Here is a 72,089-nt window from a genome sequence, read left to right as displayed (position 1 = left end):
TAGTGAACTAAAACTTAGTTATTAGGTAAAGTCAAATGCAACCAGACTGCACTCAAATTTAAAGACGCATCAGCATATAAGAAGAAAAGAAGAAAACCACAAATAGCCTGTGCACTCAGATCTGAACTTAGTGGATGGACAGACAAATATGGAGAACTGGCAAAAGAGAGGGGAAAGCAGACTTGTACTGCAGAAGTAGTAAAGGCAATGAGTCTACTAGAGATATGGAATACTGGCCTGCTAGAGTGCTTGGGAGTGGACTAGTGGAGGCAATGAGTGGAGAGGGAAACTCTGGACTGAGTAGATAATACGAAGCAATGGGCAGCGGAGAAAAATAATAGAGTAGCATTCTTAGTTTTTTAGGGTTTAGTTTATATATTAGGATAAATTTGTAATATTTTATTTATACTATATAAAAAAAATAATTATATATAAAATAAAAATCTCAATTATGCTTGTGAGTACTGATCCCAGTACTCGAATTCGGCTTGACTTGTTATTTGAATTGCTTGAGCTCGAGCTTGGCTCGAAATTAACTAAACCCCATTTGAATATTAACTGAGTCAAGCTTGAGTAGGTGGAGTAGCTCATGAAGAGTTTGGCTCATTTGCAGCCATAGGATTGCACAAGAAAATGTGAATCTATGAATTTAACTTGAGAAAATGGTAAATGTATTGTTGTTGGCTTTATTTTTATTTTATTTTTGTTTATTTATTTTATCTTATCTCTATCTATGTTTGTGTGTGTAACTGAAGTTCTAATTGTGGTTGGTTTTCTTTCCAATCTAATGTGCTGCTCATGTATTATGATTATAATGAGAGTGGTGTATGTTATTGGAGTTGTTTTGTCGTATTTAAGATTTTTCTTGCGTCTTATTTGTAGTGCCCAAATACCAATTATTTGTTCATGGGAGATTATGTGGATCGTGGATACTACTCTGTTGAGACGGTTACGGTAGGATTCTTAATAACATAGCTTGATATCATACAAAAGAAGCATAGGAAGAATTATCTTATGAACATTTTCTTTTCCCCTTTTTTTTTTTGTGGGGGGGGGGGATGGAACTTGGAAGGAGTGTTCTGTGAGTGTTTGTGTTTTACCTTTTTCTTGCGGGATGAGGAGGTAGAATTACTGTTATTGGGGTTTAGAATTCTTTGCAATTGGTTTATTGGTATTCAATTTGCTAAAAAATGCAACTCATATGGCTTATTTATTTTCCAGCTGTTAGTGGCCCTCAAGGTGCGCTATCCACAAAGAATTACAATTTTGAGGGGAAATCATGAGAGTCGCCAGGTATACACCTCCATATTGCTAAATAACACAATTGGCATTTTCCTCTTAATGCCATACTCATTTATGGGCCCCTTCTTTCAGTGACTTGAATAATTCCATCTATTGAAGTTCAATGATAGCTCGAATCATTATCATTTAGTGTTCTTAAAAAATGTTCGATTTTCCCTTTTGACTCTGCCATACTCTTAGTTTTCCTGTTACTATTACATAATTTAGATCTCTTTTAAGTTGGTTGAACTGATCGCCTGACTTTCTTGCAGATTACACAAGTTTATGGATTTTATGATGAATGCTTAAGGAAGTAAGTTTACTAGTCTTTCATGAACTATAATTCATAGATATTGCATTTTGTTATGGGTATGGACATGTGATATCTGACTGTATCTTTGAATGAACAACAATTTCATAGCTACTCTTTAAAGTGATGTTAAAAAGTGTGGATGTCTTTCTGTGAGTAACTTTCAATAATTGCTCCGGATTAACTATGCTGTGGATGTTTTTCTTTAAGTTTTAACAAAAGAAACAATGGTAATGATTTGTAATCAAAAGTTCTCTTTTTCATTTATATTTGTTCTATCTATCTGTTATTTAATTACTAGTGAGTGGTAATCTGTCAGATATTAGGTAATTCCAGTTAATTATAATTGGGACTTAATGTTTGATAATGTCTATGTTCTCGTCCTTATCTCATGATGAAAACTATTAACTTAGGAAACTATAAGTAGTATTTGATCAAACAGCACAGAAGTTGATTTTATATTTATTAGGTTGGATATAAAATCCAGTCTGTAAATATGCCATGCATAGTCACCTAATAATGGCAAGAAGCAAATGACAGATAAAATATTACTATCACATATTTATGTTTCAAAACTGTAATTAAGCTGGAATACACTTTCCAGTTTTGTCTTTTATGCATCAAGGTGCATTAAATGGTATTTCTGATACGTGTACGTCTTCTGGAAGTTCTTTTCTCAGTTTTTTCTCTTCTAATTCTTTCTTCTTTTAAAGGTCTTATATTTGCAAACCTGTGTTGATTCACTGCAGTTGTATTTTACAGATATGGTAATGCCAATGTCTGGAAGATTTTCACAGATCTGTTCGACTATTTTCCACTTACAGCATTGGTCAGTACAGCATCTCATTTTCTTGAATCTCTTGTAAACTTATGTGTAACATTTTGGGCCTCCCACATATGTGGTGCCACTTGTTTTCCAAAAATTCAAATAGTGTTTACTGACTTTACTCATGGCATTAGTTGGAATGGTGTGAAATTCCAATTATCTGTCTTTCTGAGTTTCTGATGCTTGTTGCATAAAACAACCTCCAAGGAACTTGGAACGGTATGCAGTCATGTATATGCAGAAGGAACTATTTTGAATTAGAAAAAGATCCTGGAATAGTTTGGTGCTTAATGGTTCTAAAATTAGTTTCCATGTGCAACAAAATAATACCAAGGTTGCATAAAGAGGCGCTAGTCGGGTAGCCGGGGGGCGCCTAGTGCCTAGGCGGCCGAGTAAAATAATAATAATAATGTGTAGCCACCCTAAACCCTTTAAGAAAAAACATTTGGCCGAGTTATGCGCCGACTCGGCTGAGTTGGGTGCCTACTCGGCCAAGTTAGGCGCCTAGCGCCTAGTTGGCCACCTAGCCCGATTTTTACAACACTAAATAATACTCTTTTTCTCATTAATTGTGGCTTTCTAAAATGGGATGTCCCAATGTAGTGGCCTATTGAATATCATTATTTCTTCTATAGTCCTGTTTTACCATTTTTTGAACGGTTGACTATTTAGGTTCCCACATGTGCATTTCTCATAATTGGTAAAGAATGAGTTTCTAAAACTTTATGCCAAATTCAAGAATGAAAAAATAACTAGAAAGAGGGGGTCATGGTGTATTTGACACTTCCACTGTCCCATTGCTATTGTCCAAACTGGCTGGTGTGTGTGTGTGTGTGTGTGTGTTTTTCCTTTCAATTTGACTAAATTTTAACTTAAGTTTTGATATTCAGAACTGCAAGAAAAGTAGTACTTAACTCCATCAAAATATCTAAATTTAAAGAAATATGCCTTGGTTATTGGGCAAAGTTGATGAGTCCTCCAAGAAGTGAAGAGTTGCAATAGAAATGTGACAGAGGGAGTATTTGTAATTTGTGTGTCCTGTCTTTCATATCATGCAGTGAATTTAATGTTGGTTAACAATATTGGTTAAAAAAATTGGGTTTCCAACCAACATGTATGTAGGTCTCAAAATATACAATGCTCTAGTTACTCTTTGTACGTACGCCTCTTAATACCACTATTTACACTGAAGTTTTTGCATGCTCATGTTGGTAGCTAAGCTAGAGAATATATATCATTTTGTTACTTAATTTACAGTGTCCATTGATGCAAATGTTCCCATCAGACAGTTTCTGATTGTGATTTTGCATTTCCTATAAATTTTTTCTGTAGGTGGAGTCTGAAATATTTTGTCTCCATGGTGGTTTGTCTCCATCTATTGAAACCCTTGATAATATCCGTAATTTTGATCGTGTACAAGAAGTTCCACATGAAGGGCCAATGTGTGATCTTCTATGGTCTGATCCTGACGATCGTTGTGGTTGGGGTATATCACCCAGGGGTGCAGGTTATACATTTGGCCAAGTAATTTTTGAGCTTCTATATCCTATTTTTCCTTTTTGATCATTTTTAGTAGTTTGATAGCACTCCTGCATACTAATTAACTAATTTATGGTGTTATTTGAATTTAACAGGACATATCAGAGCAATTTAACCATACTAACAGCTTGAAGCTTATTGCTAGAGCACACCAGCTGGTTATGGAGGGATATAACTGGGCTCATGTAATAATTTGCCTATAAGCAAAGCTGCGTTTACTTCAATTTTCTTTTTTTTTTTTTTAAATTTTCCAATTAAAAGAATATGTTTATCAGCACATATTTTCTGAATTCTCTGTTTTCCTTCAGAAAAATGGAAAATTTCTCAATGTAACTTTCATTAGGGAGAATCAAGAATGAGATCCATTTACATTGCTTTTGCAGGACCAGAAGGTTGTTACCATATTCAGTGCTCCTAATTATTGTTACCGATGTGGAAATATGGCATCCATACTGGAAGTTGATGACTGCAAAGGACACACTTTTATTCAGGTCTCTCTTCCCCATCCTTTATCTGAAAGGATATGAGATTATGTAATGAAATATTGAGTCTGAAACTATGGTGATTGTAGTTTGAACCAGCTCCAAGGAGAGGCGAGCCAGACGTAACCCGAAGAACACCAGATTACTTTCTATGAAGTACGAGGTTGCACATCAGTTTTCGTGATGAGTCTCCTACGAATGGCTGCCTAGGAAGTGACAGTTATAATTTTGCTATGGTGATGGTGGGATGACATAAAGCATGTAGAAATGGCAGGTGAAAGCCTTTAATTCTGTTATGTAGTAATCTTACGGAGATACAATGAAATGAAGTAATGGAAGATGGCGAGACGACATTGCTGCTTGCTTAGCTTGTACCATTTCATGCAAAGCTTGGTTTTGTTCGTTTTTCTTGCATATTTTTGTTGTTTATTGTAGTAGAAGGAATGATCGTTTTCTCAATATTTTTTTTTCCTTTGTGGTTGCATTCTGTAGAGGGAGGAATATTATTAGCTTGTCTTAAATTCAGTTTGTTTAATCATTTGCTTTTTTCCTAAACCAGCTCTACGGTTCCCCAGCCATACTATGCACTAATCAATTGTTATAAGGGTTTACCATGCACATTCTGGTTCTTGTTTATATATTATGTACATATAGTTAACAAATTATGTACTTGTAGTTAATTAATATATTATGTATTAGCAGCTGACAAATTATATATGTTTATTTACACGTACATAGTATGTTAATTATAAATACATAATTTGAACAACACCGTTTACAATGTTCATAGTATATGTTTATAGTAGATCATGGTTTATGATAGAATTTGTGCCCACTGTTCGCGCCTGGTGGTGGCTGGCCGTACCGTTGCCAAGCGCGACAACCGCGCCTCTTGCGTGCGGGGAGGCGAGGGCCGGTACCACCCTGGGTACCCAAGCGTGCATCCACACATGCTTGCGGTATGGTGCAATCGTGTCCTTCATGCCCTCTTCCTCGGGGTTTGACTGAAGACTCTGGGTACGTGGATGGCGGGGGCTGTCATGGTGAGAATGCGTGGGATGCGTGTTTGGTGGGAGTTGGCGCCATCTTGATATCGTACACGTGGAGGGTACCAGGCGACCCATCAACAGTATAAAGGGGGGGGGGGTTGGTCCATACCAGGCATCCCTCAGATCAGTGGGTGGTCAAGGCCTTGGTTGGGTATTCTTTATTACTTATTTATTAGTCCTGCATTCTTTATTTTTTTGTATTTATTTATTAGTCCCCCTATTATTTACTACTTCCGTCCCATTTTATAATTCGGTTAACGAGTCTTGATTGAATTTATTTTTAATTCAAATTTTTATAATATTAAGTTTAATATTAGTATATAAAATTTATATATTTAGAAACTACATTAAAAGTACTGATGGGGATATGGGTACCCGGGGGCCCATTTCATCTGGAAGGTCTTGGCCCCAAGTGAGGTGTCTATTTGTATTGGTAAGATGTTGGCCCAACAAGAATACTGGAAGACTATTGGGCTATGGAAATAAGGGAGTGTGTCCAGCATGTACGGTGCACCCCCGCGCACCCTACCTACACCCCATCTCTAGGGTACTGCGGGGCGGTGGGGGGGGGTGCCGCTGACTGCCTGGGTGGTCACGTCGGTTGGGGCGCTGGCTCCGGGCGGCTGAGGCGTGCCCCACGCCCCTAGTATGGCGTCGAGCGTGCCACCCGCGCCCCTTCTTCTTGAGGTGGGGAGCTGTGGTGCATTGCTGTGTGTGGAGTAGTGCGGTATGGCATGACATTAGAGGGGTTGGTAATTGAACCTGCCGACTAGCGTATGGCTAGAAAGATTAGTCCATCGGACTCCCCATGAAGTAGCGTGGCTAGCAGGGTCCAAGCATCCACTGAAGTACCAATGGCACCCCCACTGGCAGGGGTGGTAGTTTGGGTTGGTGCAGGTTCGAGATCGTGGCATGGAGGTATGGAAGGGGTAGTGATTGGACCCTATTGGATGACACATGACCAACAAGGTGAGTCCACTGGACTCTCCGTGGCATGGTGTGGCTAGAGGGGACCATGCACCCCAGCGCACCATCGGTGCCCCCACCGCGGGGGTTGGTAGTAGGGGGCAAGGAGGGGTGGTAGAGATGGTGAGTCAGAAGGTGAAGACGTGGGTAAAGAAACCAGGGCATGCAGGGACACGTGGAGGATAGATAGGAAAGGTCATTCGATGACGTACACTTGTCAACAATCTAGAAGAGCCTCTACACTATATAAGGCACCCTTCCCTCCCTTTAAGACATCACCTCGGGAATCACTTAATCCCCCCTAGTTTAGTGGTATGGGTTCCTAACCTTCAACCTATATACTAGGGTTCGATCCCTAGGCTATAGCTTGTACTATTTATTTATTATTTGGGCTGCCATTTTGGGACAATATCTCGGGCTTTGTACGTAGTATCTTGGGCTTAGCGCCCCGTGTATTATACTACTATTTTCCTCTATACCCGGTTTATGGTGGACTCGGTCCCAATAAAACCATCAAGTACTATTAAACACAAAAAATCAAATTTGAAAATAATTAAAAATTACTAAAGAAAATAAGCAATGAAGAACGAGTTGGTTTGACCAATGAATAGTAAACAGGACAGGTAAAATGGGACAGAGGGAGTATTATTTTGGGCCGCCATTTCCTAGATTGATACCTTCGAACTTTGTACACATTCTGCTGGGCCTCACACCCCAATCAATAATATTATTATTGCATGTTCCGTTCTATATTATTATACCCGGTTTATGGTGGATCCGATCCCGATAAAACCATCAATAATTTTTTTAAACTAAAATTTACAAAGTAGTATCTGTTCTATTCCTATAATCATCCGTTATTGTAACAGAGGTGCATTTAGTAGTTATTTAATACAACTAGATATCATAAATAGTGTTTAAACTGTATTTGTTCTTCTTCCAAAATTGTAGTTGTAATCTTATTATCTGTTGTGTATATTATTTAGTCTTTTTTTTTTATTAGACCACGAGATGTCTTAGATAGACTCTAAATATAAAAAATACTCCGTACATTTAAGTTCAATTATACTCAAATTAATCTCAATTCACGAGGCTAATCTAATTAAGGGGACAAAGTATTGGTGGGACGAATTATTTATTATCTATTAAGTTAATAAATCATTGTTGTTACATATGAATGTGCAATTGTATGTTACGGCTCTTCGTAGAGCAAAGAGTCATGATCTCCGTGTGGACACCAACAAAGAGGAAGCTTCTAAGAAATTGCAGTGGAAAGCAATTCAATTATTTTGGATGACGCTGCTCTTGTTATATATATATATATATATATATGAGCGCGTTCAAGTAAGAATTAATGTCCAAGAAAGAACTGAGAACCAATTGTAGTTGTCTATGTATCCAGATTTAATGGACCAAAAGTAAATAAATAAATAAAAGACGCGGTGACATTTTCGTAAATAATTCGAATTTTGATGCAAATAATATGGGTTAAATGTGCAAGTAACTAGTGCAAATATGCAAGTAAAAAGTGCAAGTAAAATCACTTGAAAGTGCAACCATTCTCTCCTAAAGACTTGTTTTCATTTGATCCATACATACATACATACTCACACACACACACTTTGTTTGATTCTTGTTCTAAATAATTAAAAGAAGATTATTTTTTAAAAAAAAGGGAAAATGACACTTTTTCCCCCTATGTTATGTGCATATAGCACTTTCCCCCCGTGTTATTAAAGTGACAGTTTTCCCCCCTCAGTTATTTTAAAAGTGGTAGTTTTTCCCCATGTACTGTTAAATTGACATTTTTACCCTTAAAAATAATTATTTCATTTATTTTTATTCTCCAACCAAGTATTACTAATATGTATGGAAGATCACGGTTCGATACGAACCTAATCGAACACTGTAGCAATTGAACTTAAATAGTATGGACGGTTACGATTACGGTTCATAACCGAAAAAATAAAATAAAATAATTGTTGAATTTAGACTATTTTTAAATAATAAATAAAATAAATAAATAAATAAGTTTTGATTGGCGGTTCAAAATCGAAATTGGAATCGAACCGTACCGATTTATTAAAATAAGTGTTTGATCATTTTCACTATATATTACTGTGGTTTAGTTCCAGTTCACGGTTCAACAATTATTTCATTTTATTTTTTCGGTTCTGAATCGTAACCAGAACGTACCGTCTATACTATTTCGGTATAATTGCTACAGTGTTTGGTTAGGTTCGAACCGAATCGTGATCATCTATACATATAAGTATTAATTTGTTGGAGAAGAAAAATAAATGAAATAATTATTTTTAAGGGTAAAAATGCCAATTTAACATTTCAGGGTGGAAAATAGCTACTTTAATAACACATGGGGAAATAGTGCTATATGCACATAACATAGGGGGAAAAAGTGCAATTTTCCCAAAAAAAAAAACTTAATCTATGTTTGTTTTTAATAAAATTCAATAAAATGATTTTCAAAGTTCTTTATATGTAATAATTGATGCTCAACTTTGAATGCTATGTAAATAGTTTGGATAATTAATTGACCAAAGTTCATGTTAAATTTCATATTGTATTTTTTTAAATACACTTTAATATATTCACAATATATGTTCAACAACTATGCCAACTCTGATTCGGATAGGTTCGAACATAAAACATTCCTTATGGAAATCAATAAGTAAGTTAAAGAATAATTAATAGTTAACGAAATATTCCATATTTCTATTACTAATATTTATATTGACGGAATGCGCTGGTATTATTTAAGAAAAGTAAATGATATAATAGAGGGTAAAGTAGAAAAAATTTATAAAAAAACATACTAAAATCAAAATAGAGTTAATACCACTTTGGTCTCTCGACTATTAAGTATTGCATAAGTTAGTCTCGAACTTTGAAAATAACTCAATTTAGTCCTTTGACTTGAAAAATCTCACTCAATTTGGTCCTCCGTTACAAAGTCATCCAAATACCATTAATTTGAAGGGCAAAAATGTCAATCCACACCCTAGAAAGCCACACCATCTTTGTTCTTTTTTTTTTCTCCTTCGGTATTCCTTTTTTTCTTTCTTTTTTTTTGCAGATAGACTTACATAAATGAGTTGCATGAAATTGTATGAATGATTTTCTGAGTCAAAGATCGTTGGCCCATTTGAAGTTTTTTCTTTTAGAACTTTTTGGAGATTAATAGTGCTCTCCTTCATCTGGAATCTCTATTTGTCGGTGTTATCCACCATCTAGAATTTTAGTGTAGTCAACTGGGTTTCTTTAGTATTCAACATCAATACACCATCGTCTAGCTCTTTCACTACACGACGTAAGTAGTAGACTTGACGGTGGTGTTTGACGTCGTAAAATCCATCTTTGATTGTCCAATTCTGGTGACTGAATTCTCCGGCAGTCTTCATCTTCTCTGGTGCTCTTTCTTGACATAAGAAGTAGACTTCCCAGTGGTGTTTGACCGTCATGAACCATCTTTGACTGTCTAGTTTCAATGGCTAAATATTTACATTCTTCGGCGGTCTTCATTTTCTCCGGTTCTCTTTCTCGGTGTTTGACGTAGACTTCCTAATGGTTTTTGACATTGAGAAATCAGTCTCCCTTGCCTGACATACAGTTCCGATGGCTGAATATTAGCATTCTCCACCCGGTTCTGTCATCTCCGGTTGGTTTCTCTCTCCCAGTCGTAAATGGGTCTCTGTAAAATCTGTTATTAGACTTCCTTGTTACAAGCACCAAATTGGGGTAAAAAGGAGTAAGCATTTATAACACCTTAGAATCATACCAAATGAATAAAATGTAAAGGAAAATATTTAGTTCTTTTTCATTTTAGAATATATTGGAACACATGCCATATAAAGAAGACTTTCAAGTTTTGAAAACTAATAAAACAGGAAAAGAAGAAGAAGAAATTAAGGTTCATTTTTTCTGTTTTTCAGAGGTCTCGGAGCTTTAAACCAGTGGAAGGGTGATTACGCGAGGGAAGGGGTGAGGAAAGGGTATTAGAACATGGATTGACATTTCTGCCCTTCAAATTAACGTTATTTGAGATTACTTTTATAACATAGGATCAAATTGAGTACAATTTTTCAAGTCAAAGGGCTAAATTGAGTAATTTTTCAAAGTTTGAGACGAAATTGCGCAATACTTAATAATCGAGATACTAAAATAGGTATTAACTCAATCAAAATAATATGAAACCATTCATTTCAATAAATAATTTGATTAACATTTTTAGTTCTCGTTATATGCCTAATTTTATTAGCTCTTATTAGATTATATATACATATATGTCTATGTTCTGGTGCGGCGCTGCTCTCCCGTGCGGACATATCAAAATCATAAAATGAACTAACATCAAACAGATAAAAATCAGTGAACAAGAAAAAATATGCGGTGATAATTTCGTAACATTCATATACAATAATTATGTTTCATCTATTCAATCTTAATATGTGTTGTTTTTGGGAACTATTTTCTAAGCCAAGATATATAATGGAAGTAGGCATATCAATGCCTTCACTCAGGGGAATATTTACCTAACCAGCCACAAGATTTAAATGTCCTCCCAACGCTCAATTATTCTCTATCAAAAATTTTCTAACTAGATAATGGTCCCCTAACGTTATCCATCCCATGTACATGCCACAAGTCTTTAACTATATAATAATTCTAAATTATGAAACAAAGGAATCTTTCTATCCAAGTTCACACTATGCCTACACTCACCTACCGATCAATATTTGAGAAAAAATTGTAAACAATTAAGTCCAGGAGACTTGAAACATCAATTACATTTTAAAAAACACACCATTAATATCAGCTAGAAAAAAAAATCCCATCAATTATCATTTTACAAAATAGATTATTCGAAATAATGTCCATAAAAATATATATCCTCAGGTCAAAAACCATTCTAGAAAGCAATTGTTCTAAATAAACATCCCAAAAAATCATCAACATTAGTGACATCTCTTCCACTAATATTAGATGTATAAAAATACTGGTAATATTTTTAAATTTGTTTCAACCGATGAGACCCAATGGGCATACAAATTAGCTGTTATAGTATGGACGGGTTCACCTTGCAAGATACACCCTAGTCTTAAATTGTGTCTTTAAATTTAAGAATTTGTGAATACAATACTTGATCATCATAAATTATGAATTTTAAAAGGTAAATTGTGTATCTTTGGACTCGAGTCCACCTTATAAGGTGGACCCAAATCCACAGAATAATTTGCCACATTACAAACTTTATATCAATTGTTTTGTTAAGATATTCTCAATTGAAATAATTTCATTTCTTTATATACTACGTAATTGTATCATATACAACGCTAATTTCTTAATACAACGTAATTGTATCGTCCTATCGGGTACAACACTGAAGGGCGTTTGGTTAGAAGGAATGAATTAGAAGGGAAAAGAATTGTAATTCGGTGATAAAATAATAAGGTTGAAATAAAGTAGGAATTCAAAATGAAAATTTCTAGGTTCAGAAGAATGGACCATCAACCTGGATGGGAGGATTGAATTAGTGCGTCCTGCTCCAAGAAATGACTTAGCCACGGACCCGTTATCCAATACGGGTTCCCCGTCGACGACCTCTCAGTCGCTGGCGGACCAAGAATTAGCACAGAGAAGCACAAAAAAAACCAAAAGGGTTCGAGAAATAATGGAGACGCAACTGCATTCGCCAGTGGGAGAAGCGGTTCAAGATTCACCGGTATCTGCAAGAATGAAATCACCAGAGTCGGCACAGTGGGGCACACCGGTCGAAACACCGAACACGGCCTGGGGTAGAAGAGAAATCAACGAGCCAGTGGAGGTTGAGGAAGTTTCAGACGAAGACATCATGGACGAGGACAAAGTGGATCCCAATTGCCCTAGAATTCCAGTAACAAAAGAAGAAAAACAGCGACTGAGGAGACCATGGAGGCGCTCCCTTATCCTTAGGGTTCTTGGGAGAAAGGTGAGTTACTCATACCTCCTCAAGAGACTCCAGAAGATGTGGAAACTTGAAGCAAATTTCGATTTGATTGCTTTAGATCAAGATTTCTTCCTGGCAAAATTTGAATCCATGAGGGACTATGACTTTGCGAGATTCGAAGGACCATGGATTGTTTTGGGTCATTACCTTACAGTGCAGGAATGGGAACCCAATTTTCATCCCTACAAGAACAGAGTCAAGAAATTATTGATATGGGCAAGACTTCCAGCGCTTCCAATAGAATATTTCGAAGAGAAGTTCTTGATGAAAATTGGAAAACAAATAGGTCGACCGGTGAAAATAGATATGACTACGAGCCTGGTGTCTATTGGCAAGTTCGCCAGAATATGTGTTGAAGTAGACCTCTCCAGACCTTTATTGTCTAAGTTCACAATTGAGGATGAAGTTCTGCCCATTGAATATGAAGGCATACATCTGGTATGCTTCAACTGTGGCATCTATGGTCACAAACAGGGGCAGTGTGGAGGAGAAGGGGCTGAAACAGCAAACACAAACATACCCAATGCGGCTACTCAGGGCAACGAACAGTGGGATCATGTGGATATCAAGGGATTTCGCCAAGAAAACACACCTCGCCGTGAATACAAAGAAAATTTTGGCGCATGGATGTTAGTCGCCCGAAAAGAAAGGAGAGGTCCAAGGAGAACTGGGAATGGTCCCCTTGATCGCCAAAGATATGGAGCAATTCAAGCTACACCTGCAATCAATGCCCAAAGGGGTACTACCTCAACTTCTCGTTATGCAGTACTAAACACCTTGAATGGTGAAGAGGAAGGCAATCATGGAACAAACCAAGGATCACCAGTCTTGCTACAGAATAGGATTCCGGCACTGCCAAGAATCAGAACCAATCAGAGAGCTAGTGCAACAGGGGACCAAGACTTTAATTTTCCTATAGCTACTGTTAATCAAACACACCAGGGAGGAAGAGGTGCATCCAGAGGTAGAGGTGGCAGAGGTACAGCTCCCAGACGCGCGGCGGCCGAGTCTGAGCATACAGTAGTAAGAGGCCATAACTATGGAAAGCAGATCGTAAGCTCGGTGGTATACCACCATTCAAGCCAGGAAACCCCGGAATCCTCTCACAGGGAAGAGTTTGATTTCGCACTAAAAGAGAATTCCCCCGACGCTGCAAGGACATTTGGTAATAAGGCCGGGGATCAGGAGGTTGAGATGTTGGATTATGATGGCCTCTTAGGCCAGAGGGTGTTGGTAATGGGCGATAGCCCGGGCTCCTGAGTACAAAACCTGCCTTCCCACCCTCTGTGTGAATGAAGATCTTTGAACCGAAGGTGTCAGGGGAGCAGGCTAACCGCATTTGCAATAGTTTTGGTTACGAAGAATGGACCAGAGTAGAGGTTGTTGGGTTCTCATGAGGCATATGAATTTTTTGGTCTTCCAATACTGGAAGATGATAGAATGGCCTATCCATCATGGAGATAGATGTATAGTCACTATTAGACTTGGTTTATGTACTGGGTTTCCCCCTTCCAATCTAAATAAAAAAAAAAAAGTAGGAATTCAAATTATATTGTTTGGTAGTGAAAGAATTATTGGGAATGAGAAATAAATAAGTGGTATAAAGACTAAAATGTCATTATGTAGTAGTAATAATAGTAGTAGTAGTAGTAATAATAATAATAATAATAATAATAATAACCAGAGGCATATTTGTGATTTCATCCCTTTATTCATTTCCATCAAGCACTGAATCGCAGTTCATGGATTATACCCATAAATTGCAATTTAGCCCATGGAAGGAATTGCAATTCGATGAAATTGCAATTCTCTTCAACCAAATAACGTAATTGAGGAAAGAAACGAATTGCAATTCAATTACAACGAAATTAAAGTACAACCAAATGGCATGATTTCTTATTTTCTTAATACACTACAATTGCATAATTATTTCGGGTACAACACTGATCTTATGTTGTTAAGCCTAAAATTTCCCAAAAAAATTAAATTGAGTGTACTCAACTATTATTTTTAGTGTTTAATATTTTTCTTTCAAACGCCCCAATTGTGTCTTCTTGTCCTTGCTATCGACTTATCCATAGTCAATTTATAACGTTTATATTGTGCACTTAACAAAACGATATTTTTCATGCTCAAATTAAAGTATTGTATTGTAAAAATAAAAAAAAATAAAAAAAAAACTCTAATTGCAAACAAGTTTATTTAATTATATGCATTGACAGAAGCTGATAACACGGAGTATTATTGGATTACACAGATGCACACAAATCTGGGTCGTCCGATCCGTTTCGAAAGATTTGCTTGTGGAAATTCAACACGTCCAAAGTTCTTTCTCTTGTGCAGAAAAAGCATCGGTTTCATCGTTCAAGCGATCTGAACTCGGCTCTCACCTGCAATTAGAGCGGAAGAATGAAGAGTCTCCTCCAAATCAGCAGCAATATTTTCAAAATTGAAACTACGAGCGACGGAATTGAATTGACGTTTTACCTGAACTCGAAGAGAGGTGCGATTTGCAAGAGTGTATGGTCTGAAATTGGGAAGCAGGCAAGGTCTCGGAGAGAAACCCTACGTGGAAATTGAGCTCGCCGGAGTCAGCGACGATGTCAATTCCGGTCACGGAGAGCCAAATGAACGCCTTTTTGACTTGAATCCCGGTTATATCGTAGATCTTGCCGGAACTGAGCTTCCCGGTGATGGTCTTATCGTAGTAGACGAGGTTGGAGAACTGAACGTAGCAGGTGGTGGAGAGGTCGACGGTGAAGGAGCCGTCGTCGGCGATATCGTAGGATTCGACGACGTCGGGTAGGAGACCCTTCGGAAGGCCGTACTGAGCGAGGACGTCGTGGGCATCCGTGAGCGCGGTTAAGGGAATGGATAGACCGACGAGATCTTGTGCGGGAGAGAGGCGGAAGAGGCAGAGAGAGAAGAGGAGGACGGAGAGTTGCTTTGGAAGGAACGCCATTGATGAGAGGAGAGAGAGAGATGACTTGACACTTGAGTGAGGGTGTTCTTGTAAGGTTGGAAATGGCGTTGATAATTTAAAGGGTAGAAAGAGAATAAAACATTTTCATATTTTTTTATTTGCAGAGGAATTAAAGAAATATTCCGAACTGCAAGCTTATAGTACACTTATACTTTCTCCTAGGATCAAAGTAATTTCATTTAGTTATTTATTTCAAATTTTAATTAAAAAAAAAACTCTCATATATGTGAATTAATGTTAAACATTTTGTTTTGGTGCTTCTAAAAGAATTCTATAAGTGTTATGAATATAATAATAATGTGTGGCCATTATCTCAATTATTGTATTTCTGGACATATGAAGACTCAAGTGTCCTTTGGAGTATTGAAGGGTTAACGTTGTCCTTTGGAGTATCGAAGGGTCAAGCTTACTTGGACATATATAAAGGTTCAAGTGTCCTTTGGAGTATCGAAGGGTCAAGCTTACTTCCTATATATATGCTCATATATTTCATTCTAATATGTACTTCAATTCTTTAGTTCTTCCTAGAGAAGAACATGTAATCCTTTGATGAGCTTAATGAAAGTTCCTCCCTTCCTCCATTCTCCTGCAATATTTCTTCTTGGTGTTCTCCCTATGTTATTAAAATCATGTATGTTGTTGCTTACAATTCCTTAAGTTACATAACACGTTATCAGCACGAAAGTGCTCTTTCACATCTGGTCTTCTCCGGCGAGCACAACCAATAATTTGTGTTGCTGCAAGGAGAAACCTTTTACAGAAATCACCGCTGCCGTCCGGTCCGGCCGATCAGAACGAGAAACAACCGAGACTAGCAGCGGCGTCGGACTCTGGATTCTTTCCGACGAGTTCTACTCTCCTCCGATCCGGCGAGTTCTTGACGACCTATGATGCGGCGGTCAACAACGGCGTGGTGGCTGGCGACGAGGTGCGGCTGGATCCCCCCTCATGCCGCCTCCACCGCCGAAGACTCCGATTGCCATGAAGAACACAAATCTTCATCACCCTCTTCTTCTCCGATGAAGAAGCAAAAGAAAATAAAGATGAAATGGGTTTTGATTGACCAAGAAAGATGCTATAAGGTAGACTTTGATGGATTTTCGGTCAAGTTCACAAATTAATTGATCGAACTAAGCACGGGAGTACAAAGAGAATAATTATTGAGTTTATATCGGAGATCTTGACCATACTCTGATGAGGTATAAGATACTTGTATATGGTACATAATATGTGCAAATAATTGTTATGTGCACTTGTCACATAACGGCATGATTATATTTCTTAAAATATCATTATGACATGTTTTAGATAAGTATATGATCTATATATTCACATCCAATTGATGATTAAATTTTGAGAGCATGATTGAAATGTGAAAAACATTTTAGAAATTACCATTTCATATATTTTATGATAAATGCTATGAACATTATGTGACAATTAATTTTGTGTCACAAATTGCTCTCTTATGTTATGGCCATGTGAATCAGCATGAAATAAAATTTGGCATAATAAATATTATGCTATAGGCCATAAAGTTTATCCCATATTTTATGAATGAAAGTTATTTTGATATGTTTATCAAAATCATGGGATAAGATTGTATAATTATGCTTGTTTGGCATATGCTATCTCCAATTTAAATACCATATGGAGAAAATTGGATGTGAATCATGATAAATCATGTGATGCCTAATCCTTGAAAGATATGTGCTTCAAAGAAGCAAATAAATGCATCATCACTCTTGATTGGATCAAGAAAAATGAGAAAAACGTATGTGTTGTGGATAGTGCGACCACACATACAATGATTAAAAGTGCAAAGTGTTTCTGCACATTGAAAAGATGAGGAATTTGTTACTACAATGTTGGGTAGTACGAAATGATTGAAAGCTCTGAATGAGCCAATATATTATTGCCTGGAGGAACAAATTTATTGAAAATTGTAATGCGTTGTTCCCTCCGAAGTCTCATAGAAATTTATTGAATTTGAATATTTGTAATGACTAATGTCATGTTGAGACTATAAAAGAAAGGAATTGAGAATTCCTTTGAATTACAAAGGCAATATCAGGGAAGAAATGTATATTGTAAAAATTTCCCTGTTCTTTTTCCTCATTTTATATTGTACAAAAATGAGCGATGTTGAAGCCAATCTTATTGTAAATTAAAAGTTTATCGATTTGAATGATTTTAAGATTTGGCATTGCTGATTATATGATCCTGAATATGTGGTGATGATGATGATTTCTCATAAATTGAGAAAATGGATATCCTATTATAAAAGTGAAGTGGCTTTCACTTTAATTGCTTTAATTTTGATTAAAACTATTTTGGCATTTTATGAAATAATGTGGAATCATATATGCCTTACTCCTAATTCCACTTTGGTTTGCCAAATTATTGCTCTTAAATTATGTATATGCTTTATCTATTTGATCATATACATTATATGATTGCATATACGTTGAAATATATAGTATGTTGCGATTTAAAGACCAAAATTATTTTAAATTATGACATGAGCAATTGGGTCACTTTGGGCTAAATATTGAAATGTCAGATTTGAACTAATATTATTGGACATCGTATATATGTCAAACAGTAGTCTCCCATATGAAGCATGCTTAAATAGAAATTAAATATTGGTGAGATTAAATTCGATCTACTACTGTTTTTAAAATCTGACATACTGCATACAATGAATACTCTCCTTTACATCTAGTACGTGGTAAATATTTCGCAAATCTATCTGTGTTTTATTAATATGCAGTCTACTTTATTACAAATCTATCTGTGTTTTATTAATATGCAGTCTACTTTATTATCACATCATTGCGTATCTCTACGAGCTATTAAATAAAGCTATGTATACATGTTGATTATACTACGAGCTATTAAATAAAGCTATGTATACATGTTGATTATAAATATCCATGTATTGTATAATTTCCTAGAGCTCATAATATGTAGATTATTTGATACGCTGACTGCATGAAGATCATTTTCACGGCATTAGGGGGAGATATGTGCCCAAATTATTTTAAAAATTTGAATGCCGAGAAAATTTCATGAAATGAAAAGATCTTCAAAAATCCACATACTAGATTGGCCGAACTGAATTTTCAGTAGATTATTAATTCCTGCCAAATATATATCTATTGATATATCTATCAATGATGTCTAAAAGTGATATTCGTCAAAGGACGAAATACCCAGTGGTGCACCAAATAATTAATATTGGGATGCGAAACGACCAGATTTGAATATTGATGGGAAATGTTTATCATCTAGTTGATTTTGAAATTGCCATGAACAATTATAGATATGAGAGAAAATTATGAAAATGTTGTCGACAACTCAATTGTCTGTATAAATTGCTCTATCTGGATCCAGAGTTAGGCACAAGAATTGGCCTAATCATTTGATAAATAAAAGGGGCAATTAAGGAAGGCAAAAAGCTCAGCTCGCTATTATCTAAATTATGTATACACACCATTGAATGGGTGTTGGTACGAAAGAGAATAATGATGTGATAAAAAGCGAGGCTTGGAGCTCATGGGTTTACACAGATACCCATAATTAATATACTCTCCGATATCTAGTATAAATGGATGGCAATAAGTTTCGCTTATTAATATCATTGGCAGTTAATAATATGCAGTTAATGAATATCATGACCGCATAAGATGGGTCATTGGATTATATATGATGAATGTCATGACCGTATAAAGATGGGTCATTGGACAGTATAATTAGAAATCCATGATGGATTTTAAGGTCTATATATGACCTGAAACAGACTGAGTATTTTCCCTTCTGAAGAAGGGAATATGAATATATTATGTGTCATTATGTACTCTTTAAAAAGTTGCGAATGGAGTTATTATCCTCGTGAATAAGGAATAATATGTACCATTGTGTGTTCAATAAAGAGTTACTAATGAACATCTCAGTCAATATTGATGGTATAAACATCAATGAAATATACAAAGAGCTTAATGATGTTAGCTCATGTCTAAAGACGGGAATTTTGAAATGAAAAGCTTGGAAAAGCTAAGTATCTCGATTTAATGATCGAGTATTTCCTTAATGGAATTCTAAACAGCAATTAGCCAATAAATAATTTTGATGGGCCATTTAGACAAGCCATTATGAAATGGGCTACTTGGTACTGGTTATTATTATTGAATTCCCGAGATGTCAAGTACCAAAATTGGTTGTAATTTACCCCCATTGTCTTATAAGGAGACAATAAAGATCGTGTTGCACCAATGAATGGGTATATTATGAAAAATTTTACTAGACATTGTGATGTCGGTATTATACCCATGTGAGCTCTAAAAGAGTCACGCAATTATTATGTAATATATTTACCCCATTGAAATGTTGAACATGATTGTTCACCAAATCCCTATACTTTTTGAAAGTTTAATATAAGGGATTTGAAGAATGTTGTCTTCAGGGGGAGCATAATGAATCATGAATATTATGCCCTGAACTTTATGTTGGGGTTATGGTTGTACTCTTTTTCCCTTAAGCTAAAGTTTTTTCCCACTGGGTTTTCTTAGCGTAAGGTTTTTAATGAGGCAACCAATGCAACACATAATTAGATGTATCATGTACTCTTTTTCCCTTGGCTAGGTTTTTCCCACAGGGTTTTTCTAGCAAGGTTTTTAACGNCACATCATTGCGTATCTCTACGAGCTATTAAATAAAGCTATGTATACATGTTGATTATAAATATCCATGTATTGTATAATTTCCTAGAGCTCATAATATGTAGATTATTTGATACGCTGACTGCATGAAGATCATTTTCACGGCATTAGGGGGAGATATGTGCCCAAATTATTTTAAAAATTTGAATGCCGAGAAAATTTCATGAAATGAAAAGATCTTCAAAAATCCACATACTAGATTGGCCGAACTGAATTTTCAGTAGATTATTAATTCCTGCCAAATATATATCTATTGATATATCTATCAATGATGTCTAAAAGTGATATTCGTCAAAGGACGAAATACCCAGTGGTGCACCAAATAATTAATATTGGGATGCGAAACGACCAGATTTGAATATTGATGGGAAATGTTTATCATCTAGTTGATTTTGAAATTGCCATGAACAATTATAGATATGAGAGAAAATTATGAAAATGTTGTCGACAACTCAATTGTCTGTATAAATTGCTCTATCTGGATCCAGAGTTAGGCACAAGAATTGGCCTAATCATTTGATAAATAAAAGGGGCAATTAAGGAAGGCAAAAAGCTCAGCTCGCTATTATCTAAATTATGTATACACACCATTGAATGGGTGTTGGTACGAAAGAGAATAATGATGTGATAAAAAGCGAGGCTTGGAGCTCATGGGTTTACACAGATACCCATAATTAATATACTCTCCGATATCTAGTATAAATGGATGGCAATAAGTTTCGCTTATTAATATCATTGGCAGTTAATAATATGCAGTTAATGAATATCATGACCGCATAAGATGGGTCATTGGATTATATATGATGAATGTCATGACCGTATAAAGATGGGTCATTGGACAGTATAATTAGAAATCCATGATGGATTTTAAGGTCTATATATGACCTGAAACAGACTGAGTATTTTCCCTTCTGAAGAAGGGAATATGAATATATTATGTGTCATTATGTACTCTTTAAAAAGTTGCGAATGGAGTTATTATCCTCGTGAATAAGGAATAATATGTACCATTGTGTGTTCAATAAAGAGTTACTAATGAACATCTCAGTCAATATTGATGGTATAAACATCAATGAAATATACAAAGAGCTTAATGATGTTAGCTCATGTCTAAAGACGGGAATTTTGAAATGAAAAGCTTGGAAAAGCTAAGTATCTCGATTTAATGATCGAGTATTTCCTTAATGGAATTCTAAACAGCAATTAGCCAATAAATAATTTTGATGGGCCATTTAGACAAGCCATTATGAAATGGGCTACTTGGTACTGGTTATTATTATTGAATTCCCGAGATGTCAAGTACCAAAATTGGTTGTAATTTACCCCCATTGTCTTATAAGGAGACAATAAAGATCGTGTTGCACCAATGAATGGGTATATTATGAAAAATTTTACTAGACATTGTGATGTCGGTATTATACCCATGTGAGCTCTAAAAGAGTCACGCAATTATTATGTAATATATTTACCCCATTGAAATGTTGAACATGATTGTTCACCAAATCCCTATACTTTTTGAAAGTTTAATATAAGGGATTTGAAGAATGTTGTCTTCAGGGGGAGCATAATGAATCATGAATATTATGCCCTGAACTTTATGTTGGGGTTATGGTTGTACTCTTTTTCCCTTAAGCTAAAGTTTTTTCCCACTGGGTTTTCTTAGCGTAAGGTTTTTAATGAGGCAACCAATGCAACACATAATTAGATGTATCATGTACTCTTTTTCCCTTGGCTAGGTTTTTCCCACAGGGTTTTTCTAGCAAGGTTTTTAACGAGGCATGGATATGATAAGATAATGGCCAAGGGGGAGTGTTATGAATATAATAATAATGTGTGGCCATTATCTCAATTATTGTATTTCTGGACATATGAAGACTCAAGTGTCCTTTGGAGTATTGAAGGGTTAACGTTGTCCTTTGGAGTATTGAAGGGTTAACGTTGTCCTTTGGAGTATCGAAGGGTCAAGCTTACTTGGACATATATAAAGGTTCAAGTGTCCTTTGGAGTATCGAAGGGTCAAGCTTACTTCCTATATATATGCTCATATATTTCATTCTAATATGTACTTCAATTCTCTAGTTCTTCCTAGAGAAGAACATGTAATCCTTTGATGAGCTTAATGAAAGTTCCTCCCTTCCTCCATTCTCCTGCAATATTTCTTCTTGTTGTTCTCCCTATGTTATTAAAATCATGTATGTTGTTGCTTACAATTCCTTAAGTTACATAACAATAAGATAATTAAAATACTTTTTGCATTATTTGTTCCTTAATTAGGCTAGCCTAAGTGCGAACGGAAATTAGCCTGAGTATGATATGAGGTTAAAAGTGTGTCTCCTACAGTTAGGGTCTATCCAAGACACCTCTGATTAAAAAAAAAAAAAAAAAAAAAGAAGATACTGCTAACATATTATTTGAACTCGGTAGACAAATTTGGTTCGAGAAAAATATTTGGAGGTATAGAATTGAAATTTCATAGGAAAAAAATAGCATGAAGATTGAATCCATTGTTTGAATTGGTTAGTGGAAAACAAATTACTGAAAATATATTTCTTATAAAGTAATAAATTGTTCCAATGTCCCTGTAAAACAAAATATCAATGTTGAGCAAATAAAACTTTTCTTTTTTTATCATATTTGCCAAAAAAACTTTTCTAAAAAAACATTTTTTCATGAATCAAATGTTGAAAATTTTCATTTTTCTCATTTTTTAGAAAAACTTGTTCATGAGTCCATGTGCCAATGACCTTGTGGTCAAGCGGTACAAAATGATTTCGGGAGGTCATGGATTTGAGCCTTAGTAGCGAACATATACTAATTGTTCAAAAAAAAAAAAAAAACTTGTTCATTTATCTATCCAACCAAACAATTCTATATTTTTTGTCCAATCATATTGCTAATTCCATCCAATTAGTTATCAATATATTGTTAATTTAACTTATTTTTCTATTTAGGCCCTGTTTGGTAAATAATCAGCCTATCAGCCAATTTTGACTTTTTGATCACTATTAGTTGTTTGGTTAATAAGCTTTTTGTAACTCCAAAATGCTAAAATTCAAAAGGCTACTCAAAGTAGCCTTTTCAATTAGCTTTTTGAGAAAAGAAATTATACCAAATAGCTATCAGCAAACAGCCAATTTATCAAACAATTTTCTACAATCAGCTAATATTATCACCAAATCATACCTTCTAACCCAAACAGCCAACCCAATCAGCCAACAGCCATTTATCAAACAGGGCCTTAATCTTACCAAATAAGTTTCATCCAATTTGTTATTAACGATTGGACTGGTTTTTAATTGTGCTAAAATGTTTTAGTTATTATGATATTAAAATCTTAAGCTATTGAGTCTGTCGAGCAGAATCAATAAAAATGTTGACAATTTATAATTAATATTTTAAACTTACCATCTTAATACTAATTTTTGATTTAATTGAACTAGCTCGTCGGTTTTAGGTTATAATTAATATCCCTGAATAGAGCAAAAAGTATTGGAGGAAATTCACATAATAATTTTGATAAAATTTTGAGTTGAGAAGACACTATACTATGTATTAAAATAATAATAATAAACTGGATGGGAAGAAAGAAAAATAATAATAAAAAAGATAAAATGGAGAATATGAATAATGAAGCTATATATATTCCATAAACAGCGCACGAGGGTCACGACTGTCGTAAACATGGGCGAGAAATATAGATGAACTTATCCTCGCCATGAGACTGTCGTGAAGCATAATGACTAATGAGAAAAATCTATCCTTTTTATACTAGTTATAATGAAACTAACTTTCCATAATAGCCACTCAATTTAAATCAGGCTGAAAATCAGTTTTGCACAACTGAAAAGTGTTAGAGAAATACGCTGACCATGATCTATCTGACTATGATCTTAGCCAAAGTATTCTGAGATAAAATGCTAAGATAAATCCAAATAGGGGTACGGTCCAAAATTACACCTACTTAAGTTCTAACCTTTATCAAATAAATTAACCAATTATAATAAGGTAAAACGTGTATCATTTTGTACACTTACAATTTCTTTTTTGACAATTTATTTGGCAAAACTAAAAGCATATATACTTTGGGCAAAAATAATTGTATTAAATAATTTCATTAATAAATAGCCCTTAGCATAATTGCTTAACACACAAAATCTATAGGTTAGAAAATTTAAGAAATTACCAAAAGCTGGACCGTACTCCATCCATTAGAGGATAATCCAACAACTCAATAGATAGTCCAACTAATTTGAACACCAATCATTTAGAGAAAGCCATAGATAATCCGAGCATTCAGTAGATAAACCATAATAAATAGAAAACCATAACCATCCAAATATATTATAAAAATACCAACTAGATCATACGAATAACCAAGATAATATCCAGAATAATATTCAAAAAATCACCAGAATTCAATAGAAATAACCAAGTAAAATAATCAAATTCATCAGAGTTACCACCAAAATGCGAAGCTCCCCCTCAAAATATGTCTTCCCCTTTTTGCCAAAAAAATTGACAAAGGTGAACAACTAGTAAACTAACAAAGTGCCCAAGTAACCTGAATTAAGGGCAGGATCTTCAAGAGATGCAGCATTTCCAACATCTATCCATAATGAAACCAGTATCCACAATCAATTCACCAAAATATCCATCAATCCATATCTTATCCATGCATCAATAATCATCTCTATATTCACCACTTGGATATACTAAATTAATTTTTTTTGGATATACTAAATTAATCAATCCCCTTTATCAACAAAAGAATCCATCAATCAGTAAGATAATCCAGATAAGATAATAATCCAAATAATATGATAATTCGGACGATAAACCCAATAATATGATAATCCAAATAATATGATAACCAGATAATATGATAATCAGATAATCATGCTCCCCCTCAATTTGTACATCGTGATTGTTTCATATCAATACCATCATATCTTAGAGCAAGATTCCTTTTGCTTTGAAGCTGTAATAGAGTCGTCCACTCCATAATCATTCTCTTTGCTTTTTCTGAAACCTTTTGCCACATGAACCTGCACAAGTGTAATAGAAAAGAGAAACACAGAACAAGGCACATGCAGCTTGAGAACAACTCAACAAATAACACATAAGCACTTATAAACACAAATTCATGAATTGTCAATTTTGGCCAAACAAAGCAAGAAAATTAGCAAATAAAATAGTAAGCACATTAAGATAAAGCAGATTTAGGCACAGATTCACAACAATTAGCACAGAAAGCACACACACAAAGACAAACACGGTCATAACCGAACCAAACGCATAACACAAAGAAACAAATATATATGACATATTTAGCAATTTCAGATTCAGACATCAATTCATAGGAACACAAAGATTATAAACTGGAAAGGTTAACTCTAGAAAAGGTACAAGCAAATTAAGCAAAACAGGTTCAAAAACAGATAAAGTAGGCACATGTCCAGAGAATATAACAGTAAATAATGGAGCTACACACATAATATCAAGAAAGATTCAACTTAGGCACATTCAAAGAAAGCATAAATGGTACACGAGAACTGCGAACTAGGAGGTAAATGTTTGGAGGGGAAATACAGGGGCAATGTATATCATGGACAAGGGTAAACATAACATTATGAACCCTAGATCGAAACAATGAGGTACATAATTTATACTTGTAAAGTACAAAATTTTATAACACAGGACACAAAAAATCACAACACAAGACACAACACATATTATATACAGAGTATTTATTTATTTTTTAAATCTGATTTAGTTATATAATTTGTGTTTATAGGCACAAAATTTCACAACACAAGACACAAATTCATAAAATAAGACAAAATTACTAACTTGTTTCAGATATAAAATTCATACTCTTAAATACAAAATTTCATAATGTAAAACACAAACACTCATAATGTAAAACACATACACATGCATAAGAATCTACAATACACTATAAACCTTCATCCATAGTATAAAGATGGAAATACATGAAGGAAAAAGAGCATTTTCCTAATACTTTTTAAACGATTAATTGTATTGGGTGTAATTGTAGTTTGTTTGGGCCTCAGACAAACATGCACCGTTCAGTAATATGAACCCAATGAGTAGGGTCACATTCGCAACACAAATTGCATGCATTGTCTTCATCCTCAAAATTCTCCCATTTCAATCCAAATACAAATTGTACGGAATATGGTATATCGATTCTTATACAATGGACCATGGTCCAGATAATACTATATGAATCATGATCGTTAAATATATGGACCATGATCGTCAAATCAAACTGTAACAGGATTAAAATAATACTTTAGTATTGCTATAATGAAACTAATATATATAGAAATGAAACTAAAAAATAGAGCTCATTCAACAACGTATATTATTAAATGAAATTGTAGTATAATTAAAATGATAGGTTAGTGTTGTTATAATGAAACTAGTGCGTGTGAGAAATGAAACTAAAATCCAGACTAGTCATACAATAACATATATTGTCAAAGGAACCTAGAGCGTAATTAAAATAATACTTTAATATTACTATAATTAAACTCGTGTGTGTAAAAAATGAAACTACAAAATAGAGCTCATGCAATAATGTATATTGTCAAATGAAATTGCAGTAGAATTAAAATGATACTTTGGTATTACTATGCTATCAAAACAGAGCAATATTGTCAAATGAAACCAAAATGCAATTAGAATGATATATTTACTTCATGGACCACACTGCTGCATGTACCGTGGCCCACAATAAAATTTGCCATGGTATATGCCCCTATATCTATTACTCACAATAAAATCTCTATTTTTTTTAAATACTTATAATTCTTTATAAGATAGTATCTATTATATACTTTTTCAGATATCATTTCACTACATAGTATTTGGCAATAAAATCACTCTTTGATATAACAATCTATAATATGTTAACATTAAAAAAAAAAAAAAAAAAAAAAACAAAAAACAAACTTATTAAAACTTATCACATACACCTTTGTTGTGAATAGTAAATTAAATTTAGGGAAACTTTAGCAATTTCTTTGTCCTAATTCAAACTAAATTTGTTTATTTAATTAACTGCGTTAACAGGATCTGACCATCAAATCATCACACGGCCATGACAAGCAGTAGCATTATTGGACCTAATCAGTTGTAGGCTCATATATATTTGCATTATTATTAGAAGGATTTTATTTTTTAAAAGTTTATTTGGCATTATTAGGTTGGCTGGTTGGGCAGGCAAGGTATAATGAACAATATGAATATATAATATGAGATTGTTGATGTGGTACGTGGTTATCGTTTACAATTTTAATTTTTAAAAATTTATTCTAATATTTTAAATAAGGGAAAATGGCACTTTTTCCCCATGTTATGTGCATATAGCACTTTTCCCCCTTGTGTTATTAAAGTGGCAGTTTTTCCCCCTGAAATGTTAAATTGACATTATTACCCTTAAAAATAAATATTTCATTTATTCTTCTTCTCCAACAAATTATTAGTTATATGTATGGATGATCACGATTTGGTTCGAACCTAACCAAACACTGTAGCAATCATACCGAAATAGTATGGATGGTTCTGGTTACGATTCAGAACCGAAAAATTAAAATAAAATTAAATAATTGTTGAACCGTGAATCGAAACTTAACCACAGTCCTATATAGTGAAAATGATCAAACACTTATTTTGATAAATCGGTACGGTTCGGTTCCAATTTCGATTTTGAACCGCCAATCAAAACTTATTTATTTATTTTTATAATTTTATTTCTTATTTAAAAATAGTAAAAATTTAATAATTATTTTATTTTATTTTTTTGATTTTGAATCGTAACCGTAACCGTCTATACTATTTAAGTTCAATTGCTACAGTGTTCGATTAGGTTCGTATCGAACCGTGATCTTCTATACATATTATAGTAATAATTGGTTGGAGAATAAAAATAAGTGAAATAGTTATTTTTAAGGGCAAAAATGTCAATTTAACATTACAGGGGAGAAAACTACCACTTTTAAAATAACTGAGGGGGAAAAACTGTCACTTTAATAACACAAGGGGAAAAAAATGCTATAAGCACATAACATAGGGGGAAAAGTGCAATTTTCCCTTTAAATAATTAAAAGAAAAAAAAAAGAAAAAAAACCGTCTGATATGATCAAGCTGCATTATATATGCGTTTATAAATTTTGTTGGCCCAACTTTCTTTCTAGGCGAATCCAATTTGGCAATTTTGGAAGCAAATTATACCGTAGACAAATAGTTCATATTTGTAGGGTGGATTGTTGATAAATATTTATTTATTTATTTATTTTTAATGTACTGAGTGTAATGCTCATTTTTAATATAATAATAATTACTTTTTAGAGAGTACACTAAAAATAAACTTTCAATATACTAAAAATAAATATATATGTCAGTGGTTCACCTTGCAATATAAGCTATAACGTATAGTAGTATAACAATTGAATTTTGGACTTACCTCATTTGACAAGATTTGTCAACCAATTAAAAAAAATTCATGGTTCGAAATTATGAGATTAAGCCAATGGAATCTTATTTTTCTACATTGAAAATTAAATCCATTGTTGGGGGTTATAGTGGTATACACTAGACCCTCAGCCTATTGAGATTCATTAATTCAATAGATCAAGTGAATTTCGAGTTATAAAGTAATTAATCAGTCTAATTTAATATTTCAGATCATATAACAATTTAAAAAGATGAGAATGCCTTCTTTCACATAGAGGTAGCTACCTGTCACTTACATAAGATGGCTAGGGTGTGTGATGCGTCAATAATTATTGCGTGGACTATTGTATGGACCATGATCCAACAATACATAAAATATATTATTCTAATTCATAAAGCACATTACTCTAACACATAAAATGCATTATTCTAACTCATTAAATATATTATTATAACTAATAAAATACATTATCTTATACAAAAATGGTATTATTATAACACATATAAAATATATTATTTTAACACATAAAATAAATTATTTTAACTTATAAAATAAATTATTTAACTCCAGAATTCATTATTCTAACGCGCACGTGAAACAAATTTTTAACATCAAAATGATGTCGTTTTGTACCATGGCCCCCACAACTCTGTGAACCACGGTCCACACAATATTTTGCCGTCATGTGTACTACATTAATTAGAGAAATTTTTAATTTTTTTAAAAAAAAAAAAAAAAAGGAAAATGAATTCAAATAAAAAATAAACACAATTTTCAAACTTTTGACATTAAAGAAAAAGTTGAAAAACTTCTCTTCTCCCTCACTTCAATTCTCAACAACTTGAGCCTCGACCCCTACTCCCCTCCAAAATAATACTCCACTGTACTAACAACAATCAACAAGAACGCAGCTCTATCATGTCGGTGAATTACTACACTAACATAACGAAACTTAATTTAAGTTGACTAAAGAAACTTACTTAATGGCTGGCTTAATGCAACCATACATATATAATATATAATTCCTATTTCCTGGTTTACTAATACATCAACTAATATATTAAGATTGTGTTTTTACAATTAACTACTACTAATTAATACGTAAATAACATAGTAAAAAAGAGATAATAATTAAGCAGCTGAGATGATATCGATATGGGGGTAAACCATCACGAAAAAGAAAATAATAAGGTTCAAAATATATAAGAAATACAGATATACTAAACATTATATTTCATATTGAAATTAAAGATTGAAGATGAGAATAAAAACATAGAGAAACAGCCCCATAGCCACATTAACTTCCACCAATCGCTTTCTTTTGCATCCATCACTCTTAACGTTGGCACTTGTTGCTCCACCGCTGGGGCTGCCTTTAACTACAACCATATAAATTTAAAGAAAACTTATTAAAAACAATTCTACTCAAATTGGAAGTATAGCCAATAGATGGCTTAATTACTTTTTGAGTATTATTACTGAAATGCAATATTTGTTTATAACTACTTTCTCAATCTACTAAAGAACAAAGAGTCAATATCGTTCAAATACACAACCTCCCATATAAGAGTATAACTTGATGTCACTAGAACACAAGGTCTTGACATAAATGGCTTAATTACTATTTTATCCGTTATTATTATTATTATTATTATTATTATTATTATTATTATTATTATTATTTGAGTACTATTAACTCTATTGCAATCACTATTGCAAAAATCAGCCGCCTAGCACTAGGCGCTCCTATGCCGAGGCGAATTACTCCCTAGGCGGCCGCCTAGCGCCTAACTCAGTCGACTGGGCCAAGTTGGCGGTCGACTCGGTATAATTCTACCGAGTTAACTCGCCCAATTTGGCAGAGTTAGCCGAGTTAACTCGGGCTAGTCGATCTTGTTAATTTTTATTATATTTATATATATTTAAATTTGTTTCTGCCAAGGACCTTGTAGTCCAGTGGCATCAAACCCTTCCCTTTATAAGGGAGGTGGTGGGTTCGAGTTGCTTCAATAGGTTGAGAAAGTATACTGCATTGTAATAGAGTTAGTAGTATTCAAAAAAAAAAAATTATTTCTTGTGTAACTTGAAATTAAAGAAACGATGATTAAACTTGAAAAGTTTTCAGTATATAAACTAACCTTATTAATAAGACCTTTTTTAAGTGGTAAGCTAAGAAGTTTGATACTAAAATGGATTATTCAGTTTGATAATGCCAATTCTTTCTTTTTGTTTTTTTTAGGCTTATGTATTGATAACCGTTTTATTCTCAAGAAGAAAAAATGAGAATTTTGAGTGATTAATAATTCAATATAATTTTTAATGTCATTTAAATTAAATATATTTAATTTGTTGATAGAAGAATAAAAATGGCCATAAAGCTAAAAGTGGAATAACCCATATAAATATGATTAAAAAATAAAAATGACTTAACACTGAAAATTGAATAGACCAACCTTGTATTTAACGTCATTTAAACATTTTGTTGACATATGACAAAAAATGATCAATTGATCATGTCACAATAATACTATAACAAAATAATGATATTTTGAAAAATAAGGACTAAAAGTAGAGAACACTTATAAATTTAGGAAAAAAAATACAATTAACTCTTATATTATACGGAGTATATATATAATCTTTATCCGTAAGGCTATTGATGATTGTCTTTTTTTTTTCTCATAAAGTGATTAGTTGTGGTTTGTTTGAAGAGTAGACTAGAAGCCATGTATTGGTCTGTTTACCTGGAGCTGCTGGAGAAGTGGTATTGCTTCCTTTAGCACTGTTGACGAAGTCTTGAAATACCTTTGCGTCTGGTGAATTGGGTGCCAAGTTCAAGAGCTCTGCAATATATATCCAATAACAAGTTATTGTTTTTTTTTTATCATAAAGAATACCAACTGCCACTATCCGAAAGTGTGTAATGATGGTTAAATCGTGCCTTGTGATCCTAACCGACAAAGAATCATAAGGAGGTAACTAGCCTAGGTAAGTTGTTCATAGCTAACAAGCTTAAACCAGGAGTAGAAGTTGCAATTGAGTTGTGGTGGTTGGGTGGGGTGGGGATGGGTGAGGCAATAATGAAACTTAATTACCAGGGCATTCGGAAATATTGGCTGGTGTACTGCACCTATCCGGGAGGCCTAAAGCAAGAGTAGCATTAATCTTGAAGCCAAGGCTGGGATCATTGCTATCCTTCACCAACAAGCACAGGCATTTCCTGCCCTTGTCAAGCACTCCCTTCAACGCCGAACAACAGTCCTGCGTGGGAGCCTTCGCCACGCCGTTAACATAGCCCAGGCACGGCCCAAGGGCGACCAGCTTGTCCGCGCACTCGTCCTTGTCCTTGGCCAAGTCCGAGCTCGCCGGACCTAACAACACCAGCAGCTGCAGCAAGAAGAGGCATGCCAAAATCTTAGGATCCATTATATTGGGAAATTTAAGTTTAGGCAAAGTAAAGAGATAGGATCAGGATGGACGGGAAATGAGGTGATCCCCTTGCTTTTTTATGCTACGCTTGTGACACATATTTATTGATTTGGAAAGATGGGAGGTGGGAGGGAAAAGATAGATTGACATAAATGTTGCTTTGTGGTTAATTAGCTCCCAAAGCCTCCACTACTATACACTCTCCTCTACCTACATCACATGTCAATGAATTTTAATTACAAACTTATTATTACTTAATTAATTGTGATTGTCTTGTCATATATAATAGTTATTATCTGTCCAAGTAATTCCAAGTGTGCGGCATTTTGGCTGGCTCAGGACTGTTGATTTCGTAATTACAAACTTACAGGTTTGATACTCAACTGGACCAGTCTATTGATCTTTTTGACTTTGAGTTCATCAGCTATGAGTAATTTAAGTTAGTTTATTTTTTTTTGTAGTCCTTTGCCGACTAGAGTTACAAGACGGGCCGTAATTTATCACGTGCACACCCTGAAGTAATAATTGCGACTTTCCCTAGCTTGTTACTTCAAAAGTAATTCTAGATGTTTAATTTTCCACAACTATACCCGAGTTCTTATAATACTATATAACATAATGACTAAGACTAATATATGTATGTATGGTAAAAATTATTCGATTTGAAAAAAAAAAAAAAAAACGAATGAAAGATAATATATAAATTGCCACTATTGATTGAACTATTTTTTTTTAAATTACCAAAGAACCTGGGCTATTATTAATAAATAATTGATGAAGAAGGTCATAATTAGGAATGATTGTATAGTTTATTAGTAATTTGGCAACTCCTATATATGGAGCTCTTTTCTTCCTTCACTCTTTGGGAATGTTCACTGGCTTGCTATATATGTCTGTGTATTTACAACTTGTCAGTGAGGGGTTTCATCATTCAAGCTAAGATCGATAATGATAATTTATCTAGTCCGAAAATGGGGGAATCAATTCAAAAGGATAATGATCTTTTTCTTTTTTTTTTCTTTTTTTACGGCCCGTTTGGTTCGCAGTAAAATATTTGATGGAAATGGAATTCAAGTTCCATGGAAAACAAATTACTAGGAAAATAGATTCCATTGTTTGGTTGGTGGAAAAGAAATTATTAGGAATATGAATTCCATTGTTTGGTTGGATTTAGAATGGTAAGGAATTATGAATATAAAGACCAATATGCCCTTAACAATTATCAGTGATAATATATTATATTATTATTGATGAGGGTAAAATAGTCTACTTGCTCAAACTTTCTTCCCAAACTCCATGGAAAACAAAATACCACCTTCCAACTAAGAATTTGTTTTCCTTAACTTTTGGGAACTCAAGTTCCAATAGAAAACATTTTCCATCCAACCAAACAATGGAAAATCACATTTTCCTCCACTTCATGGAAAATCTTTTCCATGGAAAAGATTTTCCATCCAACCAAACACCCCCTTAAAAAAAAGTTTTTTCCAAGAAAGATGATGAGGGTAGAACTCTTGTGAAGCAAATAAATAATATAATGCAATATATATCTCCCTATAGTATATGTATCTAGTATACATAGTCGCATTTGACCTCTAATTAAGTTGTTAGTATAGTTGAGTGACCATCTTGAGAACTACGGTGTTTGGTTGGAGGGAATTGCAATTCCCTCAAAATGGTGAATTACAATTCATGGGGTACCGGTGGAGAGAAGGGACATTTATATTGGTGTAAAGACCATTTTGCCCCTCCTCCCAATCCTTTGTCTTTTTTTTAAAAAAAAATTTCAAAATTATTATTATTATTATTATTATTAATTATTATTATTATTATTAAAAGAATTATTATTATTATTATTATTATTATTATTATTATTATTATTATTGAAAGAATTATTATTATTATTATTATTATTATTATTATTATTGAAAGAATTATTATTATTATTATTACTACTACGACATAAGGGCATTTTAGTCATTCTGTCGCTTCTTACCTTTCAATTCCCTGTACTCCTATTCCTGCATACCAAACACTGTAATTTCAATTCCTACATTATTCATTGAATTACAATTCCACCGAATTACAATTCTTTTTCCCCTAATTCCCTCCTCCCAACCAAACGCCCTGTAATTGTGTTGTGCTAGATTTTGTCTTACTGACCAACTGAACTGTCCATACGGGCTCTTCCTTATTTTGACTCTATTGAAGTAATGTACTTTGATTAGCATAATAAAATGAAATGAATTATAATTTTTATTTTTAATAAATTAAAATATGTGACAAAATTTTACTCATCGCTTAAAAAAATAAGTATTATTTTCTCCTAGAGAATTGAAACTTTTCAGAAGCTGCGGCTAGCTAGAAAGTAGCCACAAAGCAAATGAAAATGATGATGTAGTGTATTAATTGCAGCTTAAATAATAAGAGAGGTTGTAAAATTGGAAGTTGGAGTACAGCATCAGAGGTCCAATCCATGCTCCACATTCAATTCACTTCTAACACTACCTTCTCAATTCTCTTCATGCACGTCTCTATCTTTATCCCTTTTACGTGTTCCACTCATATTCGTCTCAGTTTTCTTTTCTCAATGTCATTAATGAGATTATATAACACCCTATTAATCTTGCTCACATAAAGGCAAATCTCTCTCGTTAAAACCCCACACCTCAATCTGACCGTAAATTGGTAAATTTCGGTGACTCAGTGATATATATATATACATATACAGAGTATATAAAAGCAAGGATGCATGCACCACAAGACTCTCATAGGTGCACCACAGATCATTCATAAATACAACACATCCCAACGTTAAGTGCACTACTGAAATATACACATTGTACATGGGGCTTGAGGTGGTACAATTCTTAAACTTGCTACAGAAATTGATTTCTAGAAAGTTTGCATTAAATAGTAGGTGCTACGTAGCCTTCGTACTAGCGTCTTAAAATTAAAATTAAATAAGACACACCCCATCTACATTTTCAATCATAAACATATACTCCGTAATTAATATAATGTGATTTCTATCGATTACTATGTAACGTGATTGTATATCTGTTATTTTTTTAAATTAGTAGTCACATGATCGAACTCCGGTTGTAGGAACATTGATTCTTTAAGTTGAAAAAGTATAAAATAAATACAATCCGCTTTCTGCGTACTATATATTATTATAATTTAATTAGGTTTTTGTTCTTAATTTTAATATAACAAGACTCATCTTCATTGTTGTGTCGAGAGAAGTAACATTTGCACTTAGTACGCGAGAAAGAATTTCTAAGCTATACAATTCAAACTAAAGGGAATTTTATATATATTAGTGCAATCCACAATGTGGGACAAAAATTCCTTCAAACTCTTCACAACTCTATTTGTCCCAACTCAAATGTGTATTTGAAATCAATTCATCATTCACTTATTATATATCCGTTTGGCATGACTCAAATTAAAAGTAGATCCCACTCAAAACTATGCCTGACAAATAATCATTTTATATACCAAAATATCTAATTTTCCAAAATAAAATACATTGGTTTTCAAATAAGGATAAACCACTTAATCTAGTATGATAGTCTATTACTCTTGATCAAGGAACTTACTAATAAAACCTTATATGTGTATAAAACTACTATAAATAGAACTTTTCACCTACCAGACAACGAGCTAAGAAGTTCTAAAATTATTTAAGATAAATTATAAGACGATCTCACTCAAATTAAAATTGATATGTTGGGCTTGCTCTTTTTCATTGATCATAATCATTGCCTAACCATTTTAAATTACTTATTAATGCATTCTACATTACCTATTGGTGGAATCCAAGTAAAAATATAATATTTGGGTCAACTTTACACTTAATTAGATGAACTTTTAATTTGGTAAATAAGTTTTAAGTTTAATTTTCTGTGATCTAAATCAATTTATCTTTTGTAATTTTTTATTAGTTAAGATTACAAGTTGCTAAATTATGTGATATAGCTCGTAACATATATCTTAGATGATTCTAAAAAAAAACATATATATTAGATGAATAAAAGTTTAATTTCTTGGAATTTTCTTGACTGCCTATCGAATTGCTGTTCCTTGATTTGCTCAATGTCAACATCGTATTCAGTACATACATTTGTTATTGCTTCTCTTACATATTTTCTGGCCGGGTTTGAGGGAACCGACCCCAAGCATATATGATGAGAAATTGTTTGTTTATATGATTACAAATCTACGAGCATATGCAAAGTTAGACCGACTTGTTGTACATATATATTATAATACATGAATGACATATGCTGTAGCCTGCCCATGAATTCATTCAACATTTGATTTACAAAAACGTGTGAAGTCCTTACTCAAAAGTGAATACTCACGTTGTGGCTCTAGCTAATAAAGAACTACAAGAAAGTATAAACTAATCTAGGTTATTAATAATTGACCGTCAATATAAAAAATGTCAATATACAACTTTTGTAAGCATATAAATCACGTAATAACATAAACACGTGATATACGGATCTATTAAAATACTAACCTCCAGCCATAGCTTCCAATTGAAGAAGGTTGTGTAATCACGGGACTACTGCAACAGAGTAACAGTACTGTTTCTCTCACTTTCTCAACCCTCTCTTGATGGTGTATGAGTATTCTCTCACTTTCTCAACCCTCTCTTGATGGTGTATGAGGAATGAATCGTTAAGAGTGAGAGGACCAAAAGGCTTTATTTATACTATCCATATGCCATCAATATGGTAATGTATCTTTTCCCTAATTACTCTTGCAATCACCATTAGTTATTTACCTTAATTAACTAATGATTATATGGAAGTAATGCACCAAAATAATATATTACCTTTATTATTATAATATCTACCAATATTATAATAATGTAATAGTGGTAAGTGTTACAACTTTCACATAGTGTTGAATTTGAAGTCTTGTAATATCGGCCTAACTGTTCAATCAACTTGGTTGGAAATGTCTCATGAATTCAAAAAACCTAGACAATATCGGTTGTGGGAGCTGGAAATTAAAGATCGGTAATCTTCCCATGGTACCACCCATTCCATTCCATCTTGACTATAATGGTTATATTGTCTTGGGTGGAGGCATGTAATGGGCTAAATCCATCAATTAGTGGATATTAGATTGTTAATTGAGTGAAGGCCGGTGAAAGGTCAAATTCAGCACCATACCTCTCGAAAATGTGACAGTATACAAAGAAATAAAGTTGCAATTAAAAACCCTTTGATCCTAACACGTTGTAAGGAAGTTAATGTGTAGAATTGAAGTTGAGTGGTTTATCGTGTAAAATATGGAATATACGTGGCGGGTGCATGGTGGAATCCAATTCAAGATCGATCCCTCTCCGATCCAACTAATTAACAACGCAACAGTGTCCCAATGGTATGATTAGCGTGTGCCCTTGTGAGAACGGCATCTCTGATCTGCATTGGTGGCTACCTTCCATCCCTATCGCTCAACCTGCTAGTCCCAAACATTAACATTTAAAGCCAGCTAGATTCTTTTTTTTTTTTAAAGGTAAATTAGCAGTGTACATTAGTTGATTACGGTCAATAACCGACTAAAAATTGATTAAGCAATGGTTGTTTTTTAAATCGCATAACCAACGGATTATACATATATAATAAATCGAAATTGAATTGGCTTGGTTGTGATCAATTATGTCAATTATCGAAAAATTGAGACTTGCATGCACTTTTATGTAAAAAATTTTGATTATTTATATGTTACACAATCACTTCATACATAGTGATGCACACCAACCCCAAGCATAGCTAGAGGACACTTGATTCACTCTAGCTCGTTGTTGTTCCCTTATACATCAAATTGGTAATTTCGCTATAATCAATGAACCATTTCGATAATTAACTCTATATAATAATTGTATAAACTGCCATCAAAACAATCAAGTTGTCCTGGCCCGTGGATCGGAGTTACTTGTATTTAAGGTCCAAGCGACCATTCCATTACTTGTGAATTGATGGTACAGACCCAAAATCAATCTTGATGGGTTGCATATAAACCGGTCGGAACATTAGTTCTTGGTACCAAGTTGGTCCATGTCTACATCCATGTTTGGTTTGGGACCTTATACAAGTTAGTTAACTGTGTATATCTTGGTGGGTTCCATGGACAACCCTGCATTGCCATGATTCCATGAAGGACATCTCTGTGTTAATAAATATTCAGACATCTAGACTATGTTATAGAATTGAATGCAGCAAACAGGGGTTGGAGAGAGTTGATCCAATTGTTATATCATGAACCAGTGTCCACGATACAATCCAAAATTATCTGTCTGCATTTAATTTGTGTCTGTTAATTAGCTTATCAACAAATTTTGGCTTATTTGACCACTATTAAGGCCCTGTTTGGTAAATGGTTGTTGGCTGACTGAGTTAGCTGATTGAGTTAGAAAGTATGATTAGTTGATAACATTGGCTGATTGTAGAAAGTTGTTTAGTAAAATTAGCTGTTAGCTGATAGCTGTTTGGTATAATTTCTTTTCTCAAAAAGCTAATTTAAAAGGCTGCTTTGAGTAGCGTTTTGAATTTTAGTATTTTGGAGTTACAAAAAGCTTATTAACCGAACAACTAATAGTAGTCAAATAAGCCAAAATTAGCTGATAGGCTGATTATTTACCAAACAGGGCCTTATTTGACCACTATTAGGCTATAAGCTGCTTGACTTGATTAAACAATCGATATGAGTGTTTGATTAATTAGTTTTTTTAGAGTAGCTTTTTGTAACAATTTATTGCTCCAAAATATTAAAATTCAAAAAGCTACTTTTGATTAGCTTTTTGAAAAAATCATTTTGCCAACTATCAACTAACAGCTAATTTACCAAACACAAATGCTATCAACTAGTCAAACCTACTGACCCAATCAGTTAACAACTATTTACCAAACACTTCCATTATGTACATGTAGTTAACATATTATGGGCATTCAATTTATTTGCAAGACATAATATATTAACTGCAAACACATATTATGGGCATTCAATTTATTTGCAAGACATAATATATTAACTGCAAACACATAATCTGAATGTCAATTTGGACCAAACTCCACATGGTCCAGGGTATAATTTGCCAGAGTTGATCCTACCTACCTTTGATCTGTTAATTGTATCCTACTAATGGGTAGTCTATATTTTATCCGTTTGCTTTTGCCAGGGGAGAGACAGACAACTAATTAGGAACAACAGAAAACTAGGAATTGATGTGATTCATCATGGTAATTGTTAAAGATAGTTAACATCCCCAAATTGTATCCTGGTTAAGGGGTTTTGATGCTAGATATGGATATATACAGAGTGATTGAAATGAACACTACACACCAAAGAGTTTTTAACACACTGGCTGTTCTTCAAACAGAAGGGCCAGATCTCAGGACCCTCTCCAATTTCTCCGCTTTGGTATAGTCGTTTTCTGTTAGAGGTCCGGAAGGGAAAGGCGTGATCTCTACAATTAGGTGCGGGGTTGGGAGCTCATCGAACAGAGCTCTCACGTTGTTGCAACACACGCTTTCTCCATGAGCACTCTCCCTCCTTATCTGACAACCCTACAAAACGAGGAGTTCTGTATGTAATATTTTGACTGATTGGATAACAAATCACTGTTTTTTTTTCAGTAATGTGAAATCGAAGCAAAGTAGTAAAGAAAATGGAAGCCTAAAATTTTGTATTACCTTGTGAGAAGTGGCATCTCTAAAATGGTCATCATCTGATAGTAAGGAAGCAACAGCTCTGAGAAGGCGTCTCCCTTCAGATTTTGATGGAACCCGGTAATTGCGTCTGAGGGTCCCCTTAGTTGTTGGATGCCATTTGCTTACTAATTTCCTTCTGTCAGCAGCTTCCCTATCTGTTCAAAGAAAGAAAGTTGATGTTTTCTCATTTATCGAGAATGTGATTTTGAAAGAAGTTCATGTTCAGGTAGCTTTAGAACATTGGCATAACCACATCATAGCAAGAAATTAATGCAACAATTACCATACTCCAAGAAAGCTGGTGTCTCTCACTCAACCCTTTCAGGCGAAATAAGTTCTTAAATCTCACAAGAGCTTCATTATTCTCATCTCAAGAATAACATTTAATTCTCTCTCTCACCTCTCATGGAGAAAAGATGAACAAAATAAGACAAATAAGGCTTCAAGTAAATCAATTCAACAACCAATTGAAAAAGGTCGAAAGACTTCTATTTATAGCTCACTCGTTAAGTAGGCAGTATTTGAAAGAAGAGACCAAGGTTTAAAACTCAGCAGCGGCAGTTATGGGGATTATGCTCAAAGTGGGTAGATCCCTTGTGAGCACTTGCATTTGGCCCTTTCTGCTGAGCTACTGAGTTACCGTGATTTACATCCTTCCAACTACTCTGACGGGCCGGGGTGTGAGGGGCCCTTGGGGTTGGGGATTCAACCTTTTGGGAGAAGAAGGGAATGAAAAAGTACTAAATAGGAAAAGTCAAACATAAATTAAAGGAATAAACATCAGAATTAAAGGGGCATGATTCTTCATTCCATATCAAGCTATTTTGAGATGGTCTTGATGGGTCATACCATACTGCACTCAACTTGGGATCCATATATGAGTATTATTTTGAAGGTCTTCGTGGACTCTCATTATTGGGCCTTCTAGAACCAATAATGAACATCGGACTTGCTGGGTTTGAATCTCATCACAAACTATGTGCAAATTGATTGTTCTTATTTGATTTATCCAGAACAAGCCCTTTGTGCATGCATGAGACAAAAACAAAGCCAGAATAATGCCAAAGCTTAAGAGGGTTTCCACTTTCCACTAATGAAGATGGCATTGTTTAAGGCTGACTTAGATTATAGAGCTGTTAGTCTAAGAAATCCAAAATGTCATTCTGCACCTGTTCGTTGGAGCTGGAGAAATCATGGCAGATTACTCCAGCTGAGAAAATCTACGTCAACCCGCTAGCCTAGGGATTTAGTGTAGATTCCTTTGTGTGTTTTCCTTTTATTTCGGCTATGGTTCGTGTAAGGATTTCAGAAATTATTATTCAATGAATTTCTTTGTTTTCTCAGATAGATCTAAGCACAACTTCTGTACACAACTTCAAGCCCTAGCTTTTCCAGATCTGATCTCCGCAAGCACAAACCTTCATAATCTAAATGTGATTTCAAGAAAATTAAGGCTGTGACAAAGTTATAAATTGAGGTAGTTACCCTTTAAGCTTGCAACAGGGTTACAGGGATGAACTACTAATGCAGCAATGACAGATCCATATGGATACAACCACGAACACACACATATATAGCGGTTAAATACAGCATAAAAAGAAAATTCTCCGGTCTGGGTGTATGGAGATGCAATTGCCAGTGTTTGACCGAGTATTTTTCTAAGAGGGGATATTAATAGAGAAAAGAAAATTAAAGAGAGAAAGAAACATCTGTTCGTTATAGCAATGAAGATTATGGCTTGTATACTCTTTTCTGCACCAGCTTATGGCAATGGTTTCAACTTTCCATGGCAAAATCTAACTGTTAAAGTAGGAATTTATGGTTTCCACATCTGGGGCTTAAAATAGTTCCAATCTATAATACATTATACATCATTAGTAACTAGTAATGCTGAAATATGACCACATTCAAATTAGTTTCTTCTTTGTTTATGGGTGTATTTGTTTGTCAGTAACTTGATATTTGGTTTCTTTTGTTTTTTCCCTTGGGTAAGGCGAATATGGTTTATTTGAGATTTTACAGTTACTTTGAGTAAACTCTACTGTAAAGTGAGCATTTGAAAACAGTATCTAAAACATTTTCCACCAATACTAACTACAAATTGGAAAGCCTTTTACAACACAAAAGCTTTCCCCTCAAAACATTTACCTTTTTTCCTGTGTTCTTTTTTTCTTTAAATTCACAAAGTGATCAAGGCATTAGGTTCCACCCAAATAAATTAATCTCACTGAATAGTGAATAATACTCAATAGGCATTAATAGGAGGTGCACAAATTGCATATCCTTTTTATTGGCTTCAAAGACACACTAGCAAGCTATATTGCTCACACTATATTCAGTAAATACCACATTTGCACCCAATGGCCAACATGCAAACTAATCAACTTGCAGAACTAAACAATGAAAAAAAGGGATTAAATACACATGAAGAATGGCCACAAACCTGGATTTCTTTTGAACTGATCAAACCAATTAGCAAGACCCAAATCATCAGCCTCAGCATTCTCAAAATCTACAGAAGAAAAACCCATTAAGAATTCAGCAAAGCATACCCAATAAAAAAAAAAAAAACATTTCTTAAAAAACCCCCAGCTTTAAAAATGATACTACATAATCTAAATCTTGAAAAATGCAGTTATTCCATCTTACCTGAAAGAATGGGGTTAGAAGGAGATCCAACCAAGCCAGCTTTGAGGAGGGCATAGAAGATGGCAACTCTGCCAGCCCACAACACTGGGGTCTCAAAGAGAGTGGCCCGAGTTGTTGTTTTGGCAGTAAAAATTGAGGCCTTTCTGCTACTGCTGCCCAAATTAAACCTCAAATCAAGACTGGGAAACAAAGACTTTGGCAGCAGAAAAGCAGTGTGATGCTTGAAGCAAGAAGAGGGTAGGGTTTGGGTGGCGCTTTGTAGAAGAAGCATTTGGTTTGAATTTGATTGGATTTCGCAGAATCAAAGAAAATACCGCAGTTTTTCAATGTATGAGAATATGAGATAGATCCCTTTCAGTTCAGCCAGCATTGTGAATCAAGATTTGGGTGAGAGAGAGAATATGCAAGCGTCAAACGGCGTCGTTTAAGGTGGATAAAGAAGTGGAGTAGTGGACCATGGCCAATGGGCTTGATATTTTGGAGGAAAAATTAATAATTGAAATACACAACAGGGAAATGGACCCCCGCTTTTGTTCCCATGTGCCAGGTCATCTGAAGGAAAACGATAGGCTTTAAATCCTAGATTGTTTTTAAAGAATTAATTAATTAATTTTAATTTATTTTGAAACTTCCAAGTTCGATTTTATGCTATAGTAATCCTAAATTCTCAGAACTATTGTTTAAGACTAAGAGCACTGGAGGAGGTAGTACACTGCGTACAAAAAGCTTTAATCACCACCCTAACATTAGATCAAGATTTTCAATGTACCCTTTTGAATCATTGAATTGTGAGACAATTAATTTCAATTTTTTTTTGAAAACAATTAATTTCAATTTTAATCTCAATTATATGTAACATTGTTACATTTAATTTAAACTTTTATTTTGATCATACTATTTTTTGTATTTTAATTTTTTCCGATTTAATTATATTCAGGTTTAAATTTGACAATCAAATTATATATATATATATATATATAAAAGATTAAAATCAAGAATATAAATGATACAATTAAATGTGATAATACCACCATAATTGTGACTAATAAAAAAATTAATTTTAAAAAAGAATCTCAACCAGCATTGAACCAAAAAGCTGAAAACTTTTAAAATGTCTTGGACTTCTTAGTATACGAAAAATTGTCCTTAGTTGAAAATTTTATTGGGCCTTGTTCTGACTAGTGAACTTGTCAAGCAAGAGATTTAAGGCCCAATAAGAATAAGCCTATTTCACATCATTCCCAAAATCCAGTGAAGATGAGAGTTAAATAAATTAAGGCAAATTATACCATGGAACATGGTTTACATTGCATTGTAAACTTTGGTCCAAAAATAACTTTTAGATTCTGTATTTGTAGTTGATACATTATATACCTGCAGTTAAAAATTTATATACCTATAGTTATCGCATATCATATTATGTGTCAGTAATTATCATGTTATTTGTTTACATGTATAAAAAATGTTAATTGTAGGTACATAATGTGTTAAGTAAAGGCAAAAAAAATTTGTATCAGATCCACAATGCAATATGAACCCTGATCGATGATATAACAATTGATAAATTTAGGGAACGTATAGAATTTTATAAAATTTTAAAAAGTTCTATAATATTTAACATGTTCGATTCACATAATAGATTAGAAATGAAATAGCATTTATAAAAATAGACCTATTTCATCATTTGATAAGTCATTTTATAATCTCGAATAGTATTTTTGAAAATTATCTATTCTCCTTACAAAGAAAATAATTATTGACCCTAGTATTAGACATCACGAGGGTTACGTACTAGACTTAAAAGTGAATTACTTTCTTTGTGCTCATTTCTTTTCTTGTATGAAAAAAAGTTTTTTATAGAAGTCAAACAAAATTTTTTTTTTTAGAAGTGAAAAAATGATATATATTGATAAGAGTAATCCCTCCAAAAGAAAATGCATTTTCAGATATTTTAAGTGACAATTTTCTAATGGCATGAAATGACTTTCTCATATGTGAAATCATGATCATGGATACGAGTTTGAGTGGAAACAATATTGACTCTTTGTGCTTTAGTAGGTTGAGAAAATATAAATAGAGAGTACATTGTAGCAAAATCAATAGTAGTTTTTTTTTTTTTTTGGGAAAGGAAACAGCATAACTGCATTAATAAACAACCAAATGGGAAATACAGGCCGGTGGAACAGACATCCACCACCCAGAGACAGACAAAGAACCAGTTGCCCATGAGTCACATGATTTGCTGATCTCCTAACATGGCAAACAAACACGTTCTCAATATCACTAGCAATATCATGACATTGCTTAACTAACAAACCCAAATAAGAAAGGTCCAAAGAGTGCGAATAAAAACAATTAAAAAATTAAAGCAATAAGATTCAATAATTAAATTAGACTTTAACCACTTAAGCGCTTCCTTTACTGTCATAGCTGCAGGCAACAACGGATCACGAACAACCCCAAGTCGCCCACTACATGCAGCCATAAATCTCCCGTCATGGTCCCTGACAATTAAACCATAACTTACTAGCCCCATCTACGAAGACTGCAGCATCAATATAAATATATAATATTGCACTTAAGAATATTTGCCGCCGGTGGAGACCAACTAACATTAGAAGGAGAGGCCTCATACACATGTTCAACTCGTGAGTACGTTGCATGCCACAATTCACACAAACCAGCAATTTAATTGCCTTCTCATACCAGTAATAGACCATGTTACTTCGTTCCAGATCAGATCATTCCTAGCTAGTAGATCAAATAACCCACAAGCTAAGCTAGCACCAGCATGCACTGCATCGGTCAAACCAATAATTTTATTCAACAATAAAGTCAAGCTACCATCAAACAATACGAACGAGTCATCCCATACCTGCTTTGTCACCGGGCATGTACAAAAAAGATGCTCCATTGTTTCTGATTCAGTAGCACAGAAGAGTCAATCGTAAAATAAATTGGAGAAGTTTGAATGATTTGAATAAAATTAAAACACAATAATAAAATCTGGTTACATCTGAATAATTTATTGATTGTTTGTCCTACATGAGTCTCGCATCATTCATTCATTTGCAAGACTAATAATATCAAATTTATTTGGTAAGAAAATGAGTCTCCGCTGATAACGTGGCCACTCATCACGCTAATTTCAATTAATAACATCCAATAATTGAAGTTTAATATTAGACACCACCATATATTCATGATAGTGATGATTACTGATTAGAAAGAAAATTTTGCAATTAATTAGTCATTCTCAAGTCTCAACACTCAAAAAATCCCTTTCGAGGATAAAGAATGCAAATTAAAGAATGACAATCCCTACCCATGTGTCACTAAATACGAATTGATTAGTGAGAACGCAGCTAAGTTCCTTTGAATTTCCAAGAAAAAAAGTTGAATTATTGGAGCAATTTTGTCCAATTTAATGACCTTAGAGTAACCAGTAAAACCCAACTTTTAATACTCCGAATTTTAAAGCAACCCCTTACATATTCAAATTAATATACAATTTTTTATTTTGGTTAGGCCGACCTTTTTTAAAGGACAAGAGTGCACTGCACGTCCACTCACGTCAACTAAGCTTAGAGAAATTAATATTTATGTTGACAAAATGATAAATTTTCACATAATCATATTCATAAACCATTTCTAACATTTTGAGACTCCTTTCAGAGGAATCATATAACATCATGAGAAACTTGGGAATGTGACTGAGTGGAAGAGACACATCTCTCCTTAATCAATGGTCAAAAGTTCGATTCTTAATTTTGGGTATGGATTATGGAACAATATTAAATTTTCAGACCTGTTGTCTCACCTAATAGAGGTGTCTACAATTCAACAAGGGAATTAGTCACTGTGTCCGACGATAAAAACCCTGAGCTACACCCAGCTTATCTGACCTAGGGGTGAAAACCTGACGATAAAAACCCTGAGCTACACCCAGCTTATCTGACCTAGGGGTGAAAACCTGGATTACACCCGGATTATCTGACCTAGAGGAATTTCTATATATTCTGCTATATATTGTTGGAAAATTTTGACTAAGAATATTTTGTGGTACAAATATTTATGGGTCAAAAATATTTAATAGGTGAATGAGATATTGATTCTCGACCTATTTGATTTTCGTTAATCAGAAAAGAGTAGCTGATTAAATAATATGGAGATATGTGCCGATGGGCCTCCATATTATATTTGTTGGGTTTTGGAAATAGTGGTGTTTAAATAAAAAGGAGACATGTGCTCCCATTTTATTTGTTGCTGTGCACTTGTGCTTCTCAATTCGAAAATCAGATGGGACAAAGCATTATGGTGGCTGCAATTTTATTCCCACGTATGTACAATTCCAAAGCCACTTCCTTTTTGCTCTCTTGGAATAATAAACCCACACCCCACTTCAAATTGTTTAAGACAAAGAATGGAATCTCTAATTTTTAAAAGAGTTTGTCCCACTCTCTTTTGTTTTGTCTTGTTGTGCCCATAACACATGTTTCCACTAAGTGGTATTTAATACCTCTTCAGCTCATCCGGAAAAAATATAGACAACACTCACAACAGTACACTTACCTTGCTCTCTTTACTCTACTCGAAAATAATCTGTCTTTCTTCCTTTCTCATCCCAAACCAAGAAACCAGAGTGCGAAAGAAGAACAAGAGTGCTGTTTCTTCTTCTTCTTACTCCAAGTGTTCAACTTTGCTCTAGTTCGCTGAAAATAGTATAGGTTGAGTGCTCAACTATACTATTGTAATCCATTTTATCCTGGGAGACCGACACTACAACGCTTCTAGCACCCGTGGGAGGTAGCGAATCGGTTTTAAGGAAAGTGTGGCATACACGACTTGGATTTTCTACTTTGTATTGTTATTTTCGGATTTATTTCTTACGAATTTAACAGTGTTGTTATTGTTGTTATTGATGTACTGATTTGTTGTACCTGTATACGTCTACTTATTGTATTCTCTTCTTCTACCTTTCTGTAGTTAGATAATTATTTTGTAACATATATGCACCGACTCAAAGAGCTTGGAATTTCTATTTGCCATCCTAATCTTGTTCCCATTATTGTCACTATGCAAAAGCCTTGATCATTCTCTTCATTTTCCCAATTTCTGTGTTGGCGACCATGTAAATAGCAAGCCATTTCAAATCCTCCATAATTGACATATATTCTTTTTTGTTGGTGCCCAATTATCTATTGGAAATATCAGCAAAGTTGGTATTTTGAGTGATTTTTTATGGTACAAATATATATGGAACTCACTCTCAATTTAGGTTGTCGGGTCATGAGCAATGCGCAAAAATATATGCCCAATATTTATATTTTAAGCAATAACTAACAAATTCTTATTAATTAAAATATAAATGAAAAAAATTATTTATTATATTATTAATCCAATATATAATGTCTACAAATATTATTATCATTAAAGAATATAAGAAAAGATATGGTGGATGCATGTGCATGGTAAAGTTAATGGAAAAGATAATGGAAGTTATAATGGTAAGGGTATTTTTGTCCAAAAAATTGTATAGTACAACTCTAAAAACACAATGTACAAAATTGTTAGCACTAATAACATGGACTGAGGGATATTCTTTTTTGTTGGTGCCCAATTATCTATTGGAAATATCAGCAAAGCTGGTATTTTGAGTGTTTTTTATGGTATATATATATATATATATATATATATATATATATATATATATATATATATTTTGAGTACTACTGACTCTGTTACAATGTAGTATCTGTTCATAGCTACTTTCTACTCTCTCAACCTACTGAAGCACAAAGAGACAATAGTTGTCTCCACTATATATATATATTTCTTTGAAGAATTTGAATTGTGTAATATAGAAGTTTTCCCACGCGCGCACACATTGCATATATTAACTTTTTAATTATGAGTATTTAAAAAAAAATTGCCATCACTGAGAACAAAAATAGCTTCTAATTTAAATCCCTGTTTGTTTTATTTTTTATTTTTTCGCACTTATTCACCAACATTATCTAAGGAAATCAAGTGAATGGGTAGTGACCATTGCTGATTCTGCAAATCTGTGAAGGAAAAGACAAAGTTGGGTTAAAGAAATGATTGTATTCCTTTAAAATAATTACATATAGCTAATGACCTAATTTAGGCCTAATTATTTAACGTTAAAATGGCCAAATGTTTTTCTAAAGCTTTGTAATTATCAACGGGCCATAGCACTATCTAAGATCTAAAGCTATCAAATGGGTCTAATAATAATATATATTTTTTTTTGACGCAATAATATATTTAATTAAAAATTGTTTTAAATTTAGTTATTGTATTAAAATAAATGCAGCTTTAGACTAATTGATACTCCGTATAAAATAAGAGTTAAAACCATGAATAATGCATTCACTATTAATATTTTTAATATAAGGAAAGGGGGAACCCGACTAGATACTACTCTCTAGCTCTAGAAGTGTTGTTATGCCAAACTATAAAACTTCTATATACTTCTTTTAACGAGGTTTTCTCCTCACCCTGTGACCCTAGCCGACAAAGGACCACAAGGAGGTAAACCAGCCTATGTTACCCCTAGATTCTCATTCTCGAGGTAAACCAGCCTAGGTTACCCCTAGATTCTCATTCTCGAGGTAAACCAGCCTAGGTTACCCCTAGATTCTCATTCTCGTTATCTAAAGTTATATCCTTTCTACGATTATTTGGTTCTTTGGAAATGTCCTTAGTTCCTTGATTCATTCGGTGTGGTTGTTGTGATTCTACGATTATCTGGTTCTTTTTAAGGAGGGAGGCTAGGCCCCGAAAATGCCTTTGGAAGTTGGGGTTCAGAATATGACTTCAAAGACTGGTGTGAAGTCGTAACAAGGTGGTCGTAGGGGCTTATAGTTTAATTGGTTGAAACGTACCGCTCATAACGGTGATATGGTGCAGATCTAAATCTAGCGACGGCATCTGTAACCACACTGCTGCCGGGTAAACCAGCCTAGGTTACCCATAGCTGACCGGCTCAAACCCAGGGGTTTGAGAATCGAACCTCTAACTTCTCGGCTATAGGTAGAGCACTCTTACCACCTGGACTGTCCTTACGAACAAAAAAAAAATTCTATATACTTTTATGCAAGGACGGAGGCATAATGGGGGCAATGAGGGCAGCTGCCCCATCCCCATCTCCTTTATATATATATGGGCTGCCCGATTAGTATCCTTGCTAATGAAACTAACATAACAATGTGGAATAGAACTAACTAATAACTGCAAACAAGACTGAAAAATATACCCAATATATGAGCGAAAACTAGACCCTTGATGTAGGTTCAGGCAGGTGGTCTGCGAATCCGAATATAGGACGACCAAATTTGACACATTTTATACGGTAATCTTAATAGTAAGAAAACATAATTTTACACATTTTATGTGACAAATTTGATTGATTAGTTAGAGAGATACACTTACATATCGTATTACAAGACCAAATTTAGAGGGTGTTTAGAAATAATTTTTGCGCTGATTTGACCAAGTTTAAATTATTGACTTGATCAATAAGCTAAGCTATAATGATTATACTTGGTTAATAAATTATAATGAGGGTATAATGGTTGTTTGTCAATTGGTATCAATTATGTAAAATTTAAAATGCTACTCCAGAGATCATTTTTACGCAGTTTGGAGGGTCAGACGTAAATTATCAATAATTTGCGTCTGATGTTACTTCAGACGCAGATTGTCCTGAACTTCAGACGCAAATGACTTGTTTTGTACTAATGTTTAAAAGACTAATATAACCATTATCTCTAACATCTCTCACAAAAACTCTTTATTTTCATAGAATTCTCGAACTTAACCTAAACTAACATGACTAGTACTAAATATTAAATATAAAAAATATAAACTAACATAACAATTTCATAACTCTATATTCACAATTACAAACTCTATATTAAACAGAATAACACAATTTTTTAATCTATATTCAAAAATTTTGAACTCTATATATATTCACACAAAAAAATATCATTAGTTGAAGAAACGATGCCACGACACCATTATTTCAGATATTCAGACGCACGTTTTAACTTTGAGTCTACCTTACTTTAAACTAATTGGACCGATCCATAGGCTGGGTAAATTGGCCCGCCAACCAACATTGCCAGACACACGTCTCTTTCCGACATAAGAAATTTTGGAAGAATTTACCTACCACATGTGCATCATTTTCCATGCCAAAGTCAATGGAGCAATCAAGCAAAACTCCACCGCTCCCCACCACTTCAGTTAGGATAATAAATTTTATTTCACACTTTCGGATTGTATCCAACACTTTTTTGTTATCATTAAAAATATGTAATAGTTTTCAAAAAAAAATATGTAATAGAAAAATACTCAAAGATAAAAGATAAAAGATAAAATATAAAATGTAAATAAATATGATTTATTTTTTGTGTGTAATTTATGGACTTATTACACATGAACGTGTTTTATTTCGTATATACCATTGATAGTTGTTGCAGGTATTCTTCGCCATTCATATGACTAAACTATTACATATAAATAGAGTTTGTCTGATGTACACTCTCAGATACTTACAACAAAATTCTCTTGTTATATAAAAAATTAAAAGTATATATAATATTACCCTTAACTTTCAGAGTATTATTACCAGTGAATTTTGGTGAGTTTTTATGGAGTCAATGTTGAGATGGAGGAAAGATAGGAGATAAGAGAGAAAGGTGAAGTACTCTTGCAAATGAAGTTTATATGGTCCGCACAGTTGTGTACACCACGGTCCAAACGACGTCGTATGAATTTTATGAGTTAAAATAAATTTTATGAATTAAAATAATGTATATTATGTGTTAGAATAATGAAACTTTTAGAATAAAATAATGTATTTTATGCATTAAAATTATGAGTTATAAAAATATATATATTGCAGCAGGTCACGTAAAAAAATTGCCCAACACGACATTATTTTTGGACCGCAGACGTAGTCCACCGTGCACGCAATAACTATTGTCAATTATAAAACATCTACCGCGCGCTTTAAAACCCCATCCATCATCCAAAACTTTCACGTCTCCACCACCACACAATAAAGAAACATCTTAGCTCCTCTAACCTTAGCTTCCACACTACTTCTCTATTTCATTTCACTTGAAGATGGCGAGAAAGGGGCATACACTAGTTGCGGTCTACATAATCCTGGCGGCAGCGATGCTTATCGGAAAACTAGAGGTGAGCGAGGCGGTGACGTGCACCCCGACGGAGCTGAGCCCATGCGCGAATGCGATCATATCGGGGACGCCGCCGACGCCGGCATGTTGCAGTAAACTCAAGGAGCAGAAGCCGTGCCTTTGCGGCTACCTCAAAAATCCAAGCCTTGGACAGTTTGTTAACTCTCCCAATGCTAAAAAAGTTTCTAAAGCTTGTGGTGTGCCTACTCCCCAGTGTTAAATATATATATGTTGATAATCAGGTGAGAATCATAAATCTTAACCTGTGAATTATGAACTTGAAAAGGATTGGACTATATTTACTATATGATTGCATTGCACGAAAAGATATATCTGAGTACTTTAACCGTGCAATCATATAATAGTACAGTTGTGGTGTAATCCTTCACAAATTTACAATTCGCAAGTTAAGACTTAAGAATAGTTCTCACTTGATTAGAAATCTATGCATTTATATGCCTCTATGACTCCATCCACCATTATATTTATATTGTTATATTTGAGTTTTAAAAAAAATTAAGCCACCCTGCAGGCATCTATAAGTTCTGGGTGTAATGCTGTATTATTGTTATATATATATATCATCTTAATTATGGGAAATCCTTTCATTTTTATTCTCTTCCCCCTTTCATTTTTATTCTCAATCAAGTAGTGATCCGATTTCTCTTTATTTGGAAATTAAATCAAGAAAAAGAAAAGAATTATTCAATTCATTATTAATGTTGCTCCTAAAATATCTGGAATAGGGATTCAAATTGAATAGCTTAATTGCTTTTTTTTTTTAAATAATTAAAAGAAAATCCCTAAAATAATAATTGATAAATCCTTCATATTTCATATATGTTAACTTAAAATATTAAAAAATTGTTGTTTTCATTTTGTCTCAAGCCTATAAAATGATAAAATCGATCCTACATCATTATATTTAAGTTCAAAATCGCATGTCATACTTAAATTTAAGAGATAAGGGTCAAATAGCTAGCCCATTTACTACTCAAAAAATTTTAATTAACATCCCAAACTAAAAAAAATCCAATTAACTACAACTCTTAAAAAAAATTCAATTTTCACTTTTTGTAGTTTCATACTTTTATATGAATAATAATTTAATGGTAAAATAAATTTAATATATTAAAAATTAACATTTATTCATGGTTCATATTGCAAAATGGACCATATTCTGCGGTATAATTTGCCTAAATGTTATAATTCAGTTGTTATGCCATGGACCTGGGTCCATGTTCACAATTTTATAATTTTATATTCATAATTACAAAACTCTATATTCACCATTTCATAACTCTATATTCACAATTTTATAGCTCTATATTCAGCAGTATAACACAATTTTTGAATCTATATAACCAAATGGTGAATATAGAGTTCAAAAATTACAAATATTGAGTAATGTAATTTTGTATATTGAGATCTAAAATTGTAAATATATAGTTCTAAAATTGTGAACATAGAATTCTAAAATTGTGAACATGGACAAGGGTCCAACTTGCAAGGTGGACCCGCGTCAATACCATAATTTGCCGTTATAATTGGGCTGATGGTTTGGAATTTGGGCCTCATTTGGGGGTTTGACTGTTGGGTGATTTGAGATTTAGTGGACCATGTAAATTTACCCAATATATTTAATTAGTTTGGGGTTTAACTGTTGGATTTGGGATTTATTGGACCAACTAAAATTATCCAATAATATTTAATTTGTCTAATTGTCTAATTGAAGTGATTAATTTTGAATAATCGGCCCAAATAGTTATGGGGGACAAATTATATTGTTGACCATGGTTCACAAAGTATTGTTGACTGAGGTCTAAAACAGTGTCATTTCTTTTAATGAAAAGAAATGACACCCGTTCTGTGTCGTTTTGTGTAATTAGTTCAGTTTGTATAGCATATTCAGTTTCATTTCATATATATTTTAGTTTCATTTCAACACAACTAAACTTTCATTTTGTTTCAACTGCAATTTTATTCGACGACGTTATACATACAACATTCTTATTACAATGAGGCATGTTATTAAATTTTATTTTATACTCACTGTAGTCTTATTACAACACCAAAAAATTATAATTCTAATGCAACTACGGTTTCATTGGAAAATATACACTCAAATATGTGAAACTGTTATTCAGTTTCATTTTATAGTAGTTTCATTACAACACAACTACAATTTTATTTGACAATATACACTCAATATGTGAGGCATGTTATTCAGTTTCTTTTTATACATACGGTAGTTTCATTTTAGCAAAACTATAGTATCATTTATATTCAACTACATTTCTATTTGACAATATACATTCAATATATAAGACATGCTATTCAATTTCATTTTATACATACAGTTCAATTTCATTATTTTATACATAAAGCATGTTTCATTTCAACACAACTAAAATATCATTTCAATTCAATTTACAGTTTCGTTTGATAATATAAACACAATATGCGAGACAGTTTCATTTTAGATATAATGTAGTTTTATTTTGTTATGAGCACACATAAAATACGAGATCTGTAAAAAGTAATAACTGTCGTTTCTTTACTTAAAGAAACAACCTTTGTGGACCATGGTCCACAATATTACAACCGGTTATGGGGTAATCTATGGGTCAAAGTCAAGTAGTCAACCACTAACATAAAGTTCATTTTTAATACATTGTTCAATTTTTAAAGATTTATTTTTTGTATATTATCTACAATGAACTTTCGACTTTCAGTACATTAATAATGAATATTCAGTATGCTAAAAATTAATATTTATCAGTGGTCCATATTGTAATGTAGGACATGGTTCATAGTATAATTTGCCTCACACTAAAAATTTCATCTACAACAAATACCTACTCAAAACTTGCCATTGCAATGTGTATTATGAAAAAAAAAAAATTCTTTAAATTTTGTGGTTACCAATCAATTTATACCACTTTAAAACGAACTGATACACACATATCATAATGCTTATCAGTTTGAACGAGGGCATGACATGCAAGTTGCAACACACTGGAGTTGACCCCATGCCCGTGACACCCAATATATATATATATATATATATATATATATATATATATATATATATATATATATATTTATATATTTATATATTTAACTTACGAAGGGATATTTATTCGGAGGAAGGTGTGGTAATATTCCTGAACTCTCTCGAATTAATATTTGAACCCTTTATTAATTAATATTTTCATTTATATTCAGAAAACAAAAAATTATATTTTTATATGTAGTTCTATTTCTCCCTAAGATAAAATTTAACAAGTAATTTGATCTCTGAAAATGTTGAGTTGATTAAAGTTTAAAGGGCTACAAATTTATAAAAGGGCATTCACAATCTAACAATTATATATATTAGAGTTACTGGACAAGGTCTGTCGAAAGTGAGCGTAGTCAGATTATCTTTGACGACCATTTACAACTATCGAACCTCTAATACAATATATCTTAAGGTATGCTAAAGACAAAACCTTTGTGAAAAAGCTTTTATTAATTTTAGAGCAATATATATTATTAATAATGGATAATTTGTTTTTCTTTGATCAATTTCGAAATAAAGATGGAGTAACGTTACCACTTTATTATATTGAAAATGAAAAAGAAAAAATTAAAGTTACCATAATTATGATGATATATATAGCTAGTAATAACACCCTGCATGTAATAGTACTTATAAATGCCATGCCATGCCATGCCTGCAGGATGGCGGCTAGGCTTTATTCATTTAATTAATAACGTAACTCAAGTACAATATTATAACGGTGGATATGATAGATGGAGCTGAGGCATATATATATTTTATTTAACAGGGTGGCTGTACACCACAAGCCTTAAAAGTTTTTCTAGCATTCTCAGCATAGTCTTTATAGTTGGGATCGTTAAGAAACTGGCAAAGGCACTTAGGGGGCTGCTTCTTCAGGTCACTGCAACATTTCTCCGACGGCTTCCCCCCAGACAGGACCGGAAACGCGCATGAGGACAGATCGTTCACGCTGCACGCCTCCTCCTGAGCCATGCTCAGCTCCAGATTGCCGATGAGCATCATGGCCATCACCATTATGCAGACGCCAAATATTGTCGTTGTAGTCCCCTTTCTCATCGTCATCTTCAAGTGGAGATTAGAGGACCGATGGGAGCGAGCTGAGCTGCGCTTATAATAATATTATGTTTCTTTCTTGTGTACGTGTTTAATTTGTGTGTGCAGTGATATGATAGATGGTGGAATGAAAGGGAAATGGATTTTATAGTCCCACAAAGTTTATAGTTGGAGGAGGAGTACTATTGACTTTTTATTTTTTCTTTTATGACTGACGTGACATTTTGATTGACTAACAAAAATGATTGACAAAAAGGTAGGTAAAATCGTTAACCCGATCTAACAGTTTATGGATGGACAATCACAGTCGTCACTTAATTGATCAAAAGATGTTAGACGACATACTTTTGCATACTATACCTAAGGAGTCCCATTTATCCCTTTTAACAAATTTCACAGTTGAACTGTTCATGAAGGCTTGATTGACAATTTGACACATGAATTGAGCCACTCCACCTTCTTTTTAAAAGAAATCAATTTATATTTCCACATAAAATGGTAAATCATTTCGATGATAAATTTTTTGTTCATTAGCATGATGCTTATGTAAATACTAGTTTTTCTTATGCGCGATGCGCAAAATATAGGTGCCCAATATTAGTATTTTGTATTAAAATTTTAAATTTATTTAAATTTAATAATAATAATAATAATAATGTAAAGTATTTTTATAAATTGGATATTTATATTTTAAAAAATAACTAACCTATAACTCTAATATTTAATGTGTATATATTATTATTATTATTATTGAAGAAGATAAGAAAATATACTATTGAAGAAGATAAGAAAATATATGGTGGATGCATGTGCATAGTAACAATAGTGGAAAAGATAACGGAAGTTATAACAGTAGGGGTATATTTGTCCAAAATATTATGTAGTACAACTTTTATAGCATAATGTACAAAAAAACTTAACGGAAAAAAGGGACATAAATGAAGGGTATAACCTTCATTCACATTTATTATGTTTTTAGATACTAGTTTTATACGCTAATGCGTGTATGAGTTAATGCTCAATGTTTATATTTAAATAAATATTTGAAAGTATATCAATGCAAGATCATATTTAAAGTATATCATTTTTTGGTGTAACTACTAATTTATTTAATTCAATAAGAGTAAAATAGAGCGACTCCGCTTCAATTTGTTGGGTTATGTGAGTACTCTCTTTGTCAACCAATCCCCAAGTAGTTAATATAATTAACTTCAAATTATTTTAAATATTTTTTTCATAGTATTAATAACATACTTGGTAAATAAATATATAACATTATTTTGTACTATAACTTTGATATTTAATTACAAGATATTGTAAAAATAAGATAATGGACAATGTAATGAATATCAATTGATAAATTTGAATGTAAAGAATCTTTGCATGAGAGAAAATAAAGACAATATAACTAATGAAATTATTTCTCTTATTTAATTTAATTTTTTGATAATGAATAATTTTTTCAAATAAAGGTATTGTAGACACATAATTCTAAATTAAAGAAATACATATGTATCATTTTTTGTTGTAGCTACTAATTTATTTAATTTAATAAGAGTAAATAGAGTGAGAAACTTAATTATGTCAAATTTGATTGAGATGAGGTTCGAACCTAAGATCTTTCTTATAGAAATTAATGGGTAAGTTAAAAGTTAACGGAATATTAACGGAGAAGAGAATATTTAACGGAAAACTTAACGAATAATCATAAAAGTAAGGTTAAATTAGGTAATCTCTATTAATAATATTAATCTGAATTATCTTAACCATCTATTTGATTAAATAATTCATCTGAACCATGCATCCATTTGATTAAATAATTTGACCGCCATTTTTTCTACTCATTTTAGGCCTAACTTTCTTTGGCTCTTATTAGTATAGTAGAAATAAATGAGTATTATTTATTATATATTTATTTATTCGATATATATAAATCACATGTAATCAATTCTAAAATATTAAGAAAACTGGAATATTCCATTTATTAAATAAAATCAATGTTCATTTGATAATGAAATACAACATACAATATATTTTTATTAACAAATAATTATTTCAAAATAAACTAATCAAAACAAATTTATATATTTATAGATCTTGATGGTTTTAACGGATCGAGTCCACCATAAACCGGATATAGAATGCCGGGCTAGGCTAAAGCCCAAGCGATTACAAGATGGATAAGAGAATCGAACCCTGGACAAAGGGTTGAAAACAAGAACCTAGAACCACTAGACCGTAGTATTTGCCGTGTTTTTGATGTGCCTTGATGGATACCCGAACCCCCTATTTATACTGACTCACCCCCTCCCAGATCCATCCACGCGTACGCTCCAGATCCCGTTCCCGCTCCTCACGCCACGTGGTCCACGCACCGCAAGCCCCACCACACGACACTGCCCTCCACCCCAGCAACCACACCCCGCAGGCCACGTCACCCCCCCCTTACTGCCCCATGGGACCGGGGGCGCGCGAGGGGCGCCGGGCCACGCCACGGCCGCGCACCCGGCGCGCTGGCCGCGCCGCGACCGGGCGCCGCCAGCGCCGGCACACCTGGCAGGCCGGAGCCCCGTACCCCAGACCCTTCGACCCGGCCCAATCTACCCCACACCCAATATCCCCATCAGAACTATTTTTAATTTTTTATATATTTCTTTATATAATATAATGAATTGTATTTATATAGATATATATGGACGGAAATACTCTTTGGCAACACTGATGTTATAGATATAGTATAGATTGAATTTAACTTTATAGGTAGGGAGAACTCTATGATAGGTGATATTTGTATACATGTTTTAGGGATGTGGAAGGTTGAGCATGAAAGGTAATTAGTGGTTAGCAAGTGGAATAATGCTAATCTCTTCTCCTTATGTGGATTTTATTTATTGGATATTTATAAATTAGTTGACTTCAATACAAGTTAAAATATTAATTTATTTGTAATTAAATATTAAAGAATTTGTGTAATTTGTGACACACATATATATAGCATGGTTTTGGTGCGGCAGGCTTCCTAGGTGTACACGTGTGAATGACTACTAGTCATTGGATGAGCTCAAATCAACCGCATATAATAGCAATATGGCGGACACAATGCACTTGCATACACTTGGTAGTGCATTTATATTTACTTGGTGGTCCATCACATACCATCATTTAGTGCATTCAAAAATTCATGACATTGCATTTAGATACACCTGGTAGTATGTTCTCAAAAAAAGATACACCTGGTAGTATGTTCTCAAAAAAAGATACACCTGGTAGTGCATTTGTAAATATTTGGTGGTGCACCATATCAAACCACAAGCACACCAAACTCGGGTGCATTTTAAATAGCAAAACCACTACTGTGCATCCAAGAACACCACTTAATGCACTCACACCCCAACGACAGAGCATTAACATACACTTGGAATTTGGAAATAACCACTACTGCTTGTAGTTGTAACTTGAGGTTAGGTAACTAACCACTGCGCTAGTTCAGAGACTTATTACAAATAAATATAACTCTCAAAAAAAAAATTACAAATAAATATAAAGAACTAATTACCTGCAACACTTATAAATACTTTTCTCAAAGTACTTGATCTCTTATCTAGATTGGTCTTTGGTGCTCAACATACAATATATTTTGAGTTTTTGATTAACAAATAATTATTCCAAAGTAAACTAATCATAATAAATTTATATATTTATAGTACTATTTTTAATTTTTATATATTTATTTATATATAATATAATGAATTGTATTTATATAGACATGGACGGAAATATACTCTTTGACAACACTGATGTTATTGATATATTGTCCATATTTGGTAAAATGGATGTTAGATGATTAGGTTAGATGGTATGATTACTTGATAGAGTAAATACCAATGGAGGTCCTTCGACTTTGATGGCACCGTCACTTTTAGTCATCAACTTTTAAATTAACCACTTTTAGTCCTCCGGCTTTGATGGTACTGCCACTTTTAGTCCTCAACTTTTAAATCAATCACTTTTAGTCCTCTTACTTTTTGTTTCTAACCACCTATAGTCCTTCCTTTACAATTGGATATCTAATGTCATTTTCTCAAGGGCAATTCAGTCATTTGGTCCAAAATTTAATGTTAACAAAGGAGAGTAGAGAATATGGTTTCTTCAATTATTCTGATGAGGAAACATAATACTTAATACATTAATTATGAAATGACTGAATTGCCCTTGAGAAAATGACATTAGATGTTCAATTGTAAAGGAATGATCATAGGTGGCTAGAAACAAAAAGTAAGAGGACTAAAAGTGGTTGATTTAAAAGTTGAGGACTAAAAGTGACGGTATCATCAAAGTCGGAGGACTAAAAGTGGTTGATTTAAAAGTTGAGGACTAAAAGTGGCGGTGTCATCAAAGTCAGGGGACCTCTACATTAGCTGATTGTAGAAAAGTGTTTGGTAAATTAAATGTTTGATTTAATTTCTTTTCTCAAAAAGTTAATTGAAAAAGTTGTTTTGAGCAATATTTTGAAGTTTAGCATTTTAAAGTTACAAAAAGTTGATTAATCAAACACTTATATTAATTTTTTAACTAAGTCAAATAATCAATAATGATCAAATAAATTAAAATTAACTAATAGGCTAACTACTTTACCAAATAGGATCATTATAGATTGTTTGAATTTAACTTTATAGGTAGGGAGAACTCTATGATGGGTGATATTTGTATACATGTTTTAGGGCATGTGAAAGGTTGAGCATGAAAGGCAATTAGTGGTTGGCAAGTGGAATAATGCAAATCGTTTTTCCTTTATGTGGATTATATTTATTGGATATTTATAAATTAGTTGACTTCAATACAAGTTAAAATATTAATTTTTTTTTTGTATTCAAATATTAAAGAATTTGTGTAATTTGTGACACACACACATATATATAGCCTAGTTTTGGTGCGGCAGACTTCCTATCGTGTTACCTAGGAAAATTATTGTGCGGATTACGGTCTAAAAATGGTGTTGCTAAATTTTATGAGTTAGAATGATGTACATTATATATTAGAATAATAAAACTTTTGCGTTAAGATAATGTATATTATGTATTAGAATAATGTACATTATATGTTAGAATAATGAAACTTCTAGGGTAAGATAATGTACATTATGTGTTAGAATAATGAAACTTTTGGAGTAAGATAATGTACATTATGTGTTAAAATAATGTACATTATGAGTTATAAAAATGAATATTGCAACGGGTGGCGTGAAGAAAAAAAAAAAAAAAAAACTTGCGCCAAATGACGTGACTTGTAGCTGTGTGGACCTAACTATTGTGTAACCTACCACCCAATTTATCTAGGAATTCATAATCAATTCACTTAATTATACAAGCTTGCCAACCATGCATTAATTAGCTACCTTTCTTAAGTCAATAATAAGATTTAACGAACGCTCCACGAATGATACCCAATACACCTACTTGCCTCTAGAGCCTAGAACTTAGCCCGCCAAACCACCTCTACCGAAGTTATGACTTCCCGGTCCATCCTCCTTCCTAAAATACGCGCTTAGTAACGGGAGATATAAATCATTTTTCTAAATAAAAAAAATTAGAGAATTGGGGAAAAAAATGACTTGTTTATTGAAATTGTTTTTTTCAAAATAAAAAATAGACAATTATTTTCTATTTTTCAAGAATTTAATGTTTGAAAATAGAAAAATGATTTTCACAAGTTATTTTCTGATTTTTTTTTGTGTTTGATTTTTTTTAAAATAGAGTCAAAAGAAAATATTCATTCAGGTCAAATAAAAAAAAAAACTTAATTTGACAGAAAATGTCTTCATAGATTTTTAGTCCGAAGGCAATTTTCACATTATTTTTATGTATCTCTCCTCTCTCTCATATCTTTTTCAGACTAGTTTCTAGACTATTATTACTACCGTCATACCACCACCACCAAGAACATCACACCACTTTTTTTTTTTTGATTGGCCCAATTGATACACTTAATGGATCTTCGTTATGCTGGGCTGCATCATCCTCCCCTTCTTGAAAATGATTCGACCTCGAATCTTATAAGCACTTTCTTCGATCCTTGGTATCACTTGAAATGAGCCACTATAATTCTTTCATCTATCAAATTGAATTATTCTTGGGTTCTCTTGTTTCTTCCACTAATGATGCTTTAAGGATGTAGTGATGAGCCTTGTGATGAGCACACTATGGACCCTTGGATTCCATGTGTCCTGGTCCCTATTATTTTATTTATATTATTATTATTATTATTATTATAAAAAATAATATATTCATTTTCAGGATAATGAACAAAACAGAAAAAATAAAACTTCTTAACTTTCAATCAAACAAAAAAATATTTTATAATATTCAATCAAAAACTAAAAAATTAAAATACTTTTCAAAAGATAAGTCATTTTCTTGAAATCATTTTTGAAAAATATTTCTTAAAATTCCAAACTAAACCTTAACTAACTGATTACATCCAGGCTCAATGGGCGATCAAATGACTTTATTTATTGTTAATGCACTCTTTCGAATTCAATTGCAACGGGACTGTACTTACAAAGTTACAATTATAAATTCTTAATTATTAAGCTTCTTCATGACTTTATGTACTGCAATCAAATTTTGACTGGCTTGCTTGCAACTGAAAACCTTTTGTGATTCATGTTTGCAAATGTAACCTTATACACTTGCTGTCATGATAATTTTCATAGGAACAATATACGTTAGCAATCTGTGTTTGAATTGGAAATTACATTTGCCTGACTGATTTTCATCATGTACTTCTTTTATTCCTTATTTGAACTAATATAGGAAACAAACTAAACAAAAAGATAGGGCATCAACAAACTAAACAAACAGTGTGTCAACAATCAATAAGAACCTGAAAAAAGTCATAAAAGTATTACAAAATTAGTCATGCCAGCCCTGACATAATTCAAATGACTTTTCCAAAAAAACAAATTCAAAGTCCTCAAGGGCAAGAATGTCTTGACTGAAAAAACATGGACTTCAAGCAGTTTGATCTTCTTTGAGCTTTGTGTTGAGGAGAACTCATCCATTAGACATTCTTTATTGCATCACTGACATTTCCTTTAGTACCCAAACTGGCGTTTTACCTTAAAAACCAGAGAAAAAAACACTTCTAATTGAAATACAATTAAGTTAGAAAACCAAATTTCAAATAAGGTAGATGACAGAGAAAGAAAGAAAGTGGAATAAAATGTCACCTCATCATCTTTGAATCATCTTCCAGCAGTTCAACAGTGATGTGTCATCTTCCTATCTTATTAATGTGTATGAACTCAAATAATGAATGGGCCTTCTGTTTTCTTGTTATTGTTTACTTCTAATCTAACTGTACAATTTGTATTACCTATCTTATTATTGTTTACTTCTAATCTAACGGTACTTGTCTAATTTTATTTTATTCCCCGCAGGCAATGGAAATACTAAAAAAAAAATACCTGAAGACACCGGAAGAAAGCTTTCAGCTAAGGGATACTATCCACAAGCTGGTACTGTCCTATAATTCATGCCTGTTCCACCAACCTGTATGTGCCTTACATTTCTGATAGGATGAACATTATGTCATCAGTAAGGAAATTCTCTAGTCCTAATTTAATCTTGAGTCTTGTTATTTGCTTGCTATTAATTGTCCACTACATGTCTGTGATTAGGATCATTCAATGACAATGTTAAGAAAAGATATAAAACAAATTGAGAACATTAAAAGTTCAAGGTGATAATTTTGTGAAAATATGAAAACAATAATTTTGTTACAAGAATTTCTTACACTTCGTAATTTTGTGACAGTATATTTCTTCCTCCTGCTTCACATGTATAAAGGTGTTGGCAGTGATTGTATACACACACACACATACATTTATACTTTTAGTGCTCTCCCTCCCCAGTCTCCCATCTCCGTATTCCTCAAAACAAATGAGAAACACAAATATTTAAACCAATCTCACTGCATTGGTAAACTGTGGAACATATTCTTTAGGAAAATTTCCATGTACATCCATCAACTATACAAAGAAGGAATTACTTTTCAAAGTTAAAAAAACTGGAAAAAGGTATACAATGAACAGGAAATTACCCCATAACATGGAATAAACACACTTGACTCTTGATGATATTAGTGTTTCTACCTTCAGGTACGATGTAAGTTTCTAACAAATCGTAACTTTATAGCTTTTTTGGTATAATCTAGTTGGATGTCTTTTTCTAAGATGTACAATTGCGAACTTTTCAGGTTGTACAAATGAGAGATCACAGCTGAGACAAAAAAACGAAGAAGAAGCAAGGGAAATGCAAAATGATGCTGACTCTATAAGAATTTATAGAAGATGTTTGCAGCACTTAGAGTTCTAAAAAGCTTAAAACATTAATGAAGATAAATAATTATGTTTCATCGGATAGTGAAACGTCAAAAGCAAATTTCAAATTTGTGTATATAATATCTTGTATATGTATGCTCTATTTTAGATACCAGCACGGTACACATAGTCCGAATAATTAGGAACAGTTTCCAATGAGCAAACAGAGCAAACAATGCAACTTGTGACTGAAAAAAAATTAAATGAATTTTTATATCATCAATGTGTCGGGAATCCAAACGCTACATTAATGGAGTATCTATTAACCTGAAGATAAAATCTGAAACTTAACCAAAAAAAGCTACAAAACGGTGTCACTTTGTATGGGCGGGAAAATGCAGCCATTTGATCGGCCAAAATCTTATGACTTTATTAGATAGATAGAAGGATAAGCTGCAATCGGTCTCAAAATCACACTGTTTAAATTTGACCACTAACTCTAATGTGAACACACATACAATCAAACACATTCACTGATATTATCATTTTCACCAAAATTTAAAAAAAAAAAAAAATCTAGCTCCTAAGCAAGAAAACGAAAATTTGTTACCTTAAAAACACTTCACAAAAACTTCTTTATAAGGAAATTTAGAGAAATGAATTAATGAACATTGAACCATACGTGGGCAATTGGATACACATGTGGAGCAAGAAACAATAATGCCGCATTAATATATAGGTCAGGCTTATTATAATACTCCCTCTGTCCCATTTTATCTGTCATACTTACTATTCACGGGTCAATCCAACTCTTTCTTCTTTGTTTATTTTCTTTATCATTTTTTACTTATTTTTAAATTTGATTTTTTGTGTTTAATAGTACTTTTAGTGTAGTTTCTAAATATATAAATTTTGTATATTAATACTAAACTTAATATTATGAAAAATTGAATTAAAAATAACTTCAGTCAAGCCTCGTTAACCGAACCAGACACATAAAATGGGACGGAGGGAGTAATAATTAAGGCATGCACTAATTCCATTTGAGATTGTTAAGCCCATATTTAATAGAAACATAATCTTGCTCTCTTCTTATTCCATAAAATAAAATTAATCAAATTAAGCATCAATTTAATTTGTCAAGACACTTATACTAACATGTTACGTTCAATCACAAAAAATAATACTAGGTAAGTGTCTAACAGCGACACATGTGAGATAGGAAAACATATCAGATCTTCCTTATAGGCAAAGCGTTATTCATCTTCAACAAGACCCTTAAGCTTAATTCACATGGATCTATTAAAACGGAAGATCCACCAAACAGTATTTTTGAAAAATTAAAGTACACGTTGGTGGTAGTAAATGACTACGCTAAATATACTCGATGTAATTTTCTTAAACAAAAAAGACCGAGGCTCTCAAGAAATTACCATAACTAATGAGGTTAGTTCATAATGAGAAAGGATGCACAACAGTACATATTAGGTCATATTATAAGACATAATTTCTCAACTAGGATCATCCTAGAATTTTGTGAAGAAATGAGATTCTTCATTAGCTATCTAGTAGTTGAGATTGTCCGACAGATCCTCTCAACGAACATTATTGTGAGTAAAGCTATTGTTGGATGGGGTACTAGGGTCTGGGTAGTTGGCCTTAGAGTGATCTACTAGTCGAGCTCAATAGGCGTTTGGCGAAGCCCAAAAAAGTATTTTTATGATATAGGTTGACTTGATTATTCTTCGTAATATTTGGACCGCCTCCACATTCCATCAAATATTTTACTCTACCATACATTACACAATTACCATACAAAAAATGTACATGTACATGTACAAGATTACTGCAAAGATAGTGAATTTTGGCTCGTAGTAATGGATAAGTTAAACTCAAACTTTAGATAATAAACTTGAGTTTAAATAAAACAATTTACAGTATCTCCCTTTACATTCTCAGAGTAGCCACTACGAAGCTGCACCCAACTGCAACCTGGAGTTTTCTTTATGCCTTTTTCTTTGATAGCAGATTGCAGGCCATCTGCATCATCCCAATAGCCGCAGAGGGAAGACAAATTTGCAGCAAGTACATAGTTGGCTGCAATGCCAGGCTCGATTTTAAGCAGCAGTTCCTTAAGGTGTTCATCAAGACGAAGAATATTGCTGTGGCCGTTCTGTTTGCAGGCACTAATAAAGCTCCTTAATATGACAGAGTTGGGTTCCATTGGCATGCTCATGATAACCTCGTAAGCTTGTTCTATCTTTCCAGCGCGTCCGAGCAAATCCACCATGCATCCATAATGTTCCATCGTTGGCCTGATATCGTAAAGATTCACCATTCTGTTGAAATACTTGTGACCTTCTTCCACGAGACCTAAGTGGCTGCAAGCAGATAAAATTGCAGAAAATGATAAGCTGTCAGGCCTCAGGCCGGCTTCTTCCATTCTGGGAAATAAGGATATTGCTTCTTCCCCTCGGCCATTATCTGCAAGTGCAGATATCATTATAGTCCAGGACTGCAGATTTTTGGTGCTCATTGAGTTGAAGATTTGGAAGGCTTCTTCTACACGACCGCATTTTGCATACATCTGAAGCAGAGATGTAGCAAGCCCAACATGGAATTCAATACCATTAGTTAGAATTTGGGAATGGATGGACTGTCCAAGTCTGACATTAAGGAGACTGGTACAAGCAGCAACCAAGCTCACCAAAGTGATTGAACTTTCCTTTTCATTTGCCAGCTTCATCTTCTTGAATGCCACAATAGCATCTGAAGGGAGGTTACTACAAGCATTCAAAAAGAAAGCATATAGAAACGCTCAAACCAAAAGGGAATAAAATCAAAAAAAATCCACAGAAACAAGAAGAATAGCGCACCAATCAACGTAGCTAGCAATCATACAACTCCAAGAAACCATGTCCCTGTGATGCATTTCATCGAACACCTTCCTTGCGAACTCAACCACACCACAAGCAGCGTACATTTTCAAAAGGGTGTTATTCACATGCACGTCGAAAACAAATCCCGTCTTTATAGCCATTGAATGGACCGACCCACCAGCTCCAACCATGGAGCAACACCCGCAAGATTTTAGCACGGATGGGAACACAAACTTATCAGGTCGTATTCCGGCTCTTAGAAGCCGGATAAACAGCTTCACGGACTCGATTTCGCTGGAGCTTTTCGAGTATTCTCTGATCATCGTGTTCCACGTGAAGAGCGACGGAGTGATCGGAGATTTCTCGAAAACTGATCGCGCAAACTGGAGCGATATGGAACACGCGGATAACACGAATTGGGAGAGTAGAAACTCGTGATGATCGAGACCGGTTTTTATGTTGAGCGAGTGGAGTTGAAGAAGATGGGGGATAGTTTTCGCCAGTTGGAACAGCATCTCATCAATTTGCCGCTGAATCATCACCCATCCTCTCAATTTAAACAAAGATCCAGGATCGAGTCCAACAATCAATGCAACAGTGTGGGAGAATCATCACATGTCCTCTCAATTTAAACAAAGGTCAACAATGACAATGCCAATGCAGTGGCTCCTTAACGTACTAATCTTCTTAGCTAATAGACCACTAAATCACGGTGATTACAAATCCTCTCGAGCCAGAATGTAGAAGCTCGGGACAAGAGATTTTGCACTTCATGTCAAATCTCTCTAGTAAGGTTTAAGGCTTCAATTTGCCATCAATTAAACTAATATCCATTGATGAAATTTATGTATTGATTAATCAATCCTTCATTCCTCCCAAATTAATCAATATTTCATTATGTAGCCATCAGGATGCTATCTTGTAGTAAGGTTAAATCTTTATCTGATTCTCCAGTCCTGTAACTTCACTAACAACTTCCTCAATTTCTCAGATTTTCTTAGAGAACGCAGAGAAAGAGATTTAAAGCTTCAAAGATAGTTCTGCCATAACTGAAAACAAACCAAAGGATATGAAGTATGAATTACACAAGTTAAGACATGTTTCCATCCAGTGAGATTAATGAAGGAGGCTAATTGGTAATTAGCTCGAGAAAAAATTTGACCGTGCTTCGGCCCAATGTCCTCATGGTGCTCATATAACTCTGCAGATCCATATCGCTCTGCATTTGAAGCCAATTCTCGTCTTTGTCTTGACACTTGATGAGAAAGCTTTTGGCTTCTAACTTCATCCTGCTTATAACTTCACCCTCGAAATCCACGATTCCTGATGAAAGAAACAGCGGGAACTTTATGATATCATCTTTATGGACCACCTTTACTGTGATGGGAGTTTCATCTTTCGCGGTTGTAACTTGTGGAATTGGGGAAGAAACAGAATCAGGGCCGTTGGCTGGAGTAGTATCGACGCAAGACTGTTCCATCGGGAATGATTCTATCTTTTGTTTCTTGGCACTGGGATCAGATTCATGCTCAGAAGTTAAACGTTTGCTTGGAATGCAATCAGAAGAGTTGGCATTACCGTCCTGCTTCTCACTCAAATCCTGATGCTTGGCAGCAGCTATGTCTCCCGTCTCTGATGGCTGAATGCTGTCTTCTTTCTCTTGAGAATCGAAACCAATGCCTTTTTGCTCTGCATCTAACATATTGTTTCCTTGGCTCTCATCGTTGCCTAAGTGAACAACACCCTGATCATCAATATCACTTCCCGTGTCTCCACCTTCTAAAGCCGCCATCTTCTCGTTACTCGGAGGATCTTCAATCTTTTCATCCTCAGACATCTTAACATCACCAGAAAACTCGTTATGAAAGTTCTCTGCAGCAGCAATATTAAAACTATGGAAATGCTCGTTAATAGTTACTGCAAGTGAATCCAGCGAGGTCTGTATTACTGCAAGTGAATCCAGTGAGGTCTGTGATTGACTGCAAGCCGGTTGGTCTGATAGAAAGAATTCTATAACATAGACATCATTTTCAGAATCCATACTCTTCAAACAAACAGCAAAACTGGAAGTTAAACCAACCTTACGTGCACCGGGTGCAAAGGGGTACTCGTTTATACTTAAGCAAGTCAAATCCTTGCAGGAACTCAAATTCGGAGACAAAAATGCCTCGCCAACAACCCCCTGCCCTTTCCTTATAGGAAAGTACGTACAGTCCTTTTGGAAGGAAGAAACTCTCTTGCCTAACACATACGATCCCTTTTTGGTTGTCATCATGACACTCTCCGTGTGGATTCCATCAGAACTCGGGAACCAGGTCTGGGCTAAAGGCATCTTGTGCTTATTACAAACCACTTCCAATACCTTCTCAATTTCGTCAAGTGTGTCGTTGAGCCTTTCAGAACCCTGCTTTCGATGAATTTTCAAGGAAAGAAAGTGTACAAAGAAATGAAAATTGTTAGCAGAAAGCACAAGAACAAAGCTTAAGGAAAACCAAGTAGGGAAAAGGGTTGGCACAGGTATGGAACTCACTCCATTGATTTCAAAGGGCCGACAGACATCTAAACATCTCAAACCTACTGCCTGCAAGAAAGAAATATGGTTTTTATGGGATCTTCAATGCTTCATATTAGTAACAATTCTCTAAATATCCAAAAGAAGTGGAAAAAAGATGATTGTATCATGGTGATCTACAAGGAAAGCATAATGTTCATACATAGACATGATGATTTTCTAAAAGTATGATCTTGTATAGGGCATGGGAGTAATAGTTAAAGCTTTCAGAATAAAGTTATTACTTCAAACAAAAACCACATTTTTTAAATTATGTCAGCGAGAAATATTTTTGGGTGTAACCCAGGGTTTCCACCGTCGGACAGAATGACTAATCCCCTCGCTGAATTATAGCCCCCTCAGGTTGCTCCATATCCAAGGCCAATTATGGCAGCAAGAAGTATGGTATTCTACCAGGTAAGAACCAAGAAATGCAATTAGTTTTAGTCGCTCCCTGAAGGAATCATGACAACAAACATAATTATGGAAAGATAAATGCTTCAAAACTCCATTTTCATTGCAGCAATTATGACAAGGTGAACAGCTGAAGAATAACTATTAGGAAGCTAGCTTAAGCCACTTCCAAGCATCAGTATCCCTAGATACCAAAAAGTATCATAGATTAAGCCACCCTTTTTGAACTCCAGCAAAACAAAGAAAAATGTTTCTTTATTTGCTACAGCATTACTGGAAAAGAATTCTTAACTTGCGTGAGTTTAAGGACATTGCATCTCAATTATCAAACTATATCTAGAATTCCATTCTACAATAGATATGTGGGAGAAACTTGAGGAGCAATTGTTTTATATGTCAGGCAGTCCACTTCATTGATTCTAATGCCCCTACTTGACTCCTCTCTTCAGCGATAAACTAACTAATCACAAACAAGACTCAAGTCCTTCGAAACATCAGTTCATTTCAATTTGTATTATTAAATGCGTTTTCAATCCTCTAGTGTATATAAAGACATCTTATATAGCTGGATTATGAGGAATTTTAAGTTTAATGAAATTCAGAAAATTCATCACAGCAATTTTAAAGCAGGAAATAATTACTGAACTAATATAAAGAAAGCAAGATATTCAAGAAAAAGAAAAACATCAAACAAATTACTAAAAAAGAATAGACCTTTAGAGCATCTCTGATTCTCCAAATGTAATCAGTCAAGCAGTAACTCCCATCCCATACAGTGACAAACTCCAGAACCCCAATACACCTCTCCCCAGTAGCTTCAAAAACAGGCAAAGCCAAGAATCCCCCAATCCCACAACCCAATGCACTCTCCCTAAGTGGGTAATCTTCCTTGTTGTAAAACCTCACATCTGGACAAAATTCATCAACCCCATTTCTGAATACCCGACCCGGAGGCCCAAGATTCCCTTCTAGCGCCTCACCAGCAAAATACTCATACCCTACACACAACTTTCTATAAGAACAGAGACCTTTGCGCAAAACAGTGAGACCAAAGGGTTGGTCTGAAGTGGTAAGATGGCATTGATCTTTGATGATCTTGGGTGCCCAGAACTGTACTAAAGTTGGAAAGTAAGACAAGTCTAAGAGCTGAAGTGCAGATTTGATCTTTTCTTTAAGGGTTTCAGGCTCTCGATGAGTCCAGAAGAGCTGCAGGTGAGCACTGGAGGGGCGGGTGTACGAGTAGGAGAGTTTTGGTTCGGTGGGCAAGAAATTGAGGAACTCGGGGATGGAAAGGCGGCTTTGAGCATCAACTGCTGGGTCTGATGATGCCATTCTTTGGGTCATTGAGAAACAAGAGTGTTCAGAAAGTTCGAATTTGTGTATGTTTGTGCATGGCTAGTTTGGCTTCTGGGTAGGGAAGACCGGAGACTTGAGATGTCAGAGAGAGTGAGAGAGCAGCCTTTCCTGTTTCCTATGCTGCGTTTGAGAGTAAATTGTCTAAATTAGGGATTGTAACTTTTTCCATGTCCCTACCAATTATTAACTAATGTAAATATTATCTCTCAATTTTTAAAATGATACATATATTTCCTTTTCTGTAACGGACTCCTTTTTTTCTTTTTTCTATTTCCCTTTCTCCTTTCCTTTGTGTTCGCCGATCATATCATTGCTTCTGTTACAACAAAAGACAATAGAAGAAGCGTTCCATGGAAAGCAAGTAGAACAATTATGTCAACACCAACTTTTTTCTTAATTTAGACAAGTAGGACAATTATGTTAAGATTTTTTTTATTGGATTGTTAATTAATAATGTATTTGCGATAAAAATAATTTCTTGAAATATTGTATTAAAAAAACATAATTACATTATATATTTATTTATATCGAGAACTATATAAATGGGGGCTTTTTCGGTTTTACCCTAGTTAACTTATGAGCGTGAAATGGGGTCTGGCATTTCTTCTGTTTAAAATCTGGCTAAGCTGAGCAGAGAAAAGCAACGCAGGAGAGGAGAAATGAAATCAGCAATGGAAGTATCAACTTCAACCAAGAAGGTGAGCAGCAAACCCCCTTTCAGACCTGCTAAAGATGACACCAAGCCACTTCTCCAAGACCCAG

At 33.9% G+C, this 72,089-nt stretch overlaps 7 protein-coding genes and 1 long non-coding RNA gene across 9 annotated transcripts in view; 2 read left to right on the top strand and 6 right to left on the bottom strand.

Annotated features, from left to right (window-relative positions):
• Positions 1-5,058, top strand: part of LOC116016657 (serine/threonine-protein phosphatase PP2A catalytic subunit-like) — a 9,180-nt gene extending 4,122 nt beyond the window's left edge. Inside the window, exons 4-11 of one of the 2 annotated variants that reach the window (XM_031257014.1) lie at positions 883-954; positions 1,222-1,293; positions 1,554-1,594; positions 2,354-2,420; positions 3,750-3,941; positions 4,052-4,141; positions 4,340-4,447; positions 4,528-5,058. In XM_031257014.1, coding sequence (XP_031112874.1) covers positions 883-954; positions 1,222-1,293; positions 1,554-1,594; positions 2,354-2,420; positions 3,750-3,941; positions 4,052-4,141; positions 4,340-4,447; positions 4,528-4,593 — 708 coding nt within the window. In that variant the 3' untranslated portion in view covers positions 4,594-5,058. The remainder of the gene's footprint in view (positions 1-882; positions 955-1,221; positions 1,294-1,553; positions 1,595-2,353; positions 2,421-3,749; positions 3,942-4,051; positions 4,142-4,339; positions 4,448-4,527) is intronic. The other variant, XM_031257015.1, reaches the window with a different exon arrangement.
• A 9,575-nt stretch (positions 5,059-14,633) lies between these two features.
• LOC116015320 lies at positions 14,634-15,477 on the bottom strand. The gene is made up of 2 exons (XM_031255360.1): positions 14,945-15,477; positions 14,634-14,847 (listed from the first exon to the last, which is right to left on the bottom strand). The coding sequence occupies exons 1-2, from the start codon at positions 15,417-15,419 to the stop codon at positions 14,822-14,824; spliced, it is 501 nt and encodes a 166-aa protein (XP_031111220.1). The 5' UTR covers positions 15,420-15,477; the 3' UTR covers positions 14,634-14,821.
• A 14,277-nt stretch (positions 15,478-29,754) lies between these two features.
• On the bottom strand, positions 29,755-32,162 carry LOC116015366 (protein YLS3-like). The gene is made up of 3 exons (XM_031255409.1): positions 31,739-32,162; positions 31,388-31,486; positions 29,755-30,022 (listed from the first exon to the last, which is right to left on the bottom strand). The coding sequence occupies exons 1-3, from the start codon at positions 32,067-32,069 to the stop codon at positions 29,889-29,891; spliced, it is 564 nt and encodes a 187-aa protein (XP_031111269.1). The 5' UTR covers positions 32,070-32,162; the 3' UTR covers positions 29,755-29,888.
• Positions 32,163-39,292: 7,130 nt separating this feature from the next.
• On the bottom strand, positions 39,293-42,842 carry LOC116015084. The gene is made up of 4 exons (XM_031255084.1): positions 42,455-42,842; positions 42,249-42,317; positions 39,788-39,960; positions 39,293-39,661 (listed from the first exon to the last, which is right to left on the bottom strand). Exons 1-4 carry the CDS (start codon positions 42,723-42,725, stop codon positions 39,467-39,469), a joined length of 708 nt encoding a protein of 235 aa, XP_031110944.1. The 5' UTR covers positions 42,726-42,842; the 3' UTR covers positions 39,293-39,466.
• Positions 42,843-55,513: 12,671 nt separating this feature from the next.
• Positions 55,514-55,816, bottom strand: LOC116016243 (non-specific lipid-transfer protein 2P-like). The gene has a single exon (XM_031256401.1). It carries the CDS (start codon positions 55,814-55,816, stop codon positions 55,514-55,516), a length of 303 nt encoding a protein of 100 aa, XP_031112261.1.
• A 10,166-nt stretch (positions 55,817-65,982) lies between these two features.
• LOC116016526 (pentatricopeptide repeat-containing protein At4g21065-like) lies at positions 65,983-67,880 on the bottom strand. The gene is made up of 2 exons (XM_031256834.1): positions 67,004-67,880; positions 65,983-66,910 (listed from the first exon to the last, which is right to left on the bottom strand). The coding sequence occupies exons 1-2, from the start codon at positions 67,543-67,545 to the stop codon at positions 66,046-66,048; spliced, it is 1,407 nt and encodes a 468-aa protein (XP_031112694.1). The 5' UTR covers positions 67,546-67,880; the 3' UTR covers positions 65,983-66,045.
• Positions 67,881-67,998: 118 nt separating this feature from the next.
• LOC116016525 (protein NLP6-like) lies at positions 67,999-71,463 on the bottom strand. The gene is made up of 3 exons (XM_031256833.1): positions 70,686-71,463; positions 69,537-69,587; positions 67,999-69,410 (listed from the first exon to the last, which is right to left on the bottom strand). The coding sequence occupies exons 1-3, from the start codon at positions 71,313-71,315 to the stop codon at positions 68,136-68,138; spliced, it is 1,956 nt and encodes a 651-aa protein (XP_031112693.1). The 5' UTR covers positions 71,316-71,463; the 3' UTR covers positions 67,999-68,135.
• Positions 71,464-71,897: 434 nt separating this feature from the next.
• LOC116014766 overlaps positions 71,898-72,089 on the top strand; it is a 367-nt gene continuing 175 nt past the window's right edge. Inside the window, exon 1 of the long non-coding RNA XR_004097482.1 lies at positions 71,898-72,088. This is a non-coding gene — a long non-coding RNA (uncharacterized LOC116014766). The remainder of the gene's footprint in view (position 72,089) is intronic.

Source organism: Ipomoea triloba, chromosome 4, assembly GCF_003576645.1.
Source record: "Ipomoea triloba cultivar NCNSP0323 chromosome 4, ASM357664v1".
Lineage (NCBI taxonomy): Eukaryota > Viridiplantae > Streptophyta > Magnoliopsida > Solanales > Convolvulaceae > Ipomoea > Ipomoea triloba.
This window is presented reverse-complemented; position numbering and strand designations above follow the sequence as displayed.

Excerpts from the sequence above, each read along its gene's own strand:
- LOC116015320 (XM_031255360.1), bottom strand. The coding sequence starts at position 15,419 with ATGGCGTTCCTTCCAAAGCAACTCTCCGTCCTCCTCTTCTCTCTCTGC. Across the intron at positions 14,848-14,944 it reads GCACCTCTCTTCGAGTTCAG|GTGAGAGCCGAGTTCAGATC; the intron begins GTAAAACGTCAA and ends CTCTAATTGCAG.
- LOC116015366 (XM_031255409.1), bottom strand. The coding sequence starts at position 32,069 with ATGGATCCTAAGATTTTGGCATGCCTCTTCTTGCTGCAGCTGCTGGTG. Across the intron at positions 31,487-31,738 it reads CAATATTTCCGAATGCCCTG|AGCTCTTGAACTTGGCACCC; the intron begins GTAATTAAGTTT and ends TATATATTGCAG. Across the intron at positions 30,023-31,387 it reads CACTTCTCCAGCAGCTCCAG|TTAAAGGCAGCCCCAGCGGT; the intron begins GTAAACAGACCA and ends ATATGGTTGTAG.
- LOC116015084 (XM_031255084.1), bottom strand. The coding sequence starts at position 42,725 with ATGCTTCTTCTACAAAGCGCCACCCAAACCCTACCCTCTTCTTGCTTC. Across the intron at positions 42,318-42,454 it reads TTCTAACCCCATTCTTTCAG|ATTTTGAGAATGCTGAGGCT; the intron begins GTAAGATGGAAT and ends TTTCTTCTGTAG. Across the intron at positions 39,662-39,787 it reads GAGATGCCACTTCTCACAAG|GGTTGTCAGATAAGGAGGGA; the intron begins GTAATACAAAAT and ends CTCGTTTTGTAG.
- LOC116016243 (XM_031256401.1), bottom strand. The coding sequence starts at position 55,816 with ATGACGATGAGAAAGGGGACTACAACGACAATATTTGGCGTCTGCATA.
- LOC116016526 (XM_031256834.1), bottom strand. The coding sequence starts at position 67,545 with ATGATTCAGCGGCAAATTGATGAGATGCTGTTCCAACTGGCGAAAACT. Across the intron at positions 66,911-67,003 it reads ATTGCTAGCTACGTTGATTG|TAACCTCCCTTCAGATGCTA; the intron begins GTGCGCTATTCT and ends GAATGCTTGTAG.
- LOC116016525 (XM_031256833.1), bottom strand. The coding sequence starts at position 71,315 with ATGACCCAAAGAATGGCATCATCAGACCCAGCAGTTGATGCTCAAAGC. Across the intron at positions 69,588-70,685 it reads GAATCAGAGATGCTCTAAAG|GCAGTAGGTTTGAGATGTTT; the intron begins GTCTATTCTTTT and ends TCTTTCTTGCAG. Across the intron at positions 69,411-69,536 it reads GGCCCTTTGAAATCAATGGA|GGTTCTGAAAGGCTCAACGA; the intron begins GTGAGTTCCATA and ends CATCGAAAGCAG.